The 72,089-nt window shown below is 32.1% G+C and overlaps 2 protein-coding genes and 1 long non-coding RNA gene across 4 annotated transcripts; 2 read left to right on the forward strand and 1 right to left on the reverse strand.

The window, feature by feature from the left end:
- Nucleotides 1-6,968: 6,968 nt before the first annotated feature.
- Nucleotides 6,969-21,177, reverse strand: LOC127735057 (uncharacterized). The gene is made up of 4 exons (XM_052245147.1): nt 21,030-21,177; nt 16,441-16,607; nt 10,085-10,475; nt 6,969-9,536 (listed from the first exon to the last, which is right to left on the reverse strand). Exons 2-4 carry the CDS (start codon nt 16,574-16,576, stop codon nt 9,074-9,076), a joined length of 990 nt encoding a protein of 329 aa, XP_052101107.1. The 5' UTR covers nt 16,577-16,607; nt 21,030-21,177; the 3' UTR covers nt 6,969-9,073.
- Nucleotides 21,178-26,037: 4,860 nt separating this feature from the next.
- LOC127735062 (RIIa domain-containing protein 1-like) lies at nt 26,038-38,197 on the forward strand. Of its 2 annotated transcripts, XR_007997999.1 has the most exons (5): nt 26,038-26,247; nt 30,358-30,434; nt 34,483-34,529; nt 37,452-37,814; nt 37,858-38,197. XR_007997999.1 is itself a non-coding variant. In XM_052245158.1 (4 exons), exons 1-4 carry the CDS (start codon nt 26,131-26,133, stop codon nt 37,547-37,549), a joined length of 339 nt encoding a protein of 112 aa, XP_052101118.1. In that variant the 5' UTR covers nt 26,053-26,130; the 3' UTR covers nt 37,550-38,197. The 2 variants fall into 2 exon arrangements, 1 of the variants encoding a protein (XP_052101118.1); XM_052245158.1 differs by having other exon boundaries at nt 26,053-26,247; nt 37,452-38,197.
- A 9,019-nt stretch (nt 38,198-47,216) lies between these two features.
- Nucleotides 47,217-59,728, forward strand: LOC127735064 (uncharacterized). Its single transcript, XR_007998002.1, has 3 exons — nt 47,217-47,246; nt 48,554-48,606; nt 59,498-59,728. It is a non-coding gene; the product is annotated as an uncharacterized LOC127735064 (long non-coding RNA).
- Nucleotides 59,729-72,089: the final 12,361 nt, after the last annotated feature.

The raw sequence follows: 72,089 nt of genomic DNA on the forward strand, positions 1-72,089 counted from the left end.
AATTGAAGTAACTGTCTAGACAAACAAAACTATGTTGTCATTTTGAATATCCAATAAAGTGTTATTGTTTAAAAAATATTTGTAAAATAATTGTCTTTGTTGTGTCATTTTATAATACATGTATGCGTATTCAATGTATTTAAGCGCTACCGATGGAGCCACGGCGACTCTTGAAAACATAATTGATATTAACAGAGACATATACGTACTTGCCTCAAGGAATAAGAAACCTTAAAAGTTTCTAACTATCCAAAAATAATATCAATAGAGAATAGTATGTTATAAATGATGTCCATACTGAAGCCCTAGCTACTGAGCTGATGATCAATAGGAAAAACAAGGAAAAATAAATGTAAAATTGAATAATGATGTGACCAGATATTAAATTATCCAGCAAATGTTACATCATTATGTTCCAACAGTGATAAAAAGTCCAAGATGTGTTTTCACGATCTATTCCTTGAACATCCTTTTGGTATCTTTCGCATCTCTTTCATACCAGATCAACAGGTAAGCACATGAGCTTGATACCCCTTTCAGTGGTGGATCCAGAGGGGGGGGGGGGGGGGTTCCGGGGGTTGGAACCCCCCTTTTTTTTGGACGATCAATGCATTTGAATGGGGACATATAGTTGGAACCCCCCCCCCCCTCCTTTATCCTGGGTTGGGACCCCCCCCCCCCCCCCCTTTTTAAAATGGCTGTATCCGCCCCTGCCTTTCATAATTATAAAGATACTAGCAAATTCCTATTTTGGCGGATTTCACATATGTATTTCTAGAGTTATCCATCTTTGTTCATCTAAATCCGTTTCCATTGTTGTAAACTAGTAGAGGCTTAAAAGAGTTGCAAGTTCTCTTTTTATTTTGTTAGTTTTCACTATTTGTTTCAGGCGTACACGAAATTTAAGAGAAAGGTTGGTCACTTATTTCAGATTTCATACTAATGACGTGTTTGCTTTTGCCCCTTTTGCTGCTAGAAGACGAAAAAATTAAAGTTGACCTACGTCGGGGTCTGCTGCGAAGGATTCTGACAACAGAAATAAGCGTGTCATACATTATTTTGTAGATAATTCAATGTAAGACATAACAAGTTTCAATTGGATAATTTTTTTTTCTTTTTTTTTCAATTTTTTGATGAGACGATTTGATCTAATGTTTTACAATAATAATATAATAAAAGACCTTATATCTTTTGGTGTCCAGAAAATCGAATTGATTTCAAAGCATTTTACTTATAATTGTACCTGCTTTCGAAGCCATTTTCGGGCAATAAAGCCTATTTGTTGTTCTTTCATTAATGTGTTTCGGTTTGTCTTTACTTTTGTGTACTAGTTGGTTCATAGCGCAGTTTGCTGAACAGTCCATTATGTTTACCAATCGTATATCATTTTATCCCCAGCAACCAATTTGATTCTCGCACGAAAAGTTTAATCATTGGCTAATCTTACATACATACTTCTGATTAAATGTTGATTTTCTGACGATTTATTTTTTATTTTATTTATTTCTATGGATTGGTATTTACAGACAGTCGGTATTCAAATGGGTACTAATTGTACACCCCTACAGGTCGTCTTGTTTTTGTACTCATATGAAACAGAATTCATACGATCCTTTTCAAAGATAAACAGAAAAAGAATCTTTAAAGGCCTTATCTCGACTTTTAGATGATGTCTTGTTACTCAATATATATAAACTCTTCGTGGATACCAGGATTAAAATTGTATACTCCAGACGCTCGTTTCGTCTACAGAAGACTCGTCAGTAACGATCGAAAAAAGGTTCAAAAGCTAAAAATGTAGTCCATTGAGGACCCTAAATTCTAATAGTTTTGACAAATACAGCTAGGATAATAAATAGCTCACATTTCAGTGAGTGCTATATGCCAATAAACTTCAGATTAAGGATACTACCCAAGATAGAAGGTCTGCTTCATATCTTAATCTTTACCTCGATACTGACACAGGTGGATCGACGTTACGTAAGTTTTATGTTCACCATTATGAATTGGTAGACCGATATTATGCGACTGTGTCTGAACTTTTTAGCGACTTGTTTTCGCGGTCTTATATCTTTATATACCAGAATTGTCGTCTGATCTGCAATTTTACCGATTGTGCCCTATTCCCGATTCTGAGCTTTTGACCCACTGTAGATTTGCATGGCTGGTGATGCATGAATAGCAAGAGACACTTATCGTGTTGACACACACGGTCTCGCTCCTTTTAAAATTCATGCGATTCTACCAGTTTTTATTTTCTATTTGATTTATATCTTTTTAATTCATTTATGAGATTTGAACACCGGGAAACTGCTATACTCATAGAACAAACAGTATGAAACTCTTTTCGTTTGAGCGCCACGCATGCATGAGTATTGCGTAGACGAAACGCGCGTTCAAAGTACAAAGTTATAAGACTAGTATATATTTGACGAGATTTTATTGATTCTTGGCAGTCTATTTACTATCATATTTAATTGGTTATAATATTAAGTGAATGATTTCAAGATAAGAATTTGGTTTTGCTTTGTACATGGTACATCTGTTGAAAATTGCAATTGTTTACTGGCTATTTGGTTGCTGTAGTATTTATCGCAGAGAGCATAATATATATAATCTTTTTTTAATATTTGTTTCTTAAAAATATTGTAACACTGCTTCAGCGAAAAAACAAAAAGTGTCAAATTCGAAATATCGTAGAAAACCAATAAAATTGAGAATGGAAATGGGGAATGTGTTAAGAGACAAGTATGCCATAATTTTACCGTTTGAAAGATAAAACATTTCAGTTTCTAAGGAGCCTATAATTCATTGACAGCATTTTGGATGAGTAAACTTAATAGGGGAGCAGGATCTGCTTACCCTTCTTTGTTCAAGAGGCATACTGTGGATTCATTTATTTTCGTGGGTATCAATTTTCGTGGATAGAGAAAAAAAGACATTTCGTGGTATATGTAAATTCGTGGATCGCTGATTACAAAAAACAAAAAAAAATCAGATACGTAATTCGTTGATTTCTTTTTGATTTAGATCATATAACCTCCTTGGTTTGATCAATAATAAAACAAACAAAAAAGAAGGAATTCATTGAAAAAGTTTTGAATTGTCAAAATCCTCGCTTGGTCATTCTAGGTTAAAGTGTTCATTGAAAACTTCTATTACAATAATGGACGGAGACAACTAATTATTTGTTTGTTTTACAATTTATAAATTCTTGTCGGAATTTTATAAGGCATTCAAAACTCTATGATTGAAAGCTCATTTCCCTAATCACGATATAATAAACAGTCATATAATTAGTAAAAGGTGTGAAAATAAATGTTCCTGTCATAAACAATATTACCTACGGGCAATATCCCCGTACTTAATCCTATTGAGTTTTAATCACCAGTAAACCAAACTATGACACGGTAATTAACAACTTGCAGTTATTTTCCATGAACAGTTTTAATCAATTTTAAAAAGTAAATTATCAGTGATATTCCATATATTTATTATTGATTTAATCAAAATACTTGTATCTTCTTTCATTAAAAACACGTGTTGTGTTATAATGTTTATCGCTAGTCAACACTATACTAGAACTGCATAACATAACCGGAAATAAATATCTGACTCCATACACATTTCTCGGGATTATTCTTCGTTGAATTCTTAAATTCGTGGTTCGCTGTGACCCACGAAACCCACGAAAATTGGTATACCACGAATAAAAATGAATCCACAGTAGATAATTTTAAACTTAGATTGACAGTCAAAAATGGTAAAGATTTTATGCGCAGTAAGCCTTTATTAAACCATTCCTTTTCGTGTATATGTACAGTACCAACACCAAGACTGGAACATTCATGTTAAGCGTCATAATTGATATCAATCATTTGATGAGCTATTTATCAAAGCGGTCAGGGTATGCAGACATTAACACATGTTCTTCGAAATACTTATAAAAAAATACCTTTCATAATTACAAACATACCTTATGTAATACATGTATCTTTGATTCAAGGAAAGGAAAAGCAAATGTCCGTTGTTTAGAAATACATGCACGTTTTAAATATTTTAAATTATGATTTATTCTTTCGAACACAAAAGGCAAATCGGCGGCAAGATAAAGTAAACTTGAGATCCAAGGAAAGAGTTTTGTTCTTCAGTGAATGCCCAAACCCTCAACTAAAAAAGACATTACAATTAGTCTATTTATTGTCAACTGTTTTGATATATTACGTTATTGTCAATGAAGATGCATTACTTTTAATGATTTTGATTTAAGTAAATATTGTATTAAGTATTACCCTTGTTGTTCAACTTACTATTTTCAAAAGTCTGTCAAACGTTTGAATTATTCTTTTGTTTTCATAAATCATTTAATTTGTATACTTTCATTTGATATTTTTAAGTTAGAAATTTAATAGTGCAATGTCATATACAAACTGTTTATTGTCTTTACCCGACATTTAAAATGCAAACAATATCCTGTATATGTTTAAAGTGGTATTCAACTTGTACAAACTCTATGTTCCTTTTTAAACAGTCAATGGAATTGAGAACTCTCATTTAACTGATTGTTTTTAAAATTTATTGCTTATATGTTTAAGGTATTTTGTACCTTTTTTCATAATCTTCATGACAATTAATATCATCATTATAATTAAATGAAAATTTAAATATCTAAAGATATGAAGGTAGGAACCAAAATTTTAATCTTCATTTGTAAGTGTTTAGCACATCAGTAGAGGATTTCTTGCGGTATTTATAGCCCTTCGCTATCCTATCTTCTGTTTACTTGGCCTCCACATATTTCTTATTATTTATACTTTCTAGTATCTTACCTATTTAATTTCAATAATGTGTCCGGTAATATGACATCTTACATCTAACAGTATAGTTTGCCTCAACATAGGGTTAATCTAATTCTTGGCGTTTTAAGGGAAAGAATTATATTATGAAGAGTAAATTTCCAAATCAAGGTTCGAACTACATGTAGAAAAATATAAAAATTTCTTGAGCTACCTTTCACCAGAACGGCCATACCCAAACAATTGAAAACTTCATAAACATGTGAAGAGCTATATGAAAAAAAGGGTCTATAGGAATAACCAATTCCATCAACTTTGCCTCAGGGAATTGGAATCATTTTCAATACCCCAATTCATAAACGGTGAATTTAATTGCACAAGTATGTTATAAATTATTCAGTACGGAGCACCGACTACCGATAAGTATACTTCTATTTTGAGAATAAGAAAATCTAAACTTTACAATAGTGCTACGGTACAGCGATGTGTTCTTTGAAAATAAAGTACTCAATTGCAAGCTCTACTGAATAATGCTCATAGTCGTAGCACCAAATTCAAATTTTCTGTAAATACACTAAGAAATTATTAAGACAATTAATGCCTCTTCAATCATGATTTAGTCCAAAATATTTCTAAAGTCCTAAACCTAATACAGAAATAGGTTCGAAATCTCTCATGCAAGGTTGAACATTTATAATTTGGCTATTAGTTTTAGATCCATGTTGGTCATATACCACAGTAGTCCTCAATTAAACAGGTATATATCCCCTACATTCAAATATTTTGGTTTGAGCGTTCATGATGAGGCTAAATACTGAATATCTATTTGAACGCACCAAATTTAAAAGTGAAGTTTTCATTCCACAGCAATGGGTCGATACCACTGTTGATAGACTGTTAGTCCCCAGTGGTATCATCATCTCAATAGTCAGAGCTTCGGTACTGGCATGATTTATAACATGCATTGTACTTTACTTAAATTTTCCATTGAGGAATTAACAAATTATTTAGATAATAAGGTTCCCTCGGACTAAGTTGAACTTAGATGAATTTAGATATTCTTTTAGGTCTCTTTTATGTGTATAGAGCGTTCTGGATGCAGGTGAATCAAGAAAAGCGCTTCAGAAGCACCAAATTTAGAAAGTTTTATTTTAATTTCTAGCACTGGGTCATAAACCGCTGCTGATGGACTGTAAGTCATTGAGTGTATCATCAGCTTAGTAGTCAGTGATTCAATACTGACATGATTAGTAACATGCTGTGCTTACATTTCCCTTTGATAAAGTAAGAAATTATCAAGATACCAAGATTCCAACTCCCGCATACAAAATTGATATTAGATGAATTCGGATATCCTTTTCAGTTCTATTTGGTCATATAGCTCCTAGAGTATTCAGGTATCTATATATCAAAGAATTTGATTTTTTTAAGTTTAAGCGTTCCTGATGAAGATGAGCCAAATTTATAACGTGTAATTTTCATTTGAATTAAGTAGTTCAACAGAATCACAATATATATCGTAAAGCGAGCGTGACTTTTTATTGACATACAGATTTCTAGAATAGGGGTAAATACCTGACTGTTAATTATTCATATCGTTGTATTCATATATGTTTCACTTACATCATTTCAAAGTGTCTACCAATCTCGATAAAACATAGATCATGTGTTCGTGCTTTGCTTACAAAGATCTGACAACTCTCTTCTGGTTATTATTACATCAGCCAATGAAATTTCAGCCTTCAAATTTTTCAAGGTGTGTATTAATCCGACAAAACCAGAGGATCCGGAAAGTTCATTAGTAGAACGGAGCGTTTTCCTTGTAAGCAAAGCTTGGACACATGATCTGTATTAATTTTATCAGATTGAGGGTCTAAAAGAAAAAGGATTGTAAGATGTTTACATCGAACAGGTAACTCAGTCATCTTGACCATCTCTTTTCTTTCAGTGCACTCTAATTGGAATACTGACCCTCTGCAGTACCTCGACCATCACTGAAAAGACGTTATTATTGAACTGTGCATCTGGTGCACTGAAAAAGGGTACTGTAAGTGTTATAACTACTATAAATCATCAAAATGTGTGTGTGTGTGTGTGTGTGTTTTCTTTTTTGACACAGTAATATATTAATAAGAATATGCAGTTAATTATATCATAACAAACTTCTAGAAATAAAATCATTAATGGTTTTATTCTTATGATATTGTTAATTATTACATGTTGTATTTCATTAGTGAAATTCACTGAAGAAACAAATTGGAAAATATTGCAATATGAAATATTCATTAATTTGACTATTGGCTTCGAAGATTTTGTAAAATAATAAGGAAAATGTGGCAGGTGTTTTTTTTGTGTGCCGGTAAAACATTTTTGTTTCACAGTAACACTACAATTCAATTTTCCGAATAAGTTCTATATTGTTTTAAAATAACATTTACAGCGCTTATTTCCATTAAAAGTCAAAGCAAAGTTTACATGCATGCACCAATGGCAAATACCTTCTAGTATTAAAAAATCCCGAAGACAAAAATGAATTATATGATAACAAAGTTTCTACTCTTAAAAGTTGTAAAGTTGTTCTTGAGTACTAATATGACAATCAGGCAAAAAATAGACAATGAATTAAAACTGATATGTGGAATGCTTAAAATATTGACATATAAAAAAATTTATTTTGATTTTTCAAGAAAAAAATCCCATTACTAATATTCTGTTGTTGGAAAATGCAAAGTTCAAACTTAAAATGATATAAAAATACTGGAACCGGAAAAGTTCTGCGAAAACTTACATTACTTAAGATTGTGTCAGCCTTTTGAGATCAGTTGACATCCACAAGAACTTTATTATAACCATCGATTAATTTCCACGAGATGATACTATTCTTATAAGTATACGTTTCTCGTCACCGTTTACACCCTACATCTAATTTCATTAATATTGCAATCTCCAAAAATGTCTTATAAGTTCGTATAGAAGAGCATTCATTCTTTATAGCTTACTGTTCGGTGTGAGCCAAGGCTCCGTGTTGAAGACCGTACTGTGACCTATAATGGTTTACTTTTATAAATTTTGACTTGGATGGAGAGTTGTCTCATTGGCACTCATACCACATCTTCTTATATCTATTATATTATATTTCATTTTTAATTCGTAAATGTGCAATAAGTTTGTTTATTTGTTTGTTTGTAGAACAAACTTGAAGGTAAAATGCTTTAAATCACAAGGGAATGTTAGTTCCTGACAAATGTTAACATCGGTAGAAAGAGTGCAAATACCCTCAACTGAAATTAGTAGGAGCTAGTCTGTTTGACCCTATAAACCCTTGCATTGTCGGTAATCAATACATAACCTTAATAAAAAGTAAAGAACATGTAGAACGAGTTAAACCGTAACACCAAATCGATCGTCTCAAATCAATTATTCATTGCAAGTTTAAAAAGGAGAACTATTTATTATTCCGAGAGGAACTTTCGTACCTCATGCACGCATGCATGGTTTCTTTTTAACTTGAGCATTTGGTTGAAGTATTTTAATTTGCTTAAACATTTTTCGCTTGTGTGCATAATTTTGCGCTGTAAAACATTGACCACATTATTTATTATAAAGTACATTAAATAAACATATCGACCTGAAGTTATTATTTGCCAAAAACCTCTTTATATGTCAAATGATTTAAAAAACAAAGCCGATTATAATGCTACGAAGCCAAATTTTAAATGTCCAAAATTTCATCCAGTTAATGATCAAAATAAGATCATATGAATGGCCAAACGAATTTATGAATATGTGTACAATGCACAATGTCTACTCCGAAAAAATAAATAATCTAACATATATACATTTCTACATGCATTTTTACGTTTTAGTAATACATAAACACTGTGACTACTAGTAATACAAAAATAATACTGGATAAAAAAGAGCATTGCTAATACTTAAATGGTCTCATGTTAAGGTCCTTGAGAATGTAAAAATGAATGTATCAAAACAAAACTTTCTGGAATGCAAGTGAATATGCATTCGTGTCAAAAAAGTCATTTCTGGTTTTTTACCTACATAGTTGAACACATTTTGAAAATATTTTTAGAATGTGTAACAGGTTCATCACAAGTCGAAATGTTCAATAAACTTTTTCAACTCTTTGTAACTTGATTTTGTCTAAATGAAATTTTTAGGTGCAGATTTGATTTCTCAGTGATATTCAAAATCGATTCCTGCGTGAATATAAGCAAATAAAATATGAAAAAAATATTTCCTAAATGAGAACAAAAGGCACTTCAACCTTTCTGCAAATTAAAATCAGCTGCCAATCTATTCGGCCCAGTAAGTCCACCTTGTATTTGTAATGGAGAAATAGCTACATCTCCCAAATCTGTTGGTTGCTTTAAACTGTCACTCAAAACCATTTCAAGTTCTCTCTGTCGTTCAATTTCAGGTTTTACATTTTGAAGATGTAAACTACTAAAATCGCGACACAATTTCCCATTTGCGCTTCTTCTATTTCGAAAATGTCCTTCTGCAGTGTTTGGTTTGATATATGTTTGTGATCGTTTGCCATTTGATTTGAAACTTTGAACTTTAAAGCCATTCGATAACCATAATGAGGTTTCTTGTCTTTTAAGTGGATGTATATTGACAAGATGCTGATGAAAAACGTTCATATGAACCTGATTACCGTCAGATAAGAGTGTGCCAGAATGACTTTTAAATCTAGTTTTGTTGTTGTAATGTGGAATCCTCCTGAAATAAAAAAAAAATCGACAGATTTTATAAACTACCATTTTGATATTAAATACGGATTTCTTTTTCCTATGATTAATTATTCATCACTAATTGGTTGACTTATCACTTATTAGGCTTCATTTGCATCATAACAGACTAATTAAAGATACCAGGCTAAGTATTTAGTAGGCCATATGCGCGTTTCCTCTTTACAACATTCACCAGTGGTGCTCGAATCAAACTATTGGAAATAGTTAAATTGAACTTGAAGAGCACTATAAAACCACAATTCTGTAAATAAAACGGCAACAGTCATCTATCGCTTATTAAAGCCTTACTATTTCCTATAGGCTTGCTATTTTGATAATAACAGTCGCAGTTCATTAAAAAGAATTACTTTTGTGTAGGAAAGTATATTTTTGATGTATAAACTAGAAACAACCTAGCATTTGCAACAGTTTCAATGGGGCTCTTTCGTCAATTACACTACTGGTTCGATAAACTGAATTTGCTTAAAAAACCTGAATAATTCTGTAGATAAAAAAGCTATGTTCGAAATAACTGACCTTTTCTCTTTTGGTTCCTGATCTTCAATTTGCGAATTTGTATTTTTAATGATAAAACTAACATTTCCATTTGGATCATTTGCACAGCTGTAAGGTATTGATGGAGCAATTATTCCAGTAGGCTCCGTGCTATGAGGTCGTCTACTTGTGTTCAACAATTTCAGACGTATCCCAGACATCACAACACGTTGTCTGTAAGAGCTATACGAATTTTCATACAGCGCTGGTAATTTCTTAGAATTACAGAATGGCGAAGCCGTGGAAAGTCTTGCTGGCTCCGGAGGAATAATTGTCAAATCATGGCCGTTTGAAGCACAGTCGTGACTACTGGTAACTGACGCATCACCGTTGACATAATATGGCGGGGACGTTTGACCTACCTCTTCAACACCTATACAAAATTATACATTATATACTTTGGTACAGTAATTTAAAACAATAATATTGTTATATTAAAACGTAACATGAATAAAACTTAAATCTTGTGTCTTAAAATGTGATTAGCTTCTTATCTAAACACAGATATCAACGAACGATTAATAAAACTGATCAAATACACATTTAAATTGTTTGTCTTGACATAAATTGTCTGTTTGAATGCCGGTATTTTCTCAAGATTTGTAAGATGTTTGCTTCACCAATATAATATGCATATCTATTGTGAACGGTTTGTAATGACTTTTTTTAGGTGTAATCTGACTGTTGTTTTTGATGTTTTTTCTTAGCAACATTATTTACATATTATACAGTGGTAAATATTTCATGTCTGTTCAAGGCCAAAATTGGGGTAAGATTAGTACATTTTTAAAGTCACTACAACTCCTACATTTTATTAAGGTTCTCCTTTCTGACGCTGTACATGTCAGTAATTTTGACTATTTGTCTAAGTTTTCGTTTCATAGTACTGGTCGCTCAACTTTTGTTTTTAATGTTAATTTTGTCGAATGGGATTATGTAATCTCTTTGTTTGCATATTTAAAACAGGTAAAAGATTTTATATCATTTGCATTGAAAGGAAAATCAGAACTCTTAAAATAGAGGGACGAAAGATACCAGAGGGACAGTCAAACTCACAGATCGAAAACAAACTGACAACGCCATGGCCAAAAATAAAAAGACAAACCGACAAATAATAGTACAGAAGACACAACATAGAAAACTAAAGACTAAGCAACACGAACCCCACCAAAAACTGGGGGTGATCTCAGGTGCTCCGGAAGGGTAAGCAGATCCTGCTCCACATGTGGCACCCGTCGTGTTGCTTAAACCTTGCAGCGGACAATTCTAACGAGATTATACATCAAAATGCTACATCGGACAGATGAACCGACGAACAATGGTAGAACTAAATAGTGAATACTGAAAACTGAAGCTTTATACTGTTTGTGAACAACACGTCAGTTGTAGAGAACAACGAGGACAACTTAAAAAAAACCACTCTATTTCTTTTTTTAAGAACCAACATTTCGATTGGTATCAGTAAACGAAGGCAAACTACAAAAAGTTGGATAATGGTAAAGGTTTTGCATGGATACTAGTTAAAGATCGTTGTTCCAATTGGTATAAGATATTTGACATATTTCTTGCAATCATCGATGTCCTCAAAAATCTAAATAGTTTTGTCACGGGTATGTACTATCGGAAAAATATAACATGCAATAACCATTTTTTGGAAAACTCATCTAAATCTTCTCATAAGAATTTCATTCAGTAAAGTAACCACACAGACAATCAGAAGTTCAGAACGCAATCTGAAGTGGTACCTAGGTGGCTAGAAATACCTACTGTAATTCAAATTTAAAGTGTGCTTTCATATTTTATCTGCGAAAAAGAATGATAATTATAGATTATCGTTGGTTTTCTCAACGAGATAGATTTTCTCGCTTGAGCCGGTACGGCGAAAGCGAGAAAAGCAATCGAGTTGAGATGACCAGTGATAATCTGTTGATTGCTATTTTACCTATGACGACGTTGTTAATTTCATTGACAAACGGCACGTATTCCCTTAGTTTCTAGCGATAATTTTCATATCACTCGACTCCGCTGAGAAAGGAAATTATCAGTCAGCAAGATCAAAGGAAAATTTCGTAAAATAGCGATAACAACGGATATCAACAAATGAAGTTCTTTTGTTAATTGTATAGTAGAAAAAGTATTAACAAAATGACCGTACTCCAAGGTAAATTCAAAAAGGGGGAAGTCCATAAAAAATGACAAAATCAAACGTTAGACTATATCAACCAATGGAACGAATGAAAGGATTATAATAAAGTTTTGGTAGGTTTAATTGCAATTTTTTTCCTATTATATTTTCACAATAATAAATGAATGTGGATAGTGTTCACATGTGGACACAGATGATGCCCCCGCTTGCATATCATATAGTTATAAAGGGACATAACTGAAGAACGGTAAAAGTGACGCTACCCAAATTTGAACTTAATCTGAGTTTTGTGGTAATAAGCATTGTGTGCAAGTCTCATAACATTTGGTTGAGGCTAACTTAAGTAGAGAACAGAAACTAAAAATTCAGCAATTTTTCTATTTGTAAACTCGCATAACTCTAGAACGGTTGTGTATAAGTTTTATAACATTTGGTTGAGTTAGAGAATGGAAACGAAAAATTCAGCAATTTTTATGTTTATAAAGGGACAAAACATAAGAATGGTAAAAGTGTCGCCACCAAATTTCGTACTTAATCTGTATTATGTAGTAATAAGCATTGTGTATAAGTTTCATAACATTTGGTTGAGGCAAACTAAAGTTAGAAAACGGAAACAAAAAATTTGTATTTGATCTTAGTTTTGTGGTAATGAATATTGTGTATAGGTTTCATAATGTTTGGTTGGGGCAAACTTAAGTTACAGAATGGAAACTAAAAATTTTGCAATCTTTCGATTTATAAAGGGCATAACTCAATAATGGTTAAAGTGACACTACCAAAATTCAACTTGATCTGTGTTTTATCAGTGGAAGTCAAAATTAAACATTGTATTGTATAAAGCATTGATTGTAGTTGATTCAACTATAATCATGGACAAAAGAAGATAACTCCAATTTTAAAATTACTTGATATTTAGAAGAAAATAAAAATTTGGCAATTTTTTCATTCATAAAGGGGCATAACTCTAGAACGGTTAAAGTGACGCCACCAAAATTCAAACTTGATCTGTGTTTTGTGGTAATAAGCATTATGTATAAGTTTCATAACATTTGGTTGAGGCAAACTTAAGTTAGAGAACGGAAACTAAAAAATTTGCAATTTTTCCATTTATAAAGGAGCATAACTCTAGAACGGTTAAAGTGACGCCACCAAAATTCAAACTTGATCTGTGTTTTGTGGTAATGAGCATTGTGTATAAGTTTCATAACATTTGGTTGGGGCAAATTCAAGTTAGAGAACTGAAACCAATTTTGGGACGTACGTACGTACGTACAGACGGACAAGGGTAAAACTTAATACCCCCACCGCTACGGCGGGGGCATAAAAATCTGTTAACTTATAGTTGATCGATTATTGTTTATGAATAAAATCTTCTGCGCATGCATTTGAAAAGCTTTCTTGGCAACAAGTAAAAGTTTATGGCTATCTATTTCATATGATTCAACTCAGTCTAACTGAATAAAAAATGGTCGGAAAATATGATTCGGGTGCAAAACTAAGTCCCCTACAACTGCGAAATGAATTAACAAAGTAGGTTTTCGTGACCGCCAAGCAAAAATCTACCAGTCTTTGAGAAAATTGCACATGCTTTACAAAATCAAGACCCTATTAGTTCCTAAATCAAGCGAATAAATAATTCTGTTCACCACCAAGCAAAATGTCAGGTATCAGACACGTAGCTTTATAAGGAATCACCGGGTAAAAGAAACATGAAGTATGTACATACAAACATTTTATTAAACGGTTTCATCTATGGTCAAACGAAAATAAAATATGGCTGAGTTATTACTCAGCTAATGAAAGGTAGAATAATAAGTCATGATTGCTGATTAACTGTTCATTTCATATACAAAAAAATTCAATATTTAAATACAAAGAAAACAAAGTTTGAAAACTATGAACATGAAGTATAGCATGATAATTATCAATTAAACTTATCAACAGACCATTTAACGATATCCAATACAAATAAAAGGTCAACCCAGGATCATGGTTACATTTTTTCCTAGTTGTAGATTACTAAATATCTATTTTGTAGAGCAGTACTCGATATATGGTACAGTTATTTAACAAACCTTAGTATTCCATAATTGTGAACTAGCTTAGGTATTGTCAACGATTTCTTCAAGCAATCATATTATTATGTTTGTCGATTTACGTAGTGCTGTATGTGTTCCAGCAATTGATACGCTTGAAAACAAAATTTTGGATAGCTCATCTTGGACATTTGGGAGCACCAAAACCTAGAGTACTAAATCTAACAGCCAACATGTTCTATTCTTTAGGTTGTAGATCTTGGTTAAGGGGAGATTCTTTAAATCAGTAATGTGTCTGTAAATGCCACTTTCGTCAATGTTTTGTAAGCATCGTGTGAAACATATACATATATATATATAATAATCTGCGTTTCTCTTAAGCTTAAGAAACATATCATGCACGTCAATAGTTTGTATTTGCCCTTATTAGATGGAAGCAAAGATTGTCACAGCAAATGATTGGTCTAATTTGCAGATTTTCGCCTCTTAAGTTATCAATGACCTGTCCTCCTTTCACTCCTAGATTTGACTTTGAAAACATGTATGATGAATGATGTATGCATTACAGGAGATGCTTTTCCACTTTCATGAATATGAATTAACATACCATAAGTAACACGACGGGTGTCACTAATGAAGTGGGAACTGCTTACATTTCTGGAGCACCCGAATTCATCCCCAGTTGTGGTAAGTTCTACTGAGTCTAGCTTTTTGTATTGTTTTTGATGGTCGCCTTTCGTTTGGTTTTCTTTTGATCGTGTTGTTGTCTATATTTCTTTGACTTGTAACTCTGAATGCCCCTTAATTTTATTCTTATTTTGTTATCTTGTCGAGGAAACTGGTTAAAATTTCTTTAAGTTCATGCAATACTGTTTTCATTTAAGTTTTAGTAATCTGAGGATTTATTTCTAACAGTAGCTTTATTACTGCTGTCTAAAGAGTTACCGAACCTGATGACTTTGGGTAACTATTTGCTGCCATGATTTTAATGAAATTTTCTAACATGTTTTATATATATAGAAAATGCTTCAAAATGCGTAAAGAAATATACTGTAAAGTGGAGAATATTTGCAAGGATTTTTTTGGGGATAATTTCGCGATTTAGAAAAAAATCAAAGCCATTCCTCGCGTACGTTGATCTTAAAGGAAAATTAAAACTGGAGTGAAGAAAAACGCGACAATAATAAGTCGCGAGCAGTTTTGCAATAAAAAATCGCAAAATTCAAATAACGCAAAAATAAACCACTATACAGTAAAAATTCGTAAGGGTTCCGCGGAACCCAGTGTCTCGCCTACTTTTTGCTGTTAATCACAGGCTCAGCAAAAATGAGGAAAAAAATTAATAAAAATATTCCTCTCTATACTATCTTTTGATTGTAAGTAGCTTCTGTCCAAGTTTGGTAAAAATCCAGGATAGTTTATGAATCTAATAAATGTTTTAAAAACTTAAACTGCAGACTGTATGTAATGTTAACTGGAAGAAAAACTAAGTCCATTTATAAGTAAAATACGGAAAAAATGGAACAAAATTTCCTTCTAGATACTAGCTTTTAATCATAAACAAGCTTCTGTCTAAGTTTGGTACAAATCCAGGATAGTTTAAGAAAGTTGTTAAAATTTTAAAAACTTTAACCACAGAGTGAATGTAATGTTAACTGGCAGAAAAACTAAGTCCATTTATAAGTAAAATACGGAAAAAATGGAATTTTTTTTTTACAAAATTTACTTCTGGATACTAGCTTTTAATCATAAACAAGCTTCTGTCCAAGTTTGGTACAAATCCAGGATAGTTTAAGAAAGTTGTTAAAATTTTAAAAACTTTAACCACAGAGTGAATGTAATGTTAACTGGCAGAAAAACTAAGTCCATTTATAAGTAAAATACGGAAAAAATGGAATTTTTTTTTTACAAAATTTACTTCTGAATACTATCTTATGATCATAAACAAGCTTCTTTTTAAGTTTGGTAGAAATCCATGATAGTTTAAGAAAGTTATTAAAATTTCAAAAACTTTAACCACAGAGTGAATATTTGTGGACGCCGCCGCCGACGACGACGACGACGACGACGACGACGCCGACGGAATGTAGGATCGCTATGTCTCGCTTTTTCGACAAAAGTCGAAGGCTCGACAAAAATCAATACGTTGTACATACATAATGATTGTGCTGTTAGCCCTGCTTGTTCACTTAGATCTTTGATAGCAGGATGATAAATTTCTCTGGACGATTTCGACCGTCTTGATTGCGGCCTAGGGGATGTCATCCTTCCATCAAGATTTTGCCACAGCATATTGTCATGGCAACAAAAATATTCACTGCATCTGAAAAAAGGGAAATTATGCGTTGTTCATTTTATATTAAGTTACATTTTATTAAATAAAACAATAAACTATTGTTTTTCTTTCAATTCAGCTTTTAAAGTAAATGCACAACATTGAGAAAACTTCTTGTTTGGATTTATGTTTCAACATTTCAAGCATTGCTTATATAAATGAAAAGGAATTTATGAATTTAAATTTTTGTTTCATGTCCGTGAATTTATCAAACACTTTTCAAGATTTGCAAAAAATATGTCTAAGTCGGTCATTGGTTTTCGGATTATGTTTGATACTGAGCAGAAAATGTATACGTTCATTTATGTGTTATCTTGTTTCTGTTCAGGGGCGGATCCAGCCATTTATAAAAGGGGGGTTCCTAACCAAGGATAAAGGGGGTTCCAACTATATGTCCCCATTCAAATGCATTGATCGTCAAAAAAGGGGTGTTCCAACCCCTGGACCCCCCCCCCCCCCCCCGGATCCGCCACTGCTGTTGGAATTTATATTTCCCATATATTTCAGATAAATAAATGAATTTGTTACAGTACAAATTGGAATTCAGTAGTAATCAGAATCCTCTTAGTACAAATTGGAATTCCAATATCATCTAGATTTGTACTAGGAGGATTCTTGATTGTACTAAATTTCTAGTAAGATCCAGGATATTTCTTATACAATAGTTAGTAAGATTCTGGATTCTACTGGATTTTTTACAAAAAATATTCATTTTTTACTGATGTCTTTGATGCGTAGAAAAATAAAATAAAGAATGATATAATTCTACTTGCTATGCCTTATCGCAAACAAAATACAATTTATGGTAAAATGCATCATCAACTTGCGTGAATATTTACAATAACATTTGCATGTTATTTTGTTTCTCATATCAACTTATGATACAGTGAATTTTAGAAAGAATTGGAGGACTTTTAGAACAGTGCTGTACTGCGAAATGAATTCATAGGAAATTATGACCTACTTCTTTTCTTTTTGATTCAGACAAGTTTTATTATATTAGTTTATTCCATTATATTGTGTCTTTTTTTTACTGATTATCTATTACAATCCAGGATCCTCCTAATACAAATCTTGATATTTCAATTTCTATTTGTAGATATTGGAATTCCAGTTTGTACTAGGAGGATTCTAAATCTTACTGAATTCCAATTTGTACTGTAACATATACATAAATAATTGAAAAATTACTCAATAAATACATAAATTATATTGTTATTATTATTATTATCATCATCATCATTATTATTATTATTATTATTATTATTATTATTATTATTATTATTATTATTTTTCAAAACTTACTATAAAAAAAGTAAAAATGTATCCTTTGAAATGACTTGTTTAAAATGAAAATTTAACTATAATACACAGAAAATTATTTGGTAATAATTGTCCCAAAGATTATTAAATTAACTCTAAACATAACATGTAATTGACAGACGTCAATTTTTTAACAATGATTTCTCCGCCGTTTTATTGATTTTTTGGCGATAAACTAAGTCACATTCACCCTGTGATTTTCATTTGTAAAACTTTAATTTCAGCAATTTGCCTTCCTCAAGATCACATATGTAAACAATATTTAAAACGATTTTAAATTTTGGGTGAAATTAACATTTTATTATTGTGTCAAGCAAAGGTTTTTAAAGTCGTTTTAAATTACCCCCAAACAATACGTATCTATTCGTTATCGGTGTAAAGTGTACCATTCAAGCCTTGCCCCTAAGACCTATCTATTGACAACCGCGTAAATAGATATCGATATAAAAATTAAATACATAAGAAAACTATAAAACTTTTGTTGTGTTACTCTTATGTCGTTAATGAATGCATTCAGCTTGATTAATTTACTATTGAGAAACTAGTGTTTATATTCAATATTATTTGTTGCATAATTTGATTTAAAAAAAAAAAGCTTTTAAAGACGAACCTATTACATATTGATATTTGTACTATTTCTTTTTCAAATAAACTGGTAGTACATGTACTAGTTTTACCGCGGAATTTTTTTTTTCTGTATCAACTTTCAAAAGGTATGCTTAGTTTTGAAATTTTAAAAAGGCAAAAAAATGAAAGATATTGGGAAAGGCCAAAACATGGACCATCAAAACCCGTCTATATTAAACATGCCAAGTTAAAACCTAGTTTTAAGACTTTGAAACTGCTCATCAGAATTGCTAGGTCGTCGACCCGATTGCTGTTATTTCACCCAGTTCGTTCCTATTCTTTGTTAACAGAATATTCAAAATATTCTTTGAAACTCCTCAGTATATAATTTTGATATGAATATCATATTTGATTTATACCCATTTACAAATGTAACGCAAATCAGGCACAAAAAGTCTTCCATATTATTGACCCTAGTAAACCGAGTTCGTTTTTATCATAAAAGTCTCAGACAACACGAGTGTTAAGCGTGATAGGCTCTTTCTGTTCAGTCTCTTAAAAATAGTTTGTCGATAAATGATAGGTATAGTTAAAAAAAGGACCTATTGTCAATACAAATTACTTATATAAACGGAAATGTCAGAACTTTTTTCTCTTAAATTAAAAAAAAAATTAGTTTCAAAAATTGAGTTATGCTATATCGATGTATTATTGCTTTAATGCGAGTCGTGCTTTTTCATCTTAAAAGACGATCAACAAAGTCTGTTGTAAAGTGTTAAACAAACACTAGTCTCAGTTTTCAGTCTGAGGAGATTCATAGGAAAATGTATTGAAAGCAATTTACAATTTTATACTTTTAAACTAGCCATTTAAGTGCTATCCAATTAGGCCAGGTCGCTTGTATCCATTAATACTGAATTGAGGCGTGATTACAAGACAATTTTTAATTTGATTTGCCTTTGTTGCTTTTCTTAGTTAAGTTGTTGCATGGTGATATGATGTCCCTCTTTTTTATCATTATAATTTATTGGAGCAAGTAGTAGCTTTGTGTTGTTGTTGCATTGACAACTAAACACATACTAGTAACACGGGACTCCTTTTATACATTAACCTCTAAAATTGATGTAAAAATCCTAATATTTAAGTAGAAAATTAAAAAAAAAAGTTCTCTTATAGCATACCAAGGCAGCAACAATAAATGAAGAAAAAGGGATGGAGTAGATCATTTACAAAATGGAACTGAAACTGATCTTTAGTTTGTGTAAAATACATTTGTTGTGTTTTGTTTTGTATCCCAAAAATTAAGCGACAGATAAACGATTTGCATTTAAAGGCCTCCCACTTATAATAATTTTACTACACTTTCACTCTGCCATTTAATTCATCAGTATGTAATGCAAAATATATCTAGACACCACCATGTTCCTTATGATACCGCTACTACCATGGCGCCCCTTGTATTTTCAAATTATATGCTGACTGTGATGTTAAACATAAATAATACAATTTCAATTGTAGAAGATCTTACATTTATCATTTTTTGTCTATTTCATAAATCAAAATATGTCTCAGCACGAGAAAATATTAAAATGCGACCTTTGGCACAGACCACTTTTATCATCAATTATATTATGTACAATTCTTACTTTTACAACCGCTGACGGAATTGACCAATTCAAGTTACCCTTTATCGTAGAAGGTTTTTTTTTTAAATCCAGTCTAAAAAGTTTGCTGATTGTTGGATAAAAAGTTTTCTTTTTAATAAGACAAAGACCAAAGTCATTTGAATTCGAAACACGCTAAAAAAAATATGTCTTATTAGCAAACATTGTATCGGAAATTTGAGTTGACAAGCAATATGCGTACTGCTGTAAGAGGTTCAAAATCACCATGAAGAAATCAAACGCACTATATGTCTTTTGGTTATTTATGTCGTTGGGTTGCTGTCCTTTTAACATACACCCCAATCTATAATTCACATAATAAGTTACAACATCAGAAACTTGTTTAAGATTAAATATTAACTTACAGCAAACACTTGTCACCAAATCCCGTGTAATTCTTTTCTCGTGAGCCTCGTGCACTTGCACTTCCATATTTCGGATACTTCATTTTAGACACACTGAACGTCTATATGATTTACATACTTAAAACTTATTCACATTTTAAAGTTTCAACTCTGCATATTGAATGAGTTATATCTCGATAAAAAGTTTATATTTAAGAATTTAGTCTAAGAAGCTCATTAATAACAGGCTATTTGACGTATGGAACGTAAAAGAAAGTTCGTATGTTTGCTATGTAAATATTTGTTTTCTATTGGTCGTATTAAGGAAACACATATCTTACCGTCTACTCAAGGGATTTAATGATTAAGAGAAAGTTTAGTTGCAAGTTTTTTAAAAATGATTTGAGAAAATATCCGTTTAAACCAAATAAGAAACACCTTAATACTTCTCAATAAATATAATTGGTAAACCCTTTGTATAGAGAAAGAAACATTTAAAGTATAAAACTCACCATTTTAAAGTTCGTTATATTCCGTTTTACTTTAGTTAAGGAAATTAGCATTTCGTTTTAGAACATCAATACGCAGTGTTACTTAGATTTCTCTCAAGTTTAAATACTTTAGGGTTTATTGATTAGGAAACTTGTCTTTTGAATCATAAAGGTGAAACGAGCGTTTGAGATTTCGTGACCCGTTCAAGTTTTCAACGCATTGATTTTCTTTTAGCTATTTTTTCACAATTTGTGTATTGGTTTGTTAAGACTTGTAACTATAGCTTTTTGTCGATATTTCTAACTATTATATTCTTGACATATGAGACGTGATTTATAGTATTACGAAACATTCCATTAGCAACTATTGTTCTCTTCTTTCTGTTAGATTTTCGTTTTGTATTCCCGTTATTTAACCTTATATTTAGTTTGTATGGTTTTCATATACTGTATATTTAGAATAAAACTAGGCTTTTATTCACCAGGTATTCATAAGGAGTCGACCATGCATCGCAATGAAGGCTATGATGATGTACTCGTGTATTCATTGACAAATTGATGCATTAAGTGTCTGGATCTTTTCCGATAGGACACATATATTGATTGTGTCTCAAGCATCTATAATATTTAAACATATGGTTATTAAAATGATCAATTCGGTTTATCATTTTAACCAACGTTAAGTTAAATGTTAGAAGTTATAGAACTAAATGTCCCGATGAGATATATAATTCAACCGTAATGCTCCTAGGCCTCTGTAGTGTATTATAGACAACATGGCTTCTGCCCAGGCAGCAAGACAAAACGATTGCAGTTCTTCAATGATTTACTAGGGTGTAGAAAAATGATCATTTGGACTTCCCCATGCAATAGTAATCATAACTTTTCAGATCTCTCAAATGAGGCAACATTTGCTTGGTAATTTACTAATGAAAATTTGCTTTGCCTAAATATTTAAGGAATTATGTTATTAAAATAATTAATAATTAAATGTCTAGATGTTAGACGAAACGGCAAATTAATATACTTAATAAGGATGATTATTGTAATGATTTTATGGTTCTGGTCCTGTCTGGAATGAAATGTCCATGATTTATATAAGATGAAGAAATATATATATAACTATATAACTATATGAACATCTATTTTTCATTTCAATGTTTGTTTTTGTTACAAATCATAAGGTATTGTTCTGTATGTATAAATTTCATGCTGCCCATCAAGGGACAATAAATATTCTTATATATGTGGAAGAGGGGAGTCCGTTTAGATTTGGAAAAATGTGTAAATTATTTTATGCTGTCGGAATGATGACTTTAAATCTCTTGTAGGCTGGTTGTACAATATCTGCAAGTTAAAGAACCCTTTGCTGCAAGACAAAAATGATGTCTTTATCAAACACATCATCGTTTATGAATTTGCCGTCCTACGTCTACCTACTTTTTAGAACATATACCTATCATATATTGTTAATCTGTTCTCGTCTTGAACATTCGTGCACCATTTGCCACTGTATGGTCAGCATACAGAAACCAAACAATCAATTTAAATTCACAAATTACCATCTCTGCGTCATGTTCAAACTCTACCCTCTTTTCAGATTGTTTTGTTCAGAAGTATATTGGACAAAGATGTCCTACGTGACGGATAACTTTGTAGCTTTTAATAGTTCACACCAGAAAATACGTGTAAAGTTTAAACAAGTTTAAGACAACAAACCAATGGTCTTGAATATCAAACATTGTCTCATTGAAATGTTTATATTATTGCAGAAAGTCGTCATATCTCCCAAACAAAGGCTGTCTTATACATATATATTTATAGAAAGAGAGGGTTTCATAACATGTAAAGTTTATCATCTGAGAACATCAATTTTGCTGGTTTCAAATTTTCATCGGCATAATTTATACCCATTTATATGCTGAATCTTGTAATGTTTATATTTTTTTTTCTGAAATACAAAATAACATAAAAAACACATTGGTTTTGCTGATTTCCTATTTTTACGAGCATGCTTGACTAGTAGACTCTTACATAGTAAAAATAAATACAAATAAGATGCCATTTCTTGTGAATTTCCCAGATAGACAAAATAATACAATTGTCAGAAAGTTGACTTTTGATACAGAAATTAACTGGTCAAGAGTTTCTAGTACTCACAACTAAAAGTGGGGTTTTGAATTAACCTTTTTCACTAATGACAATACATAATAGGACTGGAAGAAAGAAAAGAAGTTAGCAGTATCCTTTATATTTACTTTCAGCTATATAGTTGATGTTCTCTTACTAAATAATTCAAAATTTGGTAACTATGTTGAACGCAGTTAATTAGTCTGCCTCATATCCTGACTTACCCAATGGATGGATACCCCATATCCATTGTTTTTCTATTACATCTAGAATTTGACAATGAGGATCGGTTGAAAACAAAACTTTACGACAAAAGAGATGATTTCAGCCTTCCAATTGTGAACTATCTATTTCTGTGTTGCAACATTCCCGCAGCGTCTGCATACGGAGTATATATTTCCCAGTTGATACGATATTCCAGGGCTTGTATTTCCTTTCATGATTCCCTTGATAGAGGGTTGCTGCTCACAAGGAAGCTATTAAACCAAGAGTTCCAAGTGGTGAAGTTGAAATCGTCCCTTCGTTAATTTTACGTACGCCATCACGAGTTGGTTGACCGTTATGGAATATCCGTTTCACGGATGATAGCGAATATGTTCCAAATGTCGTTACTACAATCCCGTCCCCTTTCCCACGAATGTGACCTACTGCATTAGACTTATTACCAGGTTTGTACTAACATGAGCAACACAACGGGTGCCACATGTGGAGCAGGATCTGCTTACCCTTCCGGAGCACCTGAGATCATACCCAGTTTTTGGTGGGGTTCGTGTTGCTCAGTCTATAATTTTCTATGTTGTGTTTTGTTGTTTGTCTGTTGGTCTTTGTCTTTTTTAGTCATGGCATTGTCAGTTTATTTTTCGACTTGTGAGTTTGAATGTCCCTTTGGTATCTATCGCCTCTCTTTTATTAGTTATGCGTGTTATTACATATATGAAAAAAAAGATATATTTTTTATAAGAAGACAGGGGGAAAAGTTATGGGGTTCTTCACACCTTTCACCTAAGTTCAAATAACGATTCCACGGATTAATTTTTCATTATTTAAATTAATCTCGAGTTTTAATTCTTTTCTGCTTTCTTTAAAATTTGCCTATTAAAAGCATCATTATATCGAGTTTTTTTCCCCTAATACATTATCGTCTGAAAAATCAAATGCTTAAGCCAAACGTCAATTTTCAACGTCAAAATCTCTACATTTGTATTTAGCTATTTTTAAATATGACGTCAAATCAAAAGTAGGAATGAAATTCTTTAATATCTTGTATTGAATAACTAACTAATTGCAAATGATATAAACGCACAAGAAGAAAAACGGAGAACGCTTCTTTTGCATGAAATTTAAACCAGAGATGAGTTTTGTGGAACAAAATCTTAATTGAATAGATTGTGTTATATAGAATATATCATTTTAGAAAAAAAAAACTATTTTTATACGATCAAAGTAAAATAAGATCCGTGACTTTATGACATGCATGCTTTTAACAACTTCGACGAGTGAGCGAGTAGAGATAGATATGGTACCCACTCCGGTACTATTCTGTAATAATATATCTGATAATGTACAACACGACTAGGTACTGTGACTGTATATAATTGTGTTTGTTTGCTTTTATCAGAGACAAATATGTCTCTAATATATTTTCTGCTTTCATTATGCATTTAAGGTCAAGGATATTAAATAATCATAGGGTCACCGACTTCTTTTTTACAATTGTCAGAAAGTTGACTTTTGATACAGAAATTAACCTATCCGTTACTTAGCTGTAGTGAAAAGCGTCAAAAATCGACGTTTTACGACCAAGCAACACGACGACGTCACGCTTATTTCGACCTTTTGTGGTATTTTTTCACCTAGAACACTACTTTGAATGATATATACCGTAAAAACAAATTTGGTGACCCCAGTATTATTTTACATTAAAACGTAAATTTATGTACCCGGCAATAACATATAGTTTTTAAGAAAAATCTATGTACTCATGTTGAAATTGGAGAATTAAAGTGCATTATTTTTTTTCGATTTTCAGTTATATTTCAACGAGCCGAAGATGTATGCAAAATTTTACCAAATTCTTTGACATAGTCCATTTACTATAACTCATTAAAAACAAATTATATTGTTGCTTGTAAATGCCATATGCAAAATTTTACTAAATTCTTTGACAGAGCCCATTTACTAAACTTGACATTAAAAACAAATGATATTGTTGCTTGTAAATGCCATATGGGTCTTGATTCGAATAGTGAAATTATTGCATTAGATTTGAACATGACTTTAGTAACTAAAAAAATGATGATGAATACTTATATTAAGTAAAAATGAATTAAATGATACCTTTGTCAATGTTGCCGTTACACCTACGTCCTTTAGTCTCTGTTGGAAAGTTGTATCGTCGATAATCGTACACCATGTTCTTAATTCTATATTATACAGATAAAATGAATCATGCTAACAACTCTTTTTATGTCTCTGGATCATTGTACCGCATGATGTATCCAACCCGTTAGAAACGAGTTCTTCTGGTGAACACGTATGCCGACTTAAAATACAGTTTTCCCCCAAGTTACTTGGTTAATTATTTACTTATTTATAACATTTAAGAAAATTGGATGAAAACTTCAATAAAACAGAGATAGCTTTTTTCAAAAACAAATTTGTAAACTTAACCGACTAAAACGGGTTATTTCCATGCCAATACACTACATCCTACACCTTTAAAGAACACTTCAAAACACTTTGGTCGATCTCAAACCCCCACCAAATGGTGTTGTCAGTTTGTCATCGACTTATGTTATTGAGTGTTTGATCTATCCATTTGTTATCTTAGCTTCCGCCTCTCTTTTGAGTACGTTGTGGTGATTTGCTTTTTACAAACGTTTGTTGGGTAATAAGTTATACAGTTTTTTTCATTATCGTAAGTGCTGTGTCGCTTACATCAAAAAGCTCCCTGGACAACAACAAAAACAACAGACTTTTTTCAAAAAGAAAAATGACAGAACAACCAAAACATAAGCCTCCCCATGGGATGGAACCATACGATTTAGGTGGTGGAGATGACTTGGGAGCACTTAGCAAAGAACAACAACAGAAACTGAACGATTTCAAGGTTTAAATAATGAGATAAACATTTGTACAGCACTGTTCATAAATTTACATAAACACCCAGGCCCTCCGCCGGTCCATCCACTTCATCTTTTCTCAAATAATAATTTTAGTTGATCTCACACATGTTGTCCAATTTTATTTCGGACACCTGCTAAATATATAGTGATTAAGATTCATGTAGACCCTTTGGCTAAAATTGGTTGTTTTTTCACCTCAAAATTTACTCGGAGTACAGACAAACCTGTGTATCTGGAAAAGTGTGGTAAGAGTTCCATATGAAAGAACACAATAATGTATTACAGTTTATTCCGTGGAGGTGCCATATGGAACTCTTCCCAAAAGTGTTAAGGCATAGCATGCCCTAGACTACGGGCCTAGATAAATAAAATTCAAATATATTTTATGTTTTAGAAAATTAATTAATAACTTAACAGGATTTTGCAGTGCACTTTTTTCATTCCTCCAGAAGGTGCCAAAATAAACTAAGTTGTGAAAGAGGTTTGAGAACTTCCCCACAGGTAATAATAGAAGTGAACTGTATTGATTGACATGGACAATAGATACCTGACAATAATTGGTGATTTAAACTGTGTACCTGAGTGGACCATATCAAGTGAAACTCAACTGTTTGTTAATTTTCTTCTGCAGGGACGAAAAAAAGTCCAGTTAAGTTTTAAATTTTCTAAAACATACAATGCATTTGAATTTTATTTATCTAGGGCATGCTATGCCTTAAAACTTTTTCAGATGCACAGGTTTGTCTGTACTCAGAGTAAATTTTGAGGTGAAAACACAGCCATTTTAGCCAAAGGGTCCACTTGAACCTTAAGGTTCATCAAGCACAGGCACTTGTTTCTATCCATGGGATATCAACATATATTTACGTAAATATACGTTGATAGTGAATCTTCCCATGGATAGAAACAAGTGCCTGTGTCATCAAGGGCTCTGTGAAGAAAATTGCTGTTTTTACACCTGGAAAATTACTCTGAGAACAATCAGCGATCTCCATGACCTGTTTTATGATGGCCCTCCGCCATTTTTAAAATATCTTCCGCCATCGTTAAATTATCTTCCGCCATAGACAAATAATCCCCACCATTGCCAAAATTTATTTTCATTTCGCTAGATGCCGCCATTTTTGTTAGCAATTATAATCAATTGCATGTAATTGCATAACCCTTAGGCTTATAGTATTATAATTCAAAGGGTCCTCCTGGTTACAGTTTTGAAGCCCTGAGGGATATCCGGCTACAGATTGCTAATCACTTGTTCAGGTAGATCGACACACCTGACAGGAGATCACTTTATCATGATAGACGATTTATTGCATTATTTAATTAGGTTTCAGCAATTGCTAATGAAAATTCAGAATAAGAAATAGCTTTTAAATCCAGTGACAAAGAAAAAAGTTTAACAAGTCAAACACATGGTTTCATATTTACTTACGCAATCAGCATCCCCCTTTTTAAACGATTACAAAATAAGACGTAAAATAACACGAGTACAGCAAATTATCGATAATTTCGAATCACTTTACAAGTTTAAAAGTAAATACATGAATATTAGCTGCAACTTGATAATCTGAATAAAATTTCGTATCGTAATTCCGAATTCATTTCGTAGTTTACATTTTTTTTTACAATGAAATTGATACATCCGGTTTACATTCAGAATCGAAAGATGCATGATGCATTGTATATATATATATATATAACTATGAAATTTGCAATTTAAAGCCATTAAAACCTTTTAAGTTGTAAACCTTTACCCTCCAAATCCTTCAACTTTTTACAAAACAGGTATGAAACTTCTTGTTGTTGATGCTGCAAATATTCGATACCGGTTCATGACTTCTGAATTTGACAGTGAAAAAAGATCCCCCTGATTTTTAAGCCCTAAACAATCACCAAAATAGCAAGAAACGACTTTGGAACCTTAAGGACAGCTTGTGGTCATTCTTGACTAAGGGGAGCCATGAGGGTTGGCATTGGAATTGTTACAAATGACAATTAATGAAAATATTTGTTATTCTATAATGAAATAAATATAATAAGCAATATGTCAGCCTGTTCACCATTCCTTACATGGAAATGGAGGAATGCTATACTTTGGATCACGCCACACCGTAGACATGGGGTTTTGTCATGGTCAAAGTTCCTCCATCGTTAAATTCTCATCCATGGAGATCCCTGAACAATAATGAATTCCAGAGGTTAGATTATAGTTAAAATAACAAATATCTAAAATTTTTACTGTTTAATACACATGTATCAATGAAAGCAATAATATCTATCAGTTATCATTTTCATATTGAGTTTTTCAGAGTTCTCAGGGAATCGTTGTACTTGATAAATAGGTGCAGTTGGAAAAGCTTTTTTCAGAAGAACCCAAAAACTGTAACTGTTATTAAAATGGCTATTACCAGGGTTCTTGTTAAGGTGCATACATCTGTCCTTGACGCATGGTTTTCTGTCTGGAGGTGTCATTTAATGAACCCGTGCTTCTGGGGGATGGATGCATCCTGATAACACTAGCTGAGTCCTGTTATCATCAGAATGATCCTTATCAAAAAGTAGCTGAAAACGTGCTTGTCAATATTTTAACTAGAAATTTACTTTTGTTTTCATTCATTGCTATGCATAATGACAGGCTGAAGAGAGTCAAAAATAATTATGATCACAAGATTGATTCACACTAACTGTATTAAGGCAGAGAATATCGAAAATCTGTTTGCATAAGCATGTTTATCTATTACCTGCAATACATTTTGTGTAAATGTGTCAAAGAAGCCAAATAATTATTAAATGATTGCAACCCAATATATTCAAATGGATAATTAAATTACGTAACACAAACAATGTAGGTGATTAAGGGGATTAGAATTACAGTCAAACCTGTATTAGGGAGCTACCATTTGATTTTTTATGGGGGGGCTAGGATGAAATTTGAAAAAAATAGGCAGGACAGGATTTTTGAGTAAAAAAAAAGGCAGGATGAGATTATTTGCAAAAAAAAAAAGACAGGATGACAATTTATGTAAAAAAAATGTCAGGATAAACTAAAAAAAAAAGGCAGGACTGAATAGAGTGAAAAATAAAAAGGCAGGACCGAAAAAGAGGGGAAAATAAATAGTAAGGACAAAATTTTTCATCCTAGCCCCCCCATAAAAATCAAATGGTAGCTCCCTTAAGCAGTCCAATTCTGACATCGCCCATGAGTTGGATTGGGACAAATTGTTTTAGTGTTTTTAATTGGTAGAGTTATGGTTCTTGTGGCAGTAAAATAAAAAATTGCTGAAGAAAACATTAGAAATATGTTAATATTTGTGGAGAAGTAAGTCTGGGTTTTAAATCGAAAAAGAAAGGAATTGAACACGAGGAATTCTTGCCTCCTATTCATGGTCTTGGTAGCAAACGGGTTCAGATTTTTATTTTGACTTCGATACTGAACACATTATGACATATATGTTTTGTCATGATTATTTTGGTAGTTAAAATGACCATTGTTCAAAGTTGAAACATGCGAAAATAAGAAGACTGCTGACTGCTTTAGCCAGGTGGCCACTGGAAAGAATTGAAATTATATAGAGAAAACGTTTGAGAGGGTTTGAAAGTGGCCGTTAGAGGCAGGTGACTGCTGAACTGAGGTGTCGGTTTTGGCAGGTTTGACTGTAGTTCGACACAATTAGCAAGAAAACATGTTCAATAAGAAAAACAAAGAATTATACTGGCAATGGAGAACCATCTTTTTTGAAGGGTATACATGCATGTACAATGAATATGTATCTTTATAGAGACAAACATTGAAAGTCCAATTCCTTACATTTCAGAAAATACATTGATTACTTTATAGATGAGGGTTCAGGTAAAAGAATGAAATGAATAGGTCTTACAACATATAAGAATAAGAAGGGAAAAAATTAAAGATTTGAGAATCATTTGAGAAAAATTAGCTAAAAAAACTAGGAATACAACAATGATCAATCAAAGTATAATTGAGTTCTGAATATGTAATCCTTTATTAAGACTTTTATAGACATTTCAGAGGTGGACATCAACTTTAATATTCTGTTACATGTATGTATTAATATACATTGTGTCTATTGCAGAAAAAGACCAGAGTAGAAAATGAAAAATACCTCAGAGACCACCCAGAAGTAGAATGCTTATTATCAGGATTTCTTGGGTATGTTTAGATGGAGTTATTTAAGTGACCTCACCTACTAAGCCACCAACATGTACAATGTACCTGTAATCATGGTAATGTGTAATGGACGGAACATTTTGAAAGGGGTTGTGGATATATTTATATAAATTTATATTTATGTTAACTGATTATTATCTATTCATTTTTCAGCACAATTTTGAAAAGACAAAATTTCAAATAAATTTTGTTTAAAGAAATTCATTCAAAATTTACTAATGTAAATTGAATTAGAATAAAAAATGCCTTGTTACACCTAATTTGGCAAATGAGTGTGGAGCTATAAGGCCCTTAATACCAAATATAAGTGCAAATTGAAAAGCCACGATAAATATTCTTAAATTTGTCCTAATTACACTAAGGTACAAGGAATTAAAAAAATAATACAATTTGCACATTTAAAGAGTTACCATGGCAACAAACCATGACGAAAATTGAATATATGATAAAATTTCTTGAATTTCCTTATTTTACATTTGTACATCAACTTTTAAGTATATATTGGATTGGAAAAGTATGTACGCACCCAAGAAACAACTTTATAATTGGTGAGATCATGTCAATAGTTGTGATGAGGCTTCTCTGAAATTATTTTGTTGTTTCTTGGCTGCCCATGATGTTTCCAAAAAGGAAATAACGATGGAAAACTGCATAAAATCTGCAGTTTGTTTCGTTTTCATGAAAATAGTGCATATTATGATGTAATTGTGATGTCATAACATCAAAAACTTATGTATTTTATTTTTGATTCTTGATTTTATGCATTTCCAAACGTTATGTGCGAATTTGAAATAGTTCTCAAAATCTTAATTTTCTTGGACCAAAACCGGGCTTTAATGCCCCTACTCCTTTAATTATAAACCCAAAGATTCAATGTAAAATTTGTGTTGAAAATGTGAATCATATTTTACTTTAATTCCAGCAGTTGCTACTTTCACGTTTTATTTCAGGCATATAAAATAAAAATTGCATACTTTCCCAACATACATAACTTGTTCCTAAATTCAAAAGAAAGAAAAACAAAAGGCCCCAATAAAACATACAGATCTATTAGAGTGGATTTAAGAATTACCAATTTTGTATCATGATAATTTAATTCAATCTTCTACATGTCTTAGTCATGACAGTGACAATATATATAATGAATACATATGTGTTGGCAGGAAATAATTGTCACCAACTAGGAATATGAATGTTCATGTAGATTGATTTTGTATAAATATTTTTCAAAATATGTAGTGGATTTCCACTATTTGTGGGAAAAAACAAGGTACAGCAGCTTGCTGCAGTATTTCTTCATTACAGTTTTTTTTTTTGCCATGACCATGATATGAAAATGGCAAATGTATTAGGCCAGTAAAATATATACAAAATTCTTCTTTGTAAATAAATATATTGTTTTTGGCTTTTAACTAGCTTTCAGTAACTGCGAGTACTCTCAAATCGTACTTTCGTGTTATTTGACCTGTTGATACAATTTGTAATGTATATTTGTTATTTAATGTTTACTTATTTAGTGTTATATCTCGTCTCACTTTTTTTAATATTTACCACCTTTGATAAGTATTTAGTATGACGATAAATTTTAACTTCTGTTCTCGTACTATGAACAACAAAATTATTTATTTTGTAAAAAATATTTTGCGTACTCCATGTATACCTTACAACAAAATTATTTTTATTTACCTGTGTACGTTATTTTATTTGGCGGCTTTTTGTCCAAGGTTATGGTTGTTTTTCTGATATTATTTTACATCTAACCCCCTTGTTTTATTAATTTTGTATTTACATTGTGTCATAGATCAAATTTATTCGTTCAGTGTATGTTCACTTGTTTTTTTTTAATATGTCTTTTGATTGAGTTAAGCCATTGCAATTGATATTTTATTGTGTGTCTTCTATGTTGTGATGTTACACTATTGTTTCAGGTTAGGGTGAAGGTTGGCGCCTATTAAAACGTTTTTTATATAGATTAGACGGTTGGTTTTCCTGTTTGAATGGTTTTACACTAGTCATTTTTAGGGCCCTTTATAGCTTGCTGTTCGTTGTGAGCCAAGGCTCCGTGTTGAAGGTCAGACTTTGACCTATAATGGTTTTCTTTTACAAATTGTGACTTGGATGGAGAGTTGTCTCATTGGCACTCATACCACATCTTCTTATATCTATATAATCTGGCATGATCTGTGTTATAGATTGATATTGTATTTACAGATTACTACAGAATATCAGCACTAAATTTTAGTTATAAACATAGCTTCACTCATTTCAATGGCAGGCTATACTTCCTGTTTCTTTATAGTAAACAACAACAACAAATACTTTATTAAAGTCATACTTCATGTGTATATAAACCACATACTTATATAAAAGGTTAACAACAGCATATACATAAGCCACTCTAAAAAGAGTTACAAGAGACTGATTAAAATCATATATACATAAAACTAATGTATTATACAAGCATTAAACCTATTTGTTACATTGACATATATGAAAAGTAAAAACAGTAGCATATTCATAAGCCACTCAGAAAAGAGTAATGAAAGACTGATTAAAACAGATTTACATAAAAGTTATGTATATACAAGCATGATACATACATAAACACTTTTTCTTTTAAATAATATATCGTGGCAGTTTTTGGCAGTCTTAAATTGCATATCATCTTAATTTAACATAAATGTAAGTTTTTCATCATCATACATATTCATAAAATTATTGTTAAAATGACTAACTGTACAAAAGAAGAATCAGATCTAATTGAATCTGTACAACTAGATGCTGCTAGAATTGTATCTGGGCTTCGAAAGGGAACACCTAGATGGAAACTATACAAGGAATTAGGTTGGGATTCCCTCTAGAATAGGCGACAGAAAAACAAATTATTGTTTCTTCATAAAACCATTTCTGGAGATATTCCTAATTGTATTGCTGCTGATGTCTTGTCGTATGTAAACACTAATGTCCAGTATGGTCTGAGAAATAAAAGGGAATTTACAACTCCTCAGTGTCGAACCACAGCCAGATAATTTTCATTTCTTTTATGTTTGTCCATTTTACATTTATCAGAGATATGAGCTCCTTCGAAAACTGAGGATATTTTATAATGTCAATCTTGATGTCATACTGCAGGGTTGCTCAGATTTAAATATTGATGAAACACAGAGATATTTACATATGTCCAACAATATATTCATGAAACTGGAAGATTTTTATAATATTTCATGTGATAATATAACTGTTTAAAAATTTGTCTATAACCACAGTGTACCACTCTTTAGTCTTGATTAAAGACAAACCTAACATCTGACACAAAAAACAATCAATTGTGTTAGCATCTTTTTGCAAATAAATTTATTAATATTTTATTTCATATTTTGTATTAATAATTATGTAATAAAAAAATCAAGAAATTAACAGTCTTTGTAATAAGATGGTATACTAAATAACTTATGTATTGCAAAATAAGGGCCAATAATTCTTATTATTTATACAAATAGAACAACTTTGCTGCAGTGAGTTTGTGAATTTGAGTAAATATTACTTAAACGATTTATTTGATTCATTACCATAACTTATTAATGTGGTATAAAATTTGGCATCATCTTTAGTAGTGATCTTGCAAGGGTTCACATAGTTATTATTTATATATGTATACCCAATAAAATATTTAAAGAAGTGGGGGAATTGCCTCCCCTGACTCACTGCCATTATGAATGATCTATGAATTATCAGAAATATATTATATACTATCAGATTATTCAATCCATCTTGTATGGGAAAGGATTTGTATAGGCGTTGCCTTTTGTCTGATCCCTTTGTTTAAATGTACGTTTGATATTTGAACAAGAAAATATTTTGAATTGTTAAAATGACTAGCATGATTAAAAAGGCTTTTATGTAAATCTGGATATATTGAACATTACAATAAAACATGCAATAATAATTTGTAAGTGACATGAAACTGTACACCAAACCAAACCAATTTACCGGCAAATATTTTCTCTATGTCTATATATTTGTATTTCAGGGAAGTATTAAAAGAAAGACCTGAAAACATAAGAGATTTTGCTGCAGGTGAGCAAAGTTGATTGTACATTTCGTATATTAAAATCAAACCATTTTTTGTTATTTAGATGTTTAAAGGCATTCCTGGTTGATTTTTTTTATAAAGTTATATATGCATATTATAATTTTGTTTATAACTTAATCATTTCTACCAAAACATCCCAAAAATGTGAAAAACAAAAAAGAAACAATTTGAAAGCCAAGATTGGTTGATTTAAGGTGGCTCGGGTGTCTTCCTCCATCTTGGATTTTGAAGTAGCAGATTACAATTGGTCTAGACCTTTAATGAAATGTGCAAATTTTGAGATTAGTATGTAATTTATGTGTAAGACTTTTAATGTTAATATAGAAAATTGTGTGTTTTATCATATTTATGGCTGTATTTTCTAAAAAACACAATATTTTTGTTTGATTATTTTTTTTCAACTTTGCCAAATAAGGGGAGATAACTCAGATAGTAGGGGAGATAACTCAGATAAAGTAATTTTATAATAGAAAGTGTTGTGAATTTACCTATTTTAATATGTAGCAAGAAAACAAGTCCGGTGACCCCATTTTTTCTTTTTCTTATCTGAAAGCATGTTATAAGAGCTACCTTCTCACATTTTATCTTAAAATTTTATGGAGTAGTTTTCTTTTTATCACACAAAATTGGATTTTCCATGCATAATCTATACAAAATCTGACAATTTTGCACAACCTGTAGCGTGAAAAAAAGTCCGGTGACCCATACTTTTTATTGTATTTTTGAAAAGTGCATGATAAAAACTTCATTTTGACAAATTATTAAAAAATTCTATGGATTTTAATTAAGACCCCCCAGCCACCTTAAAAGGGATTTTGGAGAGCAGATTTAAATTAAACACACAATAACAAAAAGCTTGTATCTTTTTCATTGGAAATAGTGCTTTAGAGTGTAATGGCTATATTTACCTTCTGAAACTTTTCAAGTAATAAGTTTGATTCATTCAAACCTTTCAACTTGTTATTATGTATGATGTCAATTGTAAAATTTCTGAAAGTAAGTCCAGGTATATTTTTTTAAGCCATTTAGCTTATAATACAGCTACATTGTAGTTGTTAACTTACTTTGTTCAAGAGAATTGAGACAAACACTATATTTATATTAACCCAAGCTTTAGTTTAATTGACATCCTTAAATGAGTTCAATTAAGATAGAAGAAAAATTGAAAACAAGAGCACTTTTTGTCGAGCCTGTGACTTTTGTCGCAAAAGCGAGACATAGTGATCCTACATTGTCGTCGGCGGCGGCGTCCACAAATATTCACTCTGTGGTTAAAGTTTTTGAAATTTTAATAACTTTCTTAAAGTATCCTGGATTTCTATCAAACTTGGACAGAAGCTTGTTATGATCATAAGATAGTATCCAGAAGTAAATTTTGTAAAAAAAAATCCTGTTTATCCGTATTTACTGATAAATGGACTTAGTTTTTATGCCAGTTAACATTACATTCACTCTGTGGTTAAAGTTTTTAAAATTTTAATAACTTTCTTAAACTATCCTGGATTTGTACCAAACTTGGACAGAAGCTTGTTTATGATAAAAAGCTAGTATCTAGAAGGAAATTTTGTAAAAATTTATTTCCTGTTTTCCCGTATATTACTTTTAAATGGACTTAGTTTTTCATCCAGTTAACATTACATACAGTCTGCAGTTAAAGTTTTTAAAACATTTATTAGATTCATAAACCATCCTGGATTTTTACCAAACTTCGACAGAAGCTTCTTACAATCAAAAGATAGTGTATCTAGAGGAAAATTTTTTATAATTTTTTCCCCATTTTTGTTGAGCCTGCGACAAAAGTCGTAAAAGTAAAACAACAGCAAAAGTAGGCGAGACACTGGGTTCCGCGGAACCCTTACAAATTTTTTAAGTAGAAATTGTACAAATATTACACCTATATATATAGAATAACCATATATTGTCTCGAAATATAAATTTTATTTGTACAAGGCTTAGAAACAGGTAGAAAGTGAGTCTTTGCCCAGCATTTCTATCCTGTTTTGAGCAGAGTACAAATAGAATTTTTATTTCGAGACAATGTATAGTTATTCTTTATATACTGCAACTCCTATAACTGTTCCAAATGAAATATTTAGGGTAAAAACCATCATTTTTTAATTTGGAGCGGATGACAAAATTTCGGCGAACCAGTATTCTTTATTGACGTCATAAATAAAACTGTACGGAAATGAATTTTCAACGTCATAAAACAAGGCGATATACGGTCAGTGACTGTATATCACAAATGAATATACAGTCAATGCAATTTAACTGCGCAAATAGCACAGCTGCAGACCAGTATATAGTGGTTTATTATACCCCCTACTCAGTTGTTTTATCTTAGTTTGCAAAAAAATAATAATTGTGGCAATTAAAAATCATGATAGGTGAAAGAATTATAATGGTTTGACTTCATCCATCTTATTAATAATTTAGTTTCAGGTTTCCCAGACTTTTTCCCCGATCAGACATTACTTGAATTTCCCCTTGAACTCGTCATACGTATTGATTTTGACAAATAGCTATCAGCGACAATTGACTAATGTATTAAAGTGTGTTAAAATTATATAATTTAATGAAAATGTGTGTTAAAATGTGTCACATGTCACCTAAAGGATTGTTTTTACAATTTGATGAAATTAATTGTGTTCAATTGCATACTTCACAATCGTTTAAGTGACTCATATGTTTTAAGCATAGTTTCACATCTCAGCTTTTCTTTTTAAAGATTGTCCTGAAAAGAAAACTCTTGTTTTGAAGAAATTGTTCAAAAGTAAAAAAAATCTCAGATTATTTTTTTTGTCCTTAAAGAAGAATCCAATGAACTGATTAAAGATGAATCCTGGTAAAAGGTGGCAAAGAAAAAAACATATATGGTTGTTAATTATTTTAATGTTATTTTGCAGATCATTTCACAAATACAGAATTACCAGGACAATTACAGAAAACATTAGAGATTAGACAAGCTAGAATAAAGCAAAATAGGATTTTACAGAAAATATAACGGAACTGCTGTTATTTCATATTTATTGTCATTGTGTATAATGTTGAATATTGTATAAAACATTAAACTGTTTTAAGATATGAAAAAAAAACTCAGTTTGTGTCTGCAATGAGTAATATATTAAGCATTTAGTTGGTTTGGTGTGTAAAAACATAACTCCTTGCCTGGTCTTGTAAGGGGGTCTGTTTTTCTCTTTTGTTTATGTCTGAACCAATCATTAAGTACCAGCACTCTGTTTTCTCTGGTGACTTGTATTAATGATTAAGTACCAGAATTTGTTTATTCTGGTGACATGTACCAATGATTAGGTACCAGAATTTGTTTATTCTGGTGACATGTACCAATGATATAAGTACCAGAATTTCTTTACTCTGGTGACATGTACCTATGATAAATTACCAGAATTTTGTATACACTGGTGACCTGTACCAATTATTAAGTACCAGCAGTTACTTGCATGATATGATAACCATCTTCACAAAACATGCCTTACTAGATTACTTCCATATGGTTTGGTTTATTCTGAAAGAACATGATTTATTTACTGTGAATTAAGAAATTTTTGCATGTTTTTATCATTGCAAATGTGACCAGTGGACAAAAATGGGAATCCTATTTTGTTGCAATAATAAAAACCTTGTGACAAGATTTTTTCATTTTTATTGTTTCTGTGAACTCTATAGAGAGAAGAGATCTTTGATGGTTGTATGTAACATTTTACATATACGTGTGCATGTTTAATTGCAAATGTTGAAAAGTAAACAAAACTAAAAATTATTTTTTGGAAACCTTTCCTGTCGAAATTTTTGCAATATTAAAAATATCACAAAAAACTTTTCCTTGGCCTCATTTTCATGGTTCAGCGACTGCTTGAAAAAAATACATATTTTTTTTATGTTATATGCATAACTTACATATAATGAGTATAAGAATAACTATATTTGGTATATGGGATCCTTACAAGGTCTATATGTCTGTCAGACGGTGTTCGTCTGACTTCAACCTAAAACAGGGTTCATCTGACTTCAACCTCATTTCGTGGATCAGTCATCAAGGTTATTTTTTTGTTGTCATGTCCGTATTTGGTGTATTGAATGATTGTAAGGTGTAAATAGCCGACTGGCAGGTTTCATCTGACTTTTATCTCGTTTTCATGGTTGATTGGTAAATGTAAAGTTTTTGTGGTATGGTCTGTTTCTCAGATACTATAAGCAATAGATCAGCTGTATTTGGTTTATGGAATGTTGTAAGGTGTACGTATACATGTCCGTCTTGCAATCTGACCTTGACCCTTTTCATGGTTCATTGTACAATGTTAAGTTTTTTGTGGTTAGCTCTATTTCTCAGATAACATAAGCAATAGGGCAGCTTTATATGGTGTATGGAATGGTTGTAAGGTTTATATGTCTGACTGGCATGGTTTTGTCTGACCTTCATCTTATTTTCATGGTTCATTGGTAAATGTTAAGGTTACATGGTTTAGTGCTTTTATTAGATAGCAATATGTTAACTATATTTGGTGTATGAATGATTGTAAGGTGAACATGTCTATCTGGCAGGGTTTATATGACCTTGATCTCGTAGCATGGTTCATTGGTCAATATTAAGTTTTCTTGATTATTTCTATTTTTCAGATACTATAAGCAATATGACAATTATATTTTGTTAATGGAATGATTGTATGGTAAAATTATTGTCTGTCAGTGTTCATCTGACCGTGACCTCATTTTTATGGTTCATTGGCCAATATTCAGTTTTCGTAATATGGTCTGTTTCCTATATACTATAAGCAATAAGCTAACTATATATAGTGTATGGTATGATTATAAAGTGTACATGTTCGTCTGGTAGGGTTCATCTTACAATGACCTCAATAACATGGAACATTGATAATGTGAAATTTGTATGATACGTGTATTAAATCTTGTACAGACTTTCAATCACAATAAGTAAAGCAGGCGAGAAATTTCAGCGTGTGCACTGTTCTAAAAGTTAGCACTTTTGTGTTATGCATACAAAAAGCACTTTAAAGAGCAAGTTTCTTTAGTTGCTTGCCTTTGACCCCATAAGAAACAAATTTAAAACATCTCAACTATTTCTTTTCATATATTATTCAACAAAACCTCAAAACTCATCATTTTCGTCTTTGTTTACATTTTTCCAACGATCACCATCACCAATCATGACCAAATTACCAGCATAGAACATTCATTTAAAAAATTGGAGATGTGGTATGAGTACCAACTGTCCACCCAATTTCAAATGAAGTGGATGTAAGCAATTATAGGCTACTGTACGGCCTTCAACAATGAGAAAAACCAATACCGTATATTCGGCTACAAAAGTGTCCGACATGAAAAAATGAAACAATTCAATTGGGAATACTAACGGCCTAATTCATAACAAAACAATTTACGAAAATCAAATATGACAGACATGAACCAACGACAACCACTGAACTACAGGCTCTTGACTCGAGAAAGACACATAAAGACTGGTGGGGTTAAACATTTTTGTGAGCGTTCAACCCTCCCCTAACCTGGGACAGTAATATTACAGCAGAACATAAGAACAAACTATAAAAAAACAGTTGAAAATGGCTGAACTCATTAGATCGATACAAATAAAATTGAGAATGGAAATGGGGAATGTGTCAAAGAGACAACAACCCGACCATAGAGCAGACAACAGCCGAAGGCCACCAATGGGTCTTCAATGCAGCGAGAAACTCCCGCACCCGGAGGCGTCCTTCAGCTGGCCCCTAAACAAATATGTATACTAGTTCAGTGATAATGGACGTCATACTAAACTCCAAATTATACACAAAAAACTAAAATTAAAAATGATACAAGACTAACAAAGGCCAGAGGATCCTGACTTGGGATAGGCGCAAAAATGCGGCGGGGTTAAACATGTTTTTTGAGATCTCAACCCTCCCCCTATACCTCTAGCCAATGCAGAAAAAACAAACGTACAACAGTACGCACAGTAAAACTCAGTTCAAGAGAAGTCCGAGTCCGATGTCAGAATAGGAAACAAAAGAAAATAAACAAAATGACAATAATACATAAATAACAACAGACTACTAGCAGTTACTGACATGCCAGCTCCAGACCTCATTTAAACTGATTGAAAGATTGTTCATTGGTCAATGTTTAGATTTCTTGGTTAAGTCTGTTTCTTAGAAACTATAAGCAATAGGTCAACTATATTTAGTGTATTGAATGATTATAAGGTGTACATGTATTTCTAGTTTGGTTTATATGACCTTGACCTCATTTACTTGGATCATGTTAAGTTAATGTGATAGTTGTAGTAAAGCTTTATATTTAGGACTATCAACATAATATCAATGGTTAGTAAAGAAGGCGAGACATTTCAGCGTGTGCACTCTTGTGTTCATAACTTCATCATTTCTACCAAAACATCCCAAAAATGTGAAAAACCAAAAAAGAAACAATGTGAAGGCAAGATAGGGTGATTAAAAAGGGATTTTGCAGAGCAGACACACAATAACAAAAAGCTTGTATCTTTTTCATTGAAAATAGGACTTTAGAGTATAATGGCTATATTAATCTTCCGAAACTTTTCAAGTGATAATTTTGATTCAATCAAACCTTTCAACTTGTTATTATGTACGATGTCAGTTGTAAAATTTCTGAAAGTAAATCCAGGTAATTTGTTTAAGCCATTTAGCTTATAATACAGCTACATTGTTTAAGAGAATTGAGAGAAACACTATATTTATATTAACCCAATGTTTAGTCTAATTGACATCCTTCTTTTTTGTTACCCGATTCTTGTCATTTCTTGTAGATGTACCCGTAAAAGAGCTCAATTAAGATATTAGAAAAATTGAAAACAAGAGCACCTTTTTAAGTAGAAATTGTACAAATATTACACCAATATAGTGGTTTATTATACCCCCTGCTCAGTTGTTTTATCGTATTTTTGCAAAATATTAATAAATGTGGCGATTAAAGATCATGATTGATGAAAGAAATATAATGGTTTGAAGTCATTCTTATTAATATTGTTTCGGGTTTCCCAGACTTTTTTCCCCGATTAGACAATACGCAAATTTCATCTTTAACTCGTCAAACGTTTTGATTTTGACAAAAAAGTCAATAATCAGCTGATTGCATATGATAGCAATCGGCAAAAATTTACTAACTAATAAAGGTGTTAATTATATTTTTTAATGAAAATGTGTGTTAAAATGTGTCACATGTCACCTAAAGAATTGTTTTTACAATTGAATGACAATAATTGTGTTGAATTGCATACTCCACAATCTTTTAAGTGGCCCAAATGTTTTAAGCATAGTTTTACATCTCAACTTTTCTTATTTAAAGATTGTCCCCCCAAAAAAACTGTGTTTGAAGAAATTGTTCAAAAATATCAGGTCATATTCTATGTCCTTTAACTAGACAAGAAGAATCTAATAAACTGATTAATAATGAATCCTGGTAAAAGGTGCCGAAAATAAAATTGACCATGGGGAAACCCTATATGGTTGTTAATCATTTTAATGTTATTTTGCAGATCATTTTACAAATACAGAATTACCAGGACAATTACAGAAAACTTTAGACATTAGACAAGCTAGAATGAAGCAGAATAGGATTTTACAGAAAATATAATGGAACTGCTGTTATGTCATATTTATTGTCATTGTGTATAATGTTGAATATTGTATAAAAGATTTAACTGTTTTAAGATGTATAAAGAATTCAGTTTGTGTCTGTAAGGAATTACATATTAAAAGTAATTAGTGCATTTGATGTGTAAAACCTAGACACTGAGGGGGTCTGCTTTTCTCTCTAGTTTATGCTTGTTGCCTGGACCAATGATTAATGTGTGATTAGTTTACACCACAATCTGTGCTTATCCAAAGTCATGAGCCTGTAATTCAGAGGTTGTTGTTGTTTACTGTCAAAATGATTTTTCGTACATTGTTTTGTCATAAATTAGGCTGTTTTTTTATTTTGATTGTTTAAATTTTGTCAGGTCATAGGTTACTATACTGTTTAGGTTTTGATCATTTTGAAGGCCATAAGGTTACCTATAGTTGCCTACAGCTGTCATGCGGATTTGGGTATAGAAAGCAGACTCCAGGTACATTTTTTGTCTCACCTGTGACGAAAGTTGCAATATGCAACATACAGGGATTACTATCCAGAGGCAATTACTTAAACTACATATGTATTTATATAAAGCTTTATTTCACCAAGAAGAAGACATGAATGCTTCATATCTTGTGTGCAGATGCCTTGTATAACGAAGTTTCCGTCTGTCATATGTCCATTGTCCTTGACCTTATCTTCATGGTTCAGTGACTGCTCATTTTTTTTTGTCATGTGAAATACTCACTTGGTAATAGAATATCGATTTTTATACGCCCGTTTACGGGACGTATTATGTATACCATTGTCCGTCCGTCCATCCATCTGTCAATCCGTCGTTAACATGTCGGACAATAACTCAAAAACACTTTAACCAATTTGCATGAAACTTAGGTGAATTGTTTATATCTTTTGACGTGAGCTCCCGTTTGTTTTTTTTATAAATTTTAGATTTTAAGTTTCCGAATTATGGGGTTTTATTCATTAAAAAGGGGGGATTTTCCAGTTTTCGGACAAAAACTGTAAAACACTTTCACCAATTTGCAAGAAACTTTGGTGAATTGTTTATATCTATTGATATGAGCTCCCTTTCGATTTTTATAAATTTTAGATTTTACGTTTCCGTGTTATGGGGTTTTATTCATCAAAAAGGGGAGATTTTCCAGTTTTCGGAAAAAAACTGTAAAACACTTTCACCAATTTGCAAGAAACTTTGGTGAATTGTTTATATCTATTGCCATGAGCTCCCTTTCGATTTTTATAAATTTTAGATTTTACGTTTCCGTGTTATGGGATTTTATTCATAAAAAAGGGGTGATTTTCCAGTTTTCGGACAATATCCTTAAAGTGCTTTGAGGAGTTTTCATGAAAGTTTTGTTTATTGGTATACGGGATCCTTGCAAGATCTACATGTCCGTCAGACAACCTGAGAGTTCACCTGACCTCGACCTCATTTTATGGATCAGTGATCAAGATTAAGTTTTTGTGGTAAAGACTATATCTCAGGTACTATAAGCAATAGGTCAACCATATTTGGTCTATGGAATGATTGTAAGTTGTACATATCCGACTGACAGGTTTCATCTTGACCTTGACCTTGTTTCATTATTCATTATACAATGTTATATTTTTGTGGTTTGCTCTTTTTCTCGGACAAAATATGCAATTGGGCAGCCATATTTGGTATATGGAAAGATTGCAAGGAGAACGCTTTTGTCTGGCAGGGTTCATCTGACCTTGCCCTCTTTTTCAAGGATCTTTGGTCAATATTAAGTTTTCTTCGTTATGTCTATTTCTCAGATACTATTAACAATATTTCAACCATATTTGGTGTGTTAAATGATTGCATGGAGTCAATTTGGCTGCGAATCATAAGTCCTTCATGGCTTCAATGAACATTACATTCAACAGCAAATCTGAGGACTTACCTTGTTTGTATTGGATACTTAAGCTTCCCAAAATTTCGCACAAACAACGGTACACTGCCGGTTCATCTTTATGTTCTACAAAGGAATTGTCAATTAGATTGACAAAAATTTTGTACGCAGTGAAAGAGGGTCTTCAGAAATACTGTGAAACTGTTTACTCGGTAGTGGTATTTACCATATGTGGATTCTAAAAACTCTAAAGAACTTCTTGTTATTTTTAAATCTCGATCTTTTTCTGATATTAATTCTATCAAAACTTTTAATTTTTCAACCCTGTATACCACCGTTCCCCATGTGAAATTGAAAAATCGTCTATAAGAAATAATCCACAATGCTTTTCAATATAAAAATGGTAGCATACGTTATAAATTTATTGCTTTGGATACCATACGGCATATTTTGTTAATAGTGAACAAAAAGTAAAACATGCTACACAGAGGAACAAGTGATCAGTATGCTTGAGTACCTCACTGACAACATCTTTGTTGAATTTGGAGGTAGACTTTTTCAGCAAGTTGTCGGCAATCCTATGGGAACGAACTTTGCGCTTCTCCTTGCCGACCTCTTCTTATTTTCATAATATGAATTTTTGACGGTTTAACCTATTATGCCTGTTTGTTTTGCTCACACATTGTTGTCAATAAATGGAATTCAATGCGACTGTCATACAAGTGAGAGGTTTAGCTAGCTATAAAACCAGATTTAATCCACCATTTTCTACATAAGGAAATGCCTGTACAAAGTCAGGAACGTGACAGTTGTTTTCCATTCGTTAGATGTGTTTGAACTTTCGGTTTTGCCATTTTATTTAGGACTTTTCCGTTTTGAATTTCCCTTGGAGTTCGGTACTTTTGTTATTTTACTTTTTAGCACTTGTCGATACACACAGGAAAGCCCAAAAGAGAGCATTTTTTCGTTGCTTGCCTTTGCAATCATAATAATCAAATTTAAAACATCTCAACTATTTCTTTTCGTCTATTATTATTCCAGAAAACGTCAAACCTCATCGTTTTCGTCTTTGTCTACGTTTTTTTCAACGACCATCAGGACCAAATCACAAGCAAAGAACATCATTTCGCATATTAACCTTATCCCCCGTGATGTTAAATCATATACGAAGACATGTTTTACATATTATAGCTGCCAGGGTTTACAGTGCTAGAACAGTTTTTATACGACCGCAAAAAATTTTGCGTTCGTATATTGGTATCACGTCGTCGTCGTCGTCGTCAGCGTCGTCCGAAGACATTTGGTTTCCGGACAATAACTTTAGTATAAGTAAATAGAAATCTATGAAATTAAAATACAAGGTTTACAACCACAAAGGGAAGGTTGGGATTGATTTTGGGGGTTATAGTCCTCACAGTTTAGGAATTAGGGGCCAAAAAGGGGCCCAAATAAGCATTGTTCTAGTTTCCAGACAATAACTTGTGGAACGGTGTATGGATTTCTGAAATTATGCCACAAGTTTCCATACCACAAAGGGATGGTTAGGATTGGCTTTGGGGGGTAATTGCTCAAACCGTTTAGGAATTAGGGGCAAAAAAGGGGGAAAAACAAGGGTTTCCTTGTTAATGGACAATTACTTTTAAGTACAATGTTTTGTGTTTGGATTACCTGCCTTACACTGCTTTTAATTTATGTATAAAGAAATGTTGTATTGTCTTGATGTGATTATCTGTCAATTTATTTTTAGAAGTTACTACTAAAAATGCTGATTAAGGAATATTAATTTTAGACATGATTATGTATGTCATTGAATTTTATGATGTATTTAAATTGGGTAATTATGGTTGCAAACCCCATTGGAAGTTTGAGATACTATGACCATATCTTGAGGGAAAGAAATTTTTTTTGGAAAGGGGGGGGGGGAACATTTTTTTTTCAGATTTCAGAAATTAAAAAGAAAATTTCTTCAAATACTATTTTTTTGGCAAAAAAAGGGGGGGGGGGTAAATATTTTATTTTTTATTTTTTTTTTGGGGGGGGGGCTTAATTTGCAACAGCATAGTGTATTGCACAAAAGCAAAAAATTGAATATAAATTCAAATCATATAACCAATTATAAGTTCTTTGACTAAAGTTATTCTTTGTCAGAAACCTTTTATGTGTCAAATATTTAATTACAATCCAAATTCAGACCTGTATCAAGCGCGAATATTGTAATCCAAATTCAGACCTGTATCAAGCGCGAATATTGTAATCCAAATTCAGACCTGTATCAAGCGCGAATATTGTGTCCATTTTTGCCCAAACTGTTCAGGGTTGGACCTCTGCGGTCGTATCCAGCTGCGCTCGGCGAAGCAATTTATTAGCATCTATGGAGGAACGCTGTTAACCCAAAAGCAGTTTTATGTTAGAACTGACATTGCCCACTCAAGTGTCTTAAATTGTTCGCGTAGGTTTTAACAGGCAGGTTTAACGATGATTAACCTTTATAACTATTTTACACTAATAAGGTCGATTTATCAACATAGAAAATGGATGTTGGACGAATTTTTGCGTTTAAAATTCAAAGAAATTGCTACGTTAAACTGCAAACATTGATTTACTGTTTCGACTGTATATATTTTTTACACAACCTCAACAACGAACCAAAATAATAGAAATTAAAAGCAAATTGGACACATAAATCAAACTAACAGTAAATTTCTCTTTTTGATGATAACCAATTACAAAAAAGGATATGACCGCATATCAATTATATTGTACATAAACAAATGAAACAGTTTTATTTAGGAAACGTTCTTTGAAGCTAATACAGAAGTTAACATTTAACATTTTTGTTAGGCATTCATCAACGTCAGCTAATTTTGAGTCATTTAATTGTTAGGGAATCTTTTTAACGCCATGTCTCCTTGTATTCGAGCCTAGTATATATGAACTTATTATTTTTGCCGTTTTACCAAAATAGATTTGATAAATCATTCTTTTCCTGGAAGATATATGAAGTAGCGTTTATTCAATATTTGTTAAATATAAGTTATATAAGTTTTATAAAATAAAAAAAAATAAAACATCAATTAAGCATAAAAACGCTTGAAAGAAAAGATGTAATCGTGGTTGTAATAAAAAGTCAACACTGATATTGTCTGAACATATAAATTCAAGGATACCATCTACTTCTTTTATCATTAATTCAAAGTAAGTTTTTTTCATTATTTAAATAACAAATTATAGGGTAAACAGTTACGGTTATCGGATATGTTCCTTATGTGGTAACTACAATACCCTTCCCTTTTCACGAATGTGACCTACCGAATTAGACTACTTACCGGATTTGTAATAACATAAGTAACACGACGGGTGCCAAATGCGGAGCAGGATCTGCTCACCCTTCCGAAGCACCTGAGATCACCCCCAGTTTTTGGTGAGGTTCGTGTTGCTTAGTCTTTAGTTTTCTATGTTGTGTCATCTGTAATATTATTTGTCTGTTTGTCTTTTTATTTTTGGCCATGGCGTTGTCAGTTTGTTTTCGATCTATGAGTTTGACTGTCCCTCTGGTATCTTTCGTCCCTCTTTTAGTGTAATGAAAAGAATAACACTTTAAATGAACACTTTTCAATACAATAGATGTTTTTTAAAACTTAAAAGTTTATTTTTCGACACTCTTCGCAAATGTAGACTGTAGACGGTTGAAGGTTGGCGCCTATTTAAACGTTTAAACCCGCTGCATTTGTGTGCACCTGTCCTAAGTCTAGAACCTGATGTTCAGTGGTTGTCGTTTGTTGATGTGGTTCATAAGTGTTTCTCGTTTCTCGTTTTTTATACAGATTAAACCGTTGGTTTTCCTGTTTGTATGGTTTTACACTAGTCATTTTTGGGGCCCTTTATAGCTTGCTGTTCGGTGTGAGAGCCAAGGCTCCGTGTTGATGGCCATACTTTGACCTATAATGGTCCACGTTTACAAATTGTAATTTGGATGGAGAGTTGTCTCATTGGCACTCATACCACATCTTCTTATATCTATGTAAACCGTCGGAAAAGTGTAATCTTAAACAAACACAGAATACTTGAACTCCAATCAGCTACGAAGCAAAGAAACGATCTTTGTAACATTAAGATGTTCGGTAAAAATGAAAACAACACGTTATAAATTTCATGCGTCCTAAGCGCCTTTCTAATTTTACCTTCATCAGGAACGCTCAATGCCAAATATTGAAAGCCAAGGATGTATAAGAACCGAAACAGTTGAAGATATATATACAACTGAAAAGGGCATATTAATAGCCATATCCATAAAAGGTTAACTTTGCCTGAGGGATTTGAAACCTTAGTTTCTAAATAATTTCAAACTTTATAAACGGACATTTTTAAAAAGGTTTGTTATAAATCATGTCTGTACCGAAGTACGGTTAATTTGTAGGAATATTTGTTTTATCAAAAAATTACTTGCTTATTTCAAATATGCAATCATTTATTTAATATTCGCGTTGATTGTGTTATTCCAGATCCACGATGAAGTTGCTGATTGTTGTGTTGTTTGTCGCAACCTTTATTACAGGTGAGTAATTTATCCGTATATGTTCAGTTATGCAACAATACTCAATTGATTGAGGGTCTGTTAATTCCTCTTTAATATTCTCTGATCCTAATTACGATAATAATAATCATTATATTCATAATAAAGTATTATTATTACCACGCTACTTATATTTAATTTTCTAGGATTTAAACTTCAAATTACTTTTCTGACATTCTCAGTTTGAAATCGTTATGTATATAAATGCATTCACGCAATTTTGCGTCTTTTTTCAACGTCCATACCTCATCCACATCAACATCAACAACTGCATTCAAAATAATAACAGAAATCATGATTACCATCACTATCGCAGTCATTACCTCCTACCTGTCGTCTTCCTACCTGTCGTCTTCCTAAAAAAACACGAAACGCTATCAAATGAAAAAAACTCTTTGCAAATTTCTGGATTTATATTCATCACACACTCTGAGCCAAAAACATTTAAAAGCGAATGAGGTAAAAATACGCAAACAAGTTAGGAGCGATATGATCAAAGGGACTTAAAAAGAATATCCAAATTCACCTTAGGTCAAATTTACTTGATAGAGTAATTTATTTTTTACATTTTCTAATGAATTTCTTGAAAGAGAAATGAGCTTAACTTATGTATTTGCTAGTCAATCAAAATAATAACGCTTTATCTAGAAGACGGTACATATCAAATTATATTACAATGTACCATAGTTCATTCGACTTTCTTTGGTAAAAGTGTGAGGGTTTCTACAATACCCTATTAGAGTATCATTATAATCTTTATTGTCTTAAATCATGTAAAGTACGACTTGCGACTAACAAACACAAATCAAATAAAACATATATACAACAAATATATTAACAGTCAGTAAACCAAGAGTCTCTTGTCCTCAGTTCCATTGACCGTTTTAAAAAAGAAACATAGACTTTGTACTTGTTGAAAACTTGATGGATTCAATATATACTGCTTTTTGTTGTAAGTGAAATTCAAAAAGTCAGTGTTTTGAGAATCAATTTCATTAATTCAAGCGAGTGTTTCTTACATTTTTATTTCTTTCACAATGGAAGAAGAAATAACATTCATCATCTATATTATTAGTAGAGCAAACATTACATAGTCTAAGATTTCGAGGTACTTTTTTCATATCAGAGACATTTAATACAATGCACCATTTTCTACATAAGGAAATGCCTGTACGAAGTCAGGAATATGACAATTGTTTTCCATTCGTTTGATGTGTTTGATCTTTTGATTTTACCATTTTTTATTTTCCTTGGAGTTCGGTATTTTTGTTATTTTACTTTTTTCATATAATGTATTATATGTCTCTGCTTACATCTACCCAATTCAAGTTCCAAATTAAAGTACTTCTGATTGTTAACCAATTTCACAACAGATAAGCAGATATGAGTATTTTGTTTTGATTGGCTTACCAATCAAAATCATAATCTTCAGATTTAAATTTATAGATATCCTCACGGTTTACAAAAAGGGAGAAGGGAGTTTATACAAATTACAAAAAAGCATGAAAGATTTGCATTTTTATATATATATAATTACTGGCCATACTGCATCTGAAATGCAAATGAAAAAAAAAGAAACTTTTGATGTACGCATATTCATATTTCACACATAGTTAAACTGTGAATATCCACCTTGGATCTGAAATTAATTCTCAAATCATCCTTCACTTTTTCATATGAAAGCACTTCGTTTGTTCATCAATCACACTTTACAACACTTCTTGACTTAATAATGTCTCATATTCCGTTAAATTTTCTACGGATCTATGACCTTTTTTTTAAAACGTCTTGCTATGGAAAACGGATTGTTACAGTTTTCTTGCACTTGACTAATTGTTTCGTAAAATAACCTTAATCATTGCCTCAGAACACATTATTGTTGACAATGTATAAACTCTAGTTGGGTGTGTATTGGGTGCGTATTTTTATCCAAAGGATTCTTAAAACGAAATTCCACTCCTTTCAGATATAATATTCAAGGATACGATAAAAATCGTGAAAGAACTATGAAATGGTGTTTAATATTCTTCGCCACCAAAGGTCTCTGATGGTGTCCCACTGAAAAAGTCAAATAAAACTAATTAAAATGCATAAAAACAGAATGAGTATTTTGTACGATACTGTCTTTACTTCATGAAACCAAACCAAACTTTGTAAATATAAGAATCAGAATTTTCTGTGTTGAATATTGAAGTAAGTATGGTATAAATTCCGTGCTAACATTTTTATTGTATTGTTATTTCTATATGAACGCAGACACTTAGATTTTACAAAATGATCCCTTACAGTACAAACATGAATTATGAACTTTCGATTTTTACGACTTTTTAAACGAAAAATTCACTACGATAAAAACTAATCAAGGGAACAGAGCAATAATAAGACTTACCTTCATAGCCTTTGGTACATTTAGCTTTTCCTAAAAATAAGATAAAGCGTTGGAACTTTTCCAATTTTTAAATAGTTGATTTTCTGGTCCCAGCGTGCATGCATAGTCAACTTCACTTTCATACTGGTTAGTTCATGCGATTGCCGCAGGCGATATCAAACCGCAAATTGAAATACTACCGCGGAAAATCAACTAGTAAATCAAGTGTTGAATGTCACGTTGAATGAACGTTTGGCAGATGTGACTTACCACATGGCAAACGCATGGTTATGCGTGATACACGATAGGAGGAACTAAATTGCACTCGAAAGCACAGCTTTCTCATGTAATTTAGTCCCTCCTATCGTGTATCTACATTTAACAAAGTGTTTGACATTTTGTAACTAGACCGTTCCACAAAAGCTAATCAGAGCATTAAAAACCGACATAGATACTGCGTACACAGAAATACAAATTACATACATAAGACATATCATGCACAATACAGATAAACATATACATGTTATACATTTACATGTCAATAGATGCATGTCATACACAAGTTATTCAATACATATTAAAGAGTTCAAAATTAAGCACATATATTAAATGTGTTAATCCTTTATTCATACGAGGATATCTTCATACAGGGGCTTCTAATGAAGAATAACAAGAAGCAAACATTATCCTTTAACTTCACTTTCTGCTATATAGATAATGTTCTCTCACTAAATAATTAATGGTGACTATGTTGAACGCATCTATCTTATCAAATTTGAAATAAAGGATACAACATATATAGTTAAGTCTGCCTCATATCTTGACTTAACATCTCTAAATTGATAATTAGGGTAGGTTGAGTACAAAACTTTACGACAAAAGAGATGATTTCAGCTTTCCAATTGTGAAATTTCCATTTCTATGGAACAAAGTTCCAGCAGCGCCTGCATATGGAGTATATACCTCTCAGTTGATACGATATTCAAGGACTTGGGTTTTCTATCATGATTTCCTTGATAAAAGGTTGCTGCTCACAAGGAAGCTATTAAACCAAGAGTTCCAAGTGGTGAAGTTGAAATCATCCCTTCAAAAATTTTACGGACACAATCACGAGTTGGTTGTCCGTTATGGAATATCCGTTTCAAAGATGACGACGGATACGATCCAATCGTCTTAACCACAATCCCCGTATGTGACCTACCGAATTAGACTTATCACCGGGTTTGTACTTACATGAGCAACACGACCGGTGACATATGTGGAGCAGGATCTGATCATTAGTACCCTTCAGGAGCACACGAGATCACCCCGGTTCGTGTTGCTCAGTCTTTAGTTTTGTATATTGTGTTTTTAGTGGAGTGACAAATCAAGAAAAAGGTGCTTATTTTACGTCTTAAATGGACCGGCATAACTGCAGGCTGAAAATTATTTTTTTGCAAAGCCAATACCTTAAGCTTTATCTTACTTTTTTGCCCGGTCGTAGCTATTTCCTGCGGTGCAGTTTTTCATAAAATGGAAAGGACAAGACATGTTGAGGTTTTCATTCAAAATGCAACTCGACAAAACATTTACTTTTATGTCTTTTTTATAGTCCTCAAACTCTTGATTTTGCATTTTATGAAGAGTTTAAGTGCTTATTCCTATTGTAAAACTGTTATTTCCTCTATTTATCCTTTTTATGTTCGTTTTCGCTCAGTTTTAAAAAAATGGACTCTGTTTTATTTCAACGGAGTGTTTACAACATTTGTAAATTTACATTACATCGATACTTAATTTTGTAAAGTTATGAGACCACTTCAAACAATTTCACGTTTTTTGACACATTTTTAATAGAAATTATAATTCAGTGAATTTCCGGATTTATTTCTCTAAGCGATACGGAGAACATTTACTTTTTCTTGTCGAATGCACCATACAATAGTTCGTGTTTGTGCCAATTAAATATAATAGTATGGACATTTTTTCATCACATGACTATTAAGCAATGTTTTGTCAACGTTTTTGACTGATATTTTTTTTGTTAAAAGACATTTATCGTGTGTTTTTCAAAGTTAAAAATAGATTTTTTTCTAACTTTGAGTGGTCTACTAATACTGACATTTTCGCAAGCTAAAAGAAGTCGAGCTTCAAACAATTGGATTTTTTTTTAATTGAACATCCGATTAAAACAAGTAAAAAACTTTCCTGTCTACATGTAACTGCAAAAGGAACCCTTAATAATGCTGTGAATATAAGAAAGTAGGATGTGTACCACCAACTCCATAACGTTAGTCTAGTTAGCTTGGTGATGTTGATATATAAATTTTAAGGTATCACAAATCTTATAACAAATCATACACTAGTACATGTATGGTAAATTTAGAAAAGTTTACACAGCCTGATATTTTAGATGATCATACAGATAAATTTTTGATCGTTTATCAACCATGTTGTTCTTAGTCTATTCTGACCAGATCAATGTCCACTCCTTTTGATTGGACTGCTAGTGCTTTCTGCAAGCAAAGTTCGTACAAACGCGACAAACATCTACTTTATCCTGAAACTGATGAAGTACTAAAAAAATAGTACAATTATCGGACAAAAACGAGATTAAGAAATAAAATCACTCTTTTTAACAAGAATTTGAGACCAAGGCAATTCACTACATGACTTGCTTTGTTATGATTTTACCTAGTTTTCCAAAGATAAAAGTAATTAAACGATGAGTTGAATGTTTTACAAGAATACTTCTCATTGCCTGAATGGTTTCATCCATGAAGACGTGCTTGTTCACCAACATCCTTTGTCAAATCTTTTTTTTTATGAAATCTGCTGTTGCTTCCTATTACACGAATTGACAACATTTAAAAATAAAAAATAAAACATTGTGAAAAAAATCTATCGTTATACGGCAACAGAAAGGGGAAGGAGATTCAAATGTTAGGTTTAGTAGTTCAATCTTAATTTTTGAAGCCGTTTGAGCAGCTAGCCATTTAAAACCTGAACAAATACCGTTAAAATTGAAACTGAAATTAAAACAATATCTATAAATGAAGACTAAACATTACATGCAGCCTCTTCAACAGTCCATAGTTGAACGCAGTCTTTAGATATATCCAATGGGACTTACCCACATTGCTACATTGAAAGAAGGTGGTCATCTAATACAAGAGGGAGCATGTAATGTTGACATCAATGCAGAGACAATCCATGGTTAAAAAAACTGTCACTTCATAGTTACGGCGGTATCTCAGTATAAAAACACACAGCAAACGCTATTCTAAGTTCCTTTAAGGTTAAACTTGGACTTGAAGTATCTGTGACGCTTGATGATTCTTATGCCAAACTTATGGAATGCTGACCAATCGATAAGATACAAAAAACTCCTTGCTAATGGGGAAATTGGGTTGTGTTTGAAGGAAAACATTGATACATCTGAAATATCTTGGATATTTCTCCGACTTATTTCAAGACAAAGCGTAGATCCAATTCCCATTTTTGCAGAAAATACTGAAATAATTATCTCAATTGTTGCAGGCTTTTTCAAAAGGTTATCATAATTAAAATCTGAAGATACGTTTCTAACGTTTGCTCTAATCATAGACACAAAACCTAGCAACATGGCAACATTTATTGTATATACCACTATGAACAATGTTCAGATATGTTCAGCAAAATGCTATACAAACTTTAGAGCAGCAATTGTTTATTGTTGCCCTACAAGAAAAAAATGGTCTATGGCAGACGTTATTTACTACCACATTATAAGAGGAGGATTGCATGGGCTTTCATCTTTTCTATATCAACAGTTGGCAAATTATTGGTTTTAGCTGAGCTATATGACTTACATGTTGACTCTGAAATTTATGCTCGAAATACAGTAACAGATTATAATTTCCGAACAGTTTAATCGTGGTGTTCCAGAATTAACACTGCCATATGAGGCTCTCATTGTTCCTTTATTCAAAACATTTTCCAATTGACGCATATACATAAATTGTATTAAAAGTATTGAACCTTACGTATGGAAGGCGTCCATTGACTGTCATAATTATTTATTTTGTTTCATCCAACTGAAAGCATTAAAGATGTTTTTACTTTTTTCAAGAACCATACATGTGTTTGAAGAATTGAGAACACATACCAGTTTTCATCGAGGGACTTACATGTATTTCATCGGAGATTCTTCAAGACCTTATTTTTAAATGCAAGGGTAAAGATCTTAAAATAAAAGCTGTGTATGCAACACATCAAATGTGGCTTGAACAAGTATTTAATCGTGTGCATGGTATGTGGGAATTAGGCATCATCTTAATCGTTAAGCCATTACTGAAGAAGACGATAATGAAAACGATATCTGAACAATATATGTTAAGTCGGAAATCTTGGGAAAATAATTGTACAACTGTTCTACTGTATATAACTCATGGAGTGTATAGACCACTTTGACTGTTCGGAATGTTTAAACCCAAGGATCATTAATGAGAAGCTTGGTGTTCGAAAAATGTTGTTCACTTTGCACAATTTGCATGTTAACGCACCCTTGTAGCAACTTTTTCTGAGGGGTCCATTGTAGGTTGCTGATGTCAAAATTCCTACCCATACAATCTCAATGTTCATAACAGAAAAAATATAAGCTAACCAACAGTACTTCATTTAAACGATTTTATTCACTTACCTAGTGAAATATTTGCTGCTGGCAACCAGTATATAATTAAACAGAAACATAATTATCTTCGATTCTTTTTAAGAAACCGTAATCTTTAAATGTACATGTAATGTAATTTTTTAACACTAATGAAAATCTCAACTACCGAACTTTGACTTTAAATTTTAAAAAAATGCACCATTTTCCGACTCTACGAGCAGGCAAAAATTAAAGTTTAGACATTTCTCTTAACTAAAATTCTAAATTTAGCCTGCAGGTAGGGTGGTTCATTAAAGTTGAAAATATGTTGGCTTGATCACTCCACTATTTGTATACTGTTGTTTGTCTTTTGGTCTTTTTTCATTTTCGTCTTATGAATTCGAATGTCCCTTTGGTATCTTTGTCTCTTTTCTAAAATAATATATCTATCTATTAAGATAATGCACCAACATATTTTATGTATGCACTTAGCTAAACCAGTTAAAGAAATCTATTTGTCGTGTCTTAAGCTAAAACACTTAAACAGTATAAAAAGCGCAGATAACTGGAGCACAAAAAACAATAAAATATTGATTCTTGCATCTAGTAGAAGAATGTACGACTAGAACATATGATAGCCGTTATGATGCAAACTCAGAAAAGAAAGAGGAAAACCATTAAAACAACACAAAAAAATATTAAAGCAGTATCAATAGATATTAAAGATGTGGTATGAGTGCCAATGAGACAACTCTCCATCCAAGTCAAAATTTATAAAAGTAAACCATTATAGGTCAAAGTACGGTCTTCAACACGGAGCCTTGGCTCACACCGAACAGCAAGCTATGAAGGGCCCCAAAAATTACTAGTGTAAAACCATTCAAACGGGAAAACCAACGGTCTAATCTATATAAAAAACGAGAAACGAGAAACACTTATGAATCACATCAACAAACGACAACTACTGAATACCAGATTCCTGACTTAGGACAGGTGCAAACAATTGCAGCGGGTTTAACCGTTTTAATGGTACCAAACCTTCACTCTCATCTGAAACAATAGTGTAACATCACAACATAGAAAGTATCAACTCTACTTAACTCATTGTTCCAAAACTTCTGCCTCCTCCTTTTATTCTAAAGTAAATCTGAACGAGCCTCAAGGGAGCAAAATGAGCACACCTAGTCGATATACGAGTAAGACGTTCTGCAGTATTTTTGAAATAACTCATGAAAAAAAAATAAAAAATAAATGCCTCCTTTAACAGAAACATCCACACAACAAATACAAAAAGTAACTGATACTGACAGTAACATGCCCTGCAGAGATATCAATGCGCGGAAACATCCAGGAACCCTTAAAAAGTTTTCTTAAAACGACAAAACTCTAGGATTTCAAAACACATATAAGAGACCTTACAGATTGCACCAATACCAGACTTTAAACATATCCGTTCCAAATATTTTCGCAAAGGTTGAACAATTCAATTTGAATTTTCTTAACAGTTACGTAGACATTAACGGTTCACACAATAAGTAATAAATAACATATCAAGAAAGGAATTAGACTTTTGGATACGCTTTCAATAACAATTTACCAAAATAGTCGCTTACATTCGTCCCGTCACTTGACCGAAACTCGCACAGGTAGCACTCCACAGAAAAATAAAATTAAAATTGAACCACAAAATGTTTAATCATCTTCCTGGCGTTCTAATACATTAAGCTAACTGTTTGTGTCATACATGTGCTTATGTATGTAATCAGTATCTTCCGTATATTTGAATTTCAAAGGTTAAAATGGTGAAAAATAATTCCTTTTTTTGTGTATCCATGGCAACATTCTGCATTTATTTACCATAAAATATCGCAAAAAAGGAGTATGAAAATGTCACATATTCACCCAAAATTTGGTTTAAACTAGAATTTCGATTCCTTTGAGTGATACCTTTTCTGAAACTGTTGATATTAATCTACCAAATGATCAAATAAAAATTGGGTGTCTATCGCATCATTTTTTCGTAAAATTTAATCACAAAGTTCGTGCGACAAAAAGTTGGAAAAAAAAACATTACACTAATTGCTACATCGATGTCTGGTATGGATATACGGTCATACAGAAAACGGCCCATTATACATACATTATACAATCTTGATGTTCCTATAAACCCACAATGAAGGCTTTATTAATCTTCAGCTATCCAAAAATGAATTTTATTTTACACTAGCTCTCATTTTTGGAAAATCCACAGGGCCAAAATGCGAAACTACACACCTAACTGTGGAGTGCTACCACAAAGGCAGTACAAATAATGACGTCATGATGATTAGCTCTCAATATCATCCCGAAAAATGCAATCTCAATTTTGTGCAGTTAGAGAATGGCTTCATGAAAAGACTGGTGTCAGAGGCTTTTATATTAAAATAATAATACTGATTAGTATTATTATCATTATAATAATTATCATTGCTTTATAACAATCACTATTTCTAATGTATACATGTTAACATATTGGGTAAAACAATTCTTTCAGTTTTGTAATATGACATTGAATAGTGCTTTCTTCTGATACTAAACGGAGTGTGATGGTAATAGGTGATACGGAAAAAATAGCTAATTTGTTTGGTATATCCTGATACGAATTGCGAAATTTCCATTGGCTATTCCTTTGGTCAATGATGACTTTCAAATGTCACAACGGAAAAGTTTTCCTTCGTGGCAAATAAGAAATGTTATTTTTTCAATAATATACAAATTCTCACAATGCCAATTAAAAGTCTTCTTTTTGTCAAATTTTATTATTGTAAAACGTACAAAGCGTTTAATTTTGATGCACTGTGGACATCGGAAAAGGAAATTTGCCGTGAACCTGTTCAGGTGCCAGAAAAAAACAACGTCTTGCGACATTTTTAATTCAACTAAAAGAAAAATGTAAACAACTCGAAAGATTTAAATATTGCTTGATATCAACTCTAGATAATAAGTTTTAATAATGATCATTAACTCACTAAAGGCTCTTTTGAAATTAAATAAATCGATGATATCAAGCGATATCAAATTCTGACACGTTAGGAAACCTCCAAATCAAAGTTTTTTGGTTTGAATATCAAAATACGGCAAAGTCATTCTTCAATATTCAGAGAAAATGTTTCAAATGGTGCCATTCATTACTTTTAATATACATAGTAGAATTTCGTGATCTATCTAAGCTTCTGAAATGGAGCCATTAAATCTAATCATCTTTGTTCTTAATTTCATTAATTTTATATTTGCCTAATTTACAGATTTCTTTTAACAATAAGTTAAAACAAAAATTTACTTTTGACTATTACCATTCAACAGAAATTTTAAGTAAAGTTATAATAGTAGTGCTTGCAAGTGCGTGACGATCGTGTGTTAATAGTTACATGATTTAAATTTGGTACATGCGTAGACTACTATCTTTTTTTTAGTGCACCTTTAAAGAAATTCAGGTTTTTTTTTAGTTTGCCGATAATATTTTGTAATTAAGAAAATTACCTCTAATCACGAAAAGACGGCTCAATTATAGTTAAAATAGTAGACACAATGAATATGCGTTGATTTTGTCAGGAAGGTATCTTTTTATCGAACTAACGGTTATGCATTGTATCTCCAGTTTTTAAACATGTGACCGTCGTATATGTACTTGTTATTGCATCTAATGATGTTCTAATATGTGGCTCGATTAGTGTTTATTAGATCACGATTGAAATGATTGACATGTTGCGACACAGTTCTGTCCTTTGCTTGTTTTGAACTGGTTTTTATACACTTTTAAAATTGATAATACTAGTAGTTTGCAACTGAAAGAGACTTAAGGCACAACTTATAGTAATGCGTTTGTTTGTATAATGAGTATATTTGTTTTCTTTCTTTAGGATTTCAGATCGTTGATTCGAGTCCTGCCTCTAGTTCTTGTGGGCCATTTAACTGTTATTATTCTTTTGATTGCGGATTTGGGTATCCGGATTGCGTCACAAACTGTAGGAAATACAAGGGATGTGCTACAGCAGAATGCATACACAATTCGTGGTGTTGCTGTAAGCAGTGTCATTGAAAGTACAGAGAATAATTCTTTCATCAATAAAAGACATATTTAGCGCCTGTTATGTTATGCGTTTCAATATTTTTATATTTGTCATTTACATTTCAATAAGTTGCGATGATCTTACAGACGAAAATACGCCTCTTGACAATAAGTAGGTCTTTCTGTTTATAAGAGTGTTGTGACCTTGAATACTGCCATTTTGAAGACAATTGGTTAAAATACATCGGATTATCATGCATATAAAACATTTGAACATTCAGAAGTTAAACAAAAGAAATCTTTTAGAAACAAAGCTGGTATTTAGAATTCCAAATGTTGCACCACTCAAGTTCTTTCAGTTTAAACCACATTTAAGAGGAATTTACAAGAAATGCATAGAAACTGTTATTTATTTCTTTTTTGAAAGTTTATAATACTGTTGTGACCTTGAACACTGCCATTTTGATGACAATTGATAAAATACATCGGAATATCATGCATATAAAACATTTGAACATTCCAAAAGTAAACAAAGAAATCTTTTTAAAACAAAGCTGGTATTTAGAATTCCAAATGTTGCACCACCCAAGTTCTTTCAGCTTACATCACATTTGAGAGGAATTTACAAGAAACAAATAGAAACTGTTATTTATTTCTTATTCGAAAGTGATTTTTCATATAAACAAAATCGATGTTATCACATTCAACGTCTTTCAATAGACTATGATCACCAATTCTAACCTCCAAACAATCTTTATTGTCATATAATTTATCTGGTTGGCAGGGCAGGGATGACAAACCGGTGGGTCGATTATGCGATATGTCGATGTCACCTCCAATTAGATTCATGGACATTATCTATTCCATATACTAGTAACAAGAAGTCTCCTTACAGAACGAATTTGTAAATACGTTTCTCAGGCCCCTGTATTTTAATTTACATTATCCATATTTCTCTCCTTACTCTTGGCACAATTCTTTGGATATTTTCCGACCCATTTGGCTCAGCAAAAACTATTTTTTTTAAATAAAAATAGTAAAAAAGTCGCAAATCTGGTCGAAATGAATGTAGTATCCAATTTTGTACATGTACACAATTCAAGGGGGGAGAAGGAAGGAACAGGAAACTTTGAATTTATTTGAAATTTCATGTTTTATGTCATAAATGTAGTTGATACCAATTTTATTGCATTTTGTAATATGTCGATATCTTTTTACCAAGAACATTTTAATTGATTGATAGATGGCTTTAAAAGCCACTTTCAGCACTATTGGCTATTTTGCTTGGCCACCAAGGCCCTTCAAACACAGTTTGAAAAATTGCATTCAAAAGTCATACAGCTTTCTTAGCTAGGTATAAATCTGCTGGTTTAAGAATCCTTCGTCTTATCCAAAAATTGTAATCAATCATTTTCTCTGAATCAACTTATACAGTAATACATGTAATGGTTGTATTTATTTTGTCAATAATTGTTAAGTTTGGACAGAATATAACACTGTAAATACATTGTTAAGAACAGACATGCTAATCTTAAAATTACACGTACGTTAACATACGTGATATTGTTAGGGTAGTACTCAAAGCAAGAAATAATTTGATTCCAATCATTTGATATAAGGCCTTCATGCAGGTCAAAGGCGAAGTCTCATAAACATTATATTCATTCAAGTTTTGTGGATATGTTATGTATTTTCTAGGTGGATTTGAATAAGAGGCGAAAGATACCACAGGGACATTAAAAAAAAACACAATTCGAAACATTATCTCTTTAGAATTGAAGAATGTCTTTACTATATTTTAGTATTAAAAACCAGAAATAGTTATAGAATATTTCATTTGTATTCTATTTCAAATGAGAGGTGAAAGATACCAAAGTGACATTCAAAAAGTCGGATATAAACTGACAACCCCCATGGCAAAAAAAGAAAAAAGATCAAAAGACATACAACACTATACAAAACACAACGTAAAAATCTAAGGACTGAGTAACACGAACCCCACCAAAACAACGTGGGTGATCTCAGGTGCTCCGGAAGGGTAAACAGATCCTGCTCCACATGTGACACCGTCGTGTTGATCATGTTAGTTCACACCATGTGATAAATCTAATTCGGTAGGTCTCATTCGGGGAAAAAGAGGACGGGACTTTGGTTAAGACGAACAAGGTATTCCATAACGGTCAACCAACTTGTGATGGCGTCCGTAAAATTTTCGAAGGGATTTCAACTTCATCACTTGGAACTCTTAGTTTATTTGCTTCCTTGTGAGCAGCAACCCTCTATCAAGGAAATCATGATAGGAAACGCAAGCCTTGGAATATCGTATCAAGTGGGAGATATATATACTCCAAATGCAGGTGCTGCTAGAATGTTGCTACATAGAAATGGAAATTTCACAATTGGAAAGCTGAAATCATCTCTTTTGTCGTAAAGTTTTGTTCTCAACCGACCATAATTGTCAATTTCTAGATGTAAGTCAAAATATAAGGCAGATTTAACTGCATCTGTTGTATTCTTTATCTCAAAATATAACTCAATCAAAGTTTTGGGCATATAGGTTGAATTCGGCACATGCCAAACTTGCAATAAAAGTTTTTCTAAAACAGATTTTATATTTGAGTCAAGATATGAGGCAGATTTAATTGCATCTGTTGTATTCTTTATTTCCAATTCAATATTTGAATTAATAGTATTTAGTGAGAGGACATCATCTATATAGGGGAAAGCGAAATAACCTTACATGTGATCAGATACAAAGATCAAAATGACTTTACTGACAAAATAGGATCATCAAAATTGTTCACTAAAGAATACAAGTAAATGTATCGTTGTTAGTTTTAATCCAGCCTTGTACAAATTACTTGATTATTTTCAATTTAACAAAAATTAACTTGATGAATCATTGTTTTCCCCAGGAAGATATATGAAGTAACGTTAATGCAATTTGTAAGTTTTATAAAATTAAAAATTAAAACATCAATCAAGCAATAAACGACATGATAGAAAAGATGTACTCTTGGTTGTTATAAGAAGTCAATAATGAAAGTGTCTAAACATGAATTCAAGGTAACAAAACTGAACCTGTATAAAGTCGCATGTCGGCACTTTCTTGAGCATTCTTATTTGTCATTTAATCAAAGTAAGTTATTTTCCTTTTTTTGTATAACAAATTATAGAGTATACACAATTGAAAAATAATGTTTTAAGGTAGACCATTTAATCTCTGAATTTTGACAATCTTTGCAAGTGTAAACTGTAAACCGTCGGAAAAAGAACATATAAGAAAATACAAAGAAACCCATAGCTTGAACCAGCAACGAATCATGTAGATTTTTATTTTAAGTTAAAGTGCGTGCTTTATCTATTTGGTTGGAATATTTATTTGATAAAAAAAAATAATAATTGCATATTTCAAATATATAACTGATAATTTAATTTTCGCATCTGTCCTGTTATTCCATATCAACGATGAAGTTGCTAATTGTTGTGTTGTTTGTCGCAACCTTTGTTACAGATGAGTAATCATATATGTATCGGTTAGTCTATGGAAAGATATATATATACTATGAAATTTAGAACGAGGGGCTTGCCCCGAGCACTTAATTTCATAGTATATACCTTTCCATAGACTATCCAATTTGACACATATTTACAATTCGAGTAATCTTTTAATTAGTCTATGACAGCTCATTTTGACTGACTTCTTGTTTCACAGGTGTTTGTTAAACGGAGTTCATTATCGAAGTTTTATGTTTTGTAAAATTTACTCACTAGTATCATATTTGTTCAATTTGGGAAATAATTTTTTAGATCACCAGTTTATAAAAAATATGTTATTTTAAAAGGCCCTTGAATCCAGAGTGAAAAGATGGTAACTCCTGGTGTAAGTATGTTTATTAACATAAAGAGATATGCGTTTTACATGTTTTGCTAACATTTTTCAATTTCATAAAAATATATATAAATATGATCAAAAGCTATTCTAGCCGATAGACATTAAAAAGCGAGTAGAAATAGATCAATTATAATATTGCAGGTTTAGTTTTTATATTTCAAAGTAAAAATCAAAAGCTTTATCAGAATAAAGATATTGGTGGCATATTCCCTTCAGGCATCACGCCTTCAATTCATCATGAATTGAAAAATCCGTAAGAACGTAAAAAAACTGATGATGATGATGATGATGATGATGATGATGATGATGATGATGATGATGATGATCATCATCATCATGAATTTCCCTTCACAAGGTTTCATAGTACATACATTTTTGTGTATAATCATAATAATGTTACTGTATGGATGATGAATTACCACACTGTTTATTCTTTATATATATATATATATAAATAATAGAAAACTGTATTTTTGAAACCAAAGATTTTAATGGCAGGAAATGTAAAAAATTTAACTACAAACACTTTTTTTTTTAATTTGGTACACAAAATCTTATTCCAAAATAGCCAGTGGCACTTTTTGTTTTTAATATCTTGATTACGATACAATGAAATCTTATTCTGGTGGTCATTCATGCATAGTTACTTGGCACACGGGAAAAGTATGTACTATGAAAATCAGAACACAAATTCAAGCAATATAATTGGACGAGAAGTTGTAAGTATGTGCTAAATTCGTCACATGATCACTTGTGCTTTTATGTTATGAAAATACACACATGATAAAGGGACTGTCAATTTCTCTTTTGATTATTGCTATGATTTCATTTATAATAATTATTGTCTTTAATTTCCTACTGTATTATTATAATTACTTATGTTAATATATTAAATTTTGTAGGACTTATACCTCAAATTACTTTCCCGACATTTAAGGTGAGAAATCGTAATGTATATAAATGCATTCATGAAATTACATCTCTTTTGTAAACTCCAAAAATTGTATCAGTAATCTGCATAAGAAATCAGCGCCACTACCACAACTACAATTCTTACAACATCAGCAATGATTTCTTTCAAAGCAATAGCAGAAATCACTAAAGTAATCAATACCGCCGTCACTGACAACACCTTTATTACCCCCTCGATTCCTCCTTCTTTCTAAAAAAATCATGAAAAGTCTACAGAATGAAATGAACACAATGCTTTGATGTGTTACATCTCGAACAGATGATAACCGTTATGAAGCAAACTCAGAAAAGAAATAGGGAAATTCTTAAAGAAACAGCAACAAAAACTAAGTTAGCATCAATTCTTCTAACAACAATTCTTACAACCATTGCTACCACAACTTTCTGTTCCTCCTACGCACGAAGAAAACCTTTGAAGTATCATTACAGCAAAATGAGCACACCTAGTAGATATGTATGAGTGAAATTTTCTGCAGTATCTTTGAGATACGTCACAAAACAAAACAAAGGCCTCCAAAACAGAAACAACCACGCAACACATACAAAAGGAACTGACATAGTTACTTACTTTTATGGAAAGTTGAAAATACGAAGCAAATACTCAGAACTCTTTGAGAGTTAATCATAAAACTAACGATACACCTCTAGAATCTCCAAAGATGTATAAAAGACATCACAGACAGCACCCATACCCGGAATTTGAACATATGCGTTCCAAATGTTAACGTCATGTTGGATAACCTCGCATTACCCTTCTGAAAAAACAATTTCAAATGTGTATCTATAACACAAGCATAGTTTTCATTTGTATTTTTGAATTGTTGTATTAGATTGGAGACATCAAGGTAATTGTGTGCAGTAAAAGAATGGATTGGAGACAGTTGTCATTATCATTATTACTAATGTAAACATGTCATCATGTGAAGGAGCAGAAATCTTTCAGTTTAATAATTAAACATTGAAATGTTTTTACTTCTGATATCTATTTTATTTATATTCATATGATGATTTTGTTTGATGAATTTCAATTTACTTCGTCAGCCAATACTTTTTCAAAAAGAAATTGATAAAAAAACCACCGGTACAGTGGACGAATAGGTCTAGTACCATTGTATATGAAAACAGGATGTTTGTATACTGTTAGTTGGTAGGCACGAGGTTAAGACAAATCTAAAGTTAAAGTCGGGAGTAAAATTGTAGTTGTAATTTCGATTCTCTAAGTAGCATATCTTTGAATCAAAATATGTTTGAATATGTCTTATTTACCACATGACGGATATATTCCTAAACATAATCAAAATAAATTTTAGTACAAATATACTAATAGCGCTTGCCAGTGCGTATGATTTTGTTTTAATATTTTTCATGATTTAATTTTACCGATTGTGTCATTTTGACTGAGTGTGGATTCGCATGGCTGCTGATGTATGCATATCAAGAGAAGCCTACCCTGCTAACGCAAACGGCCATGGTGCAATTTCCTCAGTTTTGATAAAAAATAGGTGGTTTATTTTGTACTGTTAATTGTGTTCGCTGATAATAGTTTTTAATTAAGGAAACAAAATCTATTTGTGAAAAGACATCTCGACAAAATTTAAAATAAAAAACATCAAGGATAAGCCGTTAGAAAGGAACCATTCGTCCTAAGCGCTCAATATTATCTAGTTGTCGACCCAACGCTTATCCATTGTATCTCCTATTTTTATACACGAGTACTTTTTTCATCAGGTCTACTTTTTTATTTTTTTTTGCGTTGATAATTTGTTCTTTATCAGATCCTATATAAATGAGTTACATGCTGTGACACAATTATGATAATCACATAATACATATAATGAGCATTTATATTTTTTTCTTCAGGATTTCAGAACGTTTATTCGAGTTTTGGCATTCGCCATTGCGGGCCATTCAACTGTTATTATTTTCTTGATTGCGGAATCGCTCCTCAAGATTGCGTCAACGACTGTAGGAGATTCAAGGGATGTTTTACAGGAGAATGCATACAAAATCCATGGTGTTGCTGTAAGAAATGTCCTTGAAAGTACAGAAATTAATTCTTTCGTCAATAAAAGACACATTCAACGCCTGTTATAAGTTTCAATCTTTACAGAAAAAGTGAAGAACAAATTTAGTATCTTTGATTTACATACGCATCGACTGCAATATCTTTTACAGACGAAAATACCTCTCTTGACAATAAGGTTTTTTCGTTGATAAGTGACTGAGGATTAGAAATATGGTCACTTTGGTCGTCTTTCTACCAGCAGTAAACCCTTATCACAGTGGGGCGTCCGTTTGGCTGTGCGGGATAAACAATAACGCTGACACGTCCGATCAGAATGAGGACGTTAAATTCGATGCCTTGTATAAAGTGCCATGCTGTCTGCATGTAAAAAACCCTTGCAAAAAATCTTTGAGGGGTCTGTTGGTGGCTTGTTGCAAGACAATATTTCTGTTCCTAACCAAAATACACCCATTTTTCAGTGGCAGTCCAAATTTCCCCGACTTTCCTTCAGAACGACCTCCATTTTTATTGTTAATTTGTTCTCGTCATGAACATGTATGCAATATTTTCCACTGGACGTTAAGCAACCAAAAAACCAATCAATCATTTAAGTCATGTAACTGTGTCAACATACAGTAAAATATCAAGATATGAAGCAGGCTTTCTAGTTTTTGTAGTATCCTTTATTTCAAGTTCATCTAGATATATGAGATGTAAACACTCATTCAAATGTGGTTTATCGAGTGACAGGACATCAGCAATATATCTAAAAGTGAAATTAAAGAATTTTGCATGATGCACTTTTTTCTATAAAAGGTTTTGTATGAATTCTGCTTCATTTAAAAACAAAAATAAGACGACCAGTAGGATGCACTGTCTTTTCTAATATCAATCCACCAAACTCAACAAATATATATGTTGTTGATATTCAAATTTTGATTGTTGGAATTAGTGTGGTTCTTCACAAAGTATTTTTTCTTGACATAAATTAAGGCTACAGTTGTTTACCGTTGTTAAAAAAATCGAGGTAGTCAGATGATTTTCCCATGGACCGATAACGGGTGCGTCGACAGGATAAGCATCTCCTTGTGCTATGCATGCATCCTCCGCCATGCAAATCCACACAAAGATAAAGTACTATAATCGGGAATTGGACACAATCGATAAAACACGACTATACTGGTATTTAAAGATCTAAGACTGCGAGTGAGTTAGGACACCGGTACATCGTATCGGTCAAAACGTTTGTGATGGTGACCATAAAACTTATGAAGTTTCGATTTCAATCGTTCTCCCTCAAAACTCGGTTTGAGCAGTTTATGTGTAAGGAGCACATAAAACAAAGAATTTGCATGTACGATTCTATTTTTTTCTAGTAAAAATCCCTGGTAAATGAGTCGATGTAGTCGATCTTTCAATTTAGCATAGAGGATAGTAGTGTAGAGCGTTGTTCGGTTGACCGGGATTCCAAAATGTTGGTTCAATTATGGTATATGTTGACGCCCATCTCCACTCAGTTTCATGAACATCATCTATTCCATCTAACCAATAGTCCCCTTGAAAAATAATTTCGAAACAAATGCAATTACTATAATATACTTTATAGAGTTAAATGTTATAAAATATTATCACAAATTATCACAAATTAAAACATCTACTTACTTAAAGCAGTCACGAATAAGACTAGTTAGTATGGAGAATAAAGGCAACAGTAGTATACCGCTGTTCGAAATTCATAAATCGATTGAGAAAAAACAAATCCGGGTTACAAACTAAAACTGAGGGAAACACATCAACTATAAGAGGAGAACAACGACACAACAGAAACACTAAAATGCAACACACACAGAAACGAACTATAATATAACAATAGCCATTTTCCTGACCTGGTACAGGACATTTTAAGAAACAATGGTGGGTTGAACCTGGTTTTGTGGCTAGCCAAACCTCGCACTTTTATGGCAATGTTAGATATAACACTAAAATGACACCATTACATGACATTAATACAGTACACCATTACGGACAGAGAATTACGCAAATAAACAATACAATTTAGTACATTTGGACAACGAAACAACAGAAACACTGACGTGAACAAACAACAAACGACAGTGCAACACACACAGAAACAAACTATACGATAACAATTGCCATTTTCTAGAACTAGATTAAAAACAAACAACATCATTTTTGATTGGAATACAACCAATACACATACAGCAGTATATATAAAGAGTCCATAGAATTAAAATTTAGAATAAAAATCAAAATTAAACTTCTATACTCAGTAGAATTCCACTGTCAACCAATTACCACGTTTCCCCAGGTCTTATACTAATGGGATAACGTGGTAATTGGTTGTCAGTGGAATTTTACTGAGTATAGAAGTTTAATTTGATATTGTTCCTAAATTTCAATTCTGTGGACTCGTTATCTACATTTAATAGTGTACTGCTGATAATATTTAAAAAAATAGATACGATCCGGGTACACCTACTTTTCTTTAAATAAAACTTATTCGCAAAGGTTACCAATTTAACACTGTTATTAGATCTTTGAATATTGATTTTGTTACCAATGACTAAAAACCAGACTAAATGTTATTGCCTTACACCTTTGATCATTCACGGTCTCGCATTCTGTGGACACCTATAATTTGGCATAAAACAATATCATGTTTTTCTATGACTGTTAATGACGTTTTACACCTAATCCATTGGAGGTTGAATTTGTGAGATAAAAAAACCAAAATCTATTACTATTGATATATAAATCAAGTTTTTTTTCAGAAAGAGAAACAACAATAAGTTTATAAATAATAAGGTTAGCAACTGATATTACTATTATTAACCATTTTATATGATATACATCCCTTTTATTAACAATGTTTACGATTTAAAGTGAATTCGTATTAAGGTTTGATTTATTAATAACAATGTGAAAAGATATTGCAAGGTGTGAATATGTTCTAAATTGGTCAAACAGTACTTGGAAATATTTTACGAACATTTAGAACCCTCGTATACGCCTCGGGCTTTAAATTATCATACAACATGACACAGTATTGTCTAACCTATAAATAGAACATGACCAAGTATTTGTCTGACCAATTAAGAACATATACCTTTACCAAGTCAGGAATATGGTAGTAGTTTTTAACTTGTTCCGTTGATTGATAGTGTTTGGTAAGATTTTATGGACTTCCTCTTTTTGAATTTGACTTGGAGTTTTGTATTTTTGTTACACTTTTATCATATTTTCGAGTGACATTACAAAACTATCCTTTCCCATTGTAATAATCAAACATTAATATAAGTTCACTTTAAGTGTTAAAATGGTTAATAAAAGGAATGTAGATCATATTTAATGGTCATTTCAACAGATAAATGAAATAGCACTGAGTTAGTTGGACAAAAAGGATAAAAGATTCAAAATGGACTTCTGCGGCGTCAAGGTAGAATTTAATACTTATATTTCTCAAATTCCTTCATTTTAGAAAGCACATAATGTTATATAATCAGCTTTCATGAAATTTTATATTTGAAATGATGACAAACCTTAATCAATAGATATTAAAACCGCGATCGTTCCAACATCAGACACTTTCTTTTTTGTGGATGAATGTGATGCATTGCTTTTTTCTCTCCGGAGTTTTCTGTGCTTTAAATATCAACAGTCATTGTTTCTTAAAAAAAACACTGACTCTAAGGTTTCGTATAAAAATTAGTTTAAATATCATTTTATTCACACCAGTGCCCCCTTCTAATTGTGTTTTTTTTTAAAAATTTTCCATATATGTACCATTATACATTATATAACGTTTGCAGTCTTCAAAACTTAACGTAAAAAGTTTTTTAATAATCGTCGTCTGTCGTCGTCGTTTTTTAACTTTTACAAGAATCTTCTCCTCTGAAACTACAAGGTCAAATCTAAGCAAATTTGGCCAAAATCTGTATTAGGGTATCTAGTTTTACAAAATGTATCCGATGATCCCGCCTGCCAAACAACATGGCTGACATGGCTAAAAATATAACATAGGGGTAAAATGCCAGTTTTATCTATCATCTTGAAAAACACTATGAAAAGAGAAAATCTGACAGGGGCAGAAATGTTCAGAATGTTGCGATCTACCTACTGTCTATTACTTTAAAACTGTCAGACGACTTCTTATTGCTCTTAAATGTCATATTTTATCAATTTATTTTTATTTTTGCCTATTATTTTGAAAACTATAATAGATATAGAGAAACTTTAATTTTGAAAAATGATCAGCAAGACAAGATCTACAAATAAGTCAACATGTTCGAAATCGTTTCCAATTTCAGAAAAATCAGACGGCCCATTTAGGAGTTATTGCCTTTGAAATGTCAATGTTTGAGGTTTTTGGCTATTTCCATAAATATTAAGAGTAGATAGAGGAAATGTATTGTTGCAAATATGGTCAGCAGGACAAAACCTATCTTCCCTTGAAATCTCTGGCAAAATTAAAAGACTCTTTTAGGAGTCAATGACCCTGAAATCGAAAATCTATTTCTCCTTGCACACTTTTTTCAATGAGGCAACACGCCTAGATTTTCAGGTGAGCGATTCAGGCTCCTTGGAGCTTCTAGTTTGAAAGATCTGCCATTAACCCCCGTTTCTTCAAATAATAAAAAGATAACGATACTGTATGACACACGACAACTACTGATAAGGTTTCTGACTTGGTACATGGAAATGTTGTGTTAAACAACTTTAAGATCTTACACCTCTCTTATAAAAAGTGGGAAATGTGGTATGATGGCCAATGCGAAAACATTTCACCACAGTTCACATGACGTGGTTATAAGCAACTATAGTTCACCCAACGGCCTTCATCAATGTGCAAAACATATTCCGTTTAGTCAGCTTTAAAAGGCCTCGAAAAAACAACATGTAATACAATTCAAACGAGAAGCTAACTGCCTAATTTATGATGAACAATTTGCAAAAAAAAAAATATGACAGACATGTTTCAACGACAACCACTGAATGACAGGCTCCTGACTTGGGACAGACAAATAAAGAATGTGACGGGGTTTAACATATGTTGTTTGTATTGAGGATATAAGGTGTTTTGCATATATACGTAAGAATTAACACGTAACGTACGTCAGACACGCTATTTGGTTTTATACATTCTATAGTCAATAGTCTTTAATTCACTGAAAGTGTATCACTTATCATAAAGTAGACACAGCACAGCCAACAATTTAACCTTCATATTATTTTTTTCTACAAGGTAACAGAGTACCGTCTAAATAATTTATGAAAAATAATGTTATGAATATCCCTATTTCAACATCGATCACTAGTAATAGCACACCCTACGGAGGAATATGACTAGAAAGGGATGTAGGGTAAACAAATATGGGAAGTAACATTCCAACATAAGCATCACACATCTACATTGTCATTAGAAATCTTTATTTCTTATCGTTTAATGAGACACGAAGATTGTAAAACTGATCACGTACATAAAACAGACATTGCCTACACTGTTATCGTATCTGATTCATCGTTTACGAGTACCATATACTAAGTAATTAT

This window comes from Mytilus californianus, unplaced genomic scaffold (genome assembly GCF_021869535.1).
Source record: "Mytilus californianus isolate M0D057914Y unplaced genomic scaffold, xbMytCali1.0.p SCAF_3, whole genome shotgun sequence".
Classification (NCBI taxonomy): Eukaryota; Metazoa; Mollusca; class Bivalvia; order Mytilida; family Mytilidae; genus Mytilus; species Mytilus californianus.

Bases quoted from the DNA above. Each gene is read 5' to 3' on its own strand.
- LOC127735057 (XM_052245147.1), bottom strand. From the start codon at position 16,576: ATGCTGTGGCAAAATCTTGATGGAAGGATGACATCCCCTAGGCCGCAA. The intron at 10,476-16,440 runs GTATGTACAACG...AATTTTGTATAG, and splicing joins GCTAACAGCACAATCATTAT to GTGTTGAAGAGGTAGGTCAA. The intron at 9,537-10,084 runs GTCAGTTATTTC...TTTTTATTTCAG, and splicing joins CAGGAACCAAAAGAGAAAAG to GAGGATTCCACATTACAACA.
- LOC127735062 (XM_052245158.1), top strand. From the start codon at position 26,131: ATGACAGAACAACCAAAACATAAGCCTCCCCATGGGATGGAACCATAC. The intron at 26,248-30,357 runs GTTTAAATAATG...TGTCTATTGCAG, and splicing joins AGAAACTGAACGATTTCAAG to AAAAAGACCAGAGTAGAAAA. The intron at 34,530-37,451 runs GTGAGCAAAGTT...GTTATTTTGCAG, and splicing joins CATAAGAGATTTTGCTGCAG to ATCATTTCACAAATACAGAA.